This window comes from Hibiscus syriacus, unplaced genomic scaffold, assembly GCF_006381635.1.
Source record: "Hibiscus syriacus cultivar Baekdansim isolate YM2019G1 unplaced genomic scaffold, ASM638163v2 tig00112347_pilon, whole genome shotgun sequence".
Classification (NCBI taxonomy): domain Eukaryota; kingdom Viridiplantae; phylum Streptophyta; class Magnoliopsida; order Malvales; family Malvaceae; genus Hibiscus; species Hibiscus syriacus.
In genome coordinates, this window is record NW_024063308.1 from 458,677 (window position 1) to 530,765 (window position 72,089).

The 72,089-nt window shown below is 34.3% G+C and overlaps 2 protein-coding genes across 2 annotated transcripts; one reads left to right on the forward strand and one right to left on the reverse strand.

Annotated features, from left to right (window-relative positions):
• Nucleotides 1-17,321: 17,321 nt before the first annotated feature.
• LOC120178348 (myosin-6-like) lies at nt 17,322-38,969 on the forward strand. Its single transcript, XM_039184213.1, has 38 exons — nt 17,322-17,462; nt 18,557-18,700; nt 18,983-19,128; nt 19,201-19,360; nt 19,523-19,581; nt 19,699-19,858; nt 20,310-20,459; nt 20,549-20,685; nt 20,758-20,904; nt 21,007-21,108; nt 21,473-21,530; nt 21,626-21,727; nt 22,148-22,185; nt 22,321-22,447; nt 22,836-23,006; nt 23,098-23,229; nt 23,321-23,430; nt 23,544-23,604; nt 23,830-24,007; nt 24,120-24,325; nt 29,805-29,924; nt 30,325-30,573; nt 31,018-31,116; nt 31,153-31,215; nt 31,293-31,427; nt 31,537-31,655; nt 31,765-31,873; nt 31,981-32,001; nt 32,122-32,190; nt 32,292-32,462; nt 33,316-33,453; nt 33,662-33,856; nt 36,745-36,861; nt 36,949-37,019; nt 37,098-37,197; nt 37,343-37,399; nt 38,347-38,403; nt 38,865-38,969. Exons 1-38 carry the CDS (start codon nt 17,322-17,324, stop codon nt 38,967-38,969), a joined length of 4,524 nt encoding a protein of 1,507 aa, XP_039040144.1.
• Nucleotides 38,970-39,737: 768 nt separating this feature from the next.
• On the reverse strand, nt 39,738-43,880 carry LOC120178349 (membrane protein PM19L-like). Its single transcript, XM_039184214.1, has 5 exons — nt 43,817-43,880; nt 40,822-40,950; nt 40,573-40,709; nt 40,412-40,498; nt 39,738-39,860 (listed from the first exon to the last, which is right to left on the reverse strand). Exons 1-5 carry the CDS (start codon nt 43,878-43,880, stop codon nt 39,738-39,740), a joined length of 540 nt encoding a protein of 179 aa, XP_039040145.1.
• Nucleotides 43,881-72,089: the final 28,209 nt, after the last annotated feature.

Below are 72,089 nucleotides of genomic sequence, written 5' to 3' on the forward strand. Positions count from 1 at the left end.
GAGTGGTAACCTTTGGTGACAACTCAAAAGGTTACATTGAAGGTATATGTACTATAGGTAATACCTCTTCTATATAAGTAGAAAAAGTATTATATGTGAATGGGTTAAAGCATAATCTATTGAGTATTAGTCAATTATGCGATAAAGGATACAATGTCTTGTTTGAATCAAATAGTTGTAATGTCATTGACATTGCATCTAATCGAATTATGCTTATTGGTCATAGAATAGGAAACATATACATGGTGCATTTAGATTCAATAAATATGACTAATTTGTGCCTAGTTGTTAAGGATGAACATGATAATTGGTTATGGCATAGGAGACTAGGACATACTAGCATGAGTGTTTTACAAAGACTAATTCAAGGAGATTTAGTAAGAGGATTGCCAAAGCTAAATTTTGATAATGATAAAATCTGTGATGCATGTGCTAAAGGAAAACATAAAAGAGCCTCCTTTAAATCCATTAATGATGTATCAACTAGTAGAGTATTACAATTGATCCATATAGATATTTTTGGTCCAATTAGGACTACTAGCTTGGGTGGAAAAACAATATGCATTTGTCTTGGTAGATGACTATTCTAGATATACTTGGGTTCTATTCTTAAGTACTAAAGATGAAGCATTAGAACATTTTATCACTTTTTCAAAAGTAATCCAAAACGAAAAAGGTTACTCCATTTCTAGTGTTAGGAGTGATCATGGTACCGAATTTAAAAATCTTGGATTTATTGATTTTTGTAATTCAAATGGGATTAGCTATAATTTTTAGCACCCAGAACCCCTCAAAAAAATGGAGTTGTTGAGTGAAAAAATCAAACTTTAGAAGAAATGGCTAGAACCATGCTTTGTGAAAATAATTTGCTAAAATATTTTTGAGCGGAGGCTACAAATACCGCTTCTTATGTTATTAATCGAGTAATGATTAGGCCTATTTTGAAGAAAACTCCATATGAAATTTTAAAAAATAAAAAGCCTAACATTAGCTATTTTCATCCATTTAGATGTAAATGTTTTGTTTTAAACAACGGTAAAGACAATCTTGGCAAATTTGATGCTAAAAGTGATGAAGGAATTTTTCTGGGTTATTCCTCAAATTCTAAAGCTTATCGAGTATTTAATAAAATAAATTTAGTGGTAGAAGAGTCTATTCATGTTGTTTTTTTATGATAATCCCCTTCCGAGGAAAGATTCTTGTGTTGATGATGACGTAGGTATTGAAAACACACATGACGTTAGACATGACGTTGGAGAACCATCATCAAAGGAAGAAGTGAAAGATTAGGAAACTCACGATATTCTCGAGAATCCAACCATTGAATAAAGGGAAGTCACTTACCTAAGAGAATACAACTATGTTAAGGATGGTGAGATTATAGGTGATCAATCCAAAGGGGTAACTATTTGATCTTCTCTTAGAAATATATGTAATTATGTTGCATTTATCTCATGCATAGAGTCTAAGAATATCCAAGAAGTATTAGATGATGAAAACTGGATTATGACTATGCAAGAAGAGTTAAATCAATTTTAGAGAAGTAAAGTATGAACATTAGTTGAAAGGCCTAGTAATAATTCTACTGTAGGTACTAAATGGGTATTTAGGAATAAGCTTGATGAAAGTGGTAATATAGTGAGGAACAAGGCTAGACTTGTTGGTCAAGGCTATACTCAAGAAGAAGGAATAAACTTTGATGAAACATATGCTCTCGTAGCTAGGATGGATGCAATTAGAATGTTATTAGCATTTTCATATTTCAATGAATTTAAATTATATCAAATGGATGTTAAAAGTGATGGTTTTATAAAATAAGAAGTGTATGTGGAACAACCTCCTGGTTTTGAAGATTCATGATTTCCAAATCATGTTTTTAAATTTACAAAAGCTTTATATGGTTTAAAACAAGCTCCAAGAGGATGGTATGAAAGATTGTCAAACTTTTTAATAGAAAAAAGTTTTTCAAAAGGGAAGGTTGACACTACATTATTTTTAAAGCGAAAAGGTAAAGATTTATTAGTAGTTCAAATTTATGTTAATGATATAATATTTGGTTCTACTAATGATGCTCTTTGCCAAGAATTTTCTAAGCTAATGCAAGGTGAATTTGAGATGAGCATGATGGGGGAGATTTTATTTTTCTTGGGGCTCCAAATCAAGCAAAGAAAAGATGACATCTTCATCAATCAAGCAAAATACGTCAAGGATATGCTCAAAAAGTTTGGATTGGAAAATGTTAAACCCCAAGCCACTCTAATGAGCTCATCTATAAAGCTTGACAAAGATGAAGGAGGTAAATGTGTAGATGTTAAATTGTACAGGTCAATGATTGGCTCTTTACTTTATCTAATTGCAAGTAGACCGGACATTATGTTTAGTGTTTGCTTATGTGCTAGATTTCAATCAGGCCCTAATGAATCACATCTACAAGCCATTAAGAGAATCTTTAGATACCTTAAGGACACTCCTTGTTTAGGACTTTGGTATCCTAGAGACTCTAGTTTTAGCTTGCATGCCTTCTCTGAAGCGGATTATGGAGGATGCAAAAAAGATAGGAAAACATCTCCGAGACCTATCAATTCCTAGGAAATATACTGATTTCATGGTTTTCAAAGAAATAAAAGAGTGTTGCAATATCTACCACTGAAGCGGAATACATTTCAGCCGGTAGTTATTGCGCACAAGTTTTATGGATGAAACAACAACTTTTAGACTATGGAATTGAAGTTAGTGCCATAACTATCAAGTGTGAAAATACTAGTACTATTTACCTCACTAAAAATCCCATCCAACACTCTAGAACTAAACATATTGAAATAAAACATCATTTCATTAGAGATCATGTCACTAAAGGAAATGTAATTCTAGAATTTGTAGATACTTTGCATCAAATAGCTGACATTTTTACAAAACCTTTAGATAAAGAAAGATTTTGGACACTTAGGAGAGAATTAGGTTTAACAAACCTACCTTGACTTAGTGTTTAAAATAATTTTAGCACTTTTAATTAGCAAATGAAAAATGCTTATAAAAATAACATTTTTGAATGCACTCTATGCTAATAGTTAGGGGGAGTTTTATGATCTTTAGTGAAAATTAATAAAATGTTCAAATAAAATTTTAAGGATAGATTTTATTGATTGAACATTGTTAATTTTTGAAATATGAGTTGCCAATACCACTAGAACTAATTATTTAGCATTATAAGTGTTTAAAAGCAGATTTTGACATTTTTGTGCAAAGTGTATCGATACCCAGGTATCAATACACCCTTGCTATGTATCGATACATCTTGAATGTGTACCGATACGTTCCTTGAATGTGTATTGATACACCTCACAGGTGTACCGATACACCCCATCAGGTTTTGGTTTTAAATCCCTAAAAATCACATTTTGCCAAAATATAAACACCCAAAACACTCCAGCCGTTTGTCTTCTCTCAACCCCTACTCTCCATTTGCTCAAAGTAAATAAAATCTAGTCGGAATTAACTCGGTTTTCAACTTCCTAACCTGTTATAATCATAAAAATCATGCAATCAACATCACATTCCACTCAAATCCGAATTTTCAAGGTAATTTTTCTAAAACCACTATTTTATTTATTTTTGAACTTATGATTAGTTTTAGTTAGTTCTAGTTCGAAATAGATATTTGGCATTGCTTATATTTTGATTATACACTAGAATCTACAACAAATTTCATCAAAAACACAAATTTTAATTTTTTTTAAATTTCTGAAAAAAATGTGTGTTTTGTTTTAATTTGTTGTTTTTGATTTAATTATGTTGGTTTCATGAAAACTATACAAATTATGATTTTTCAAACATTGTTTTCAATATAGTTTTCAAAATTGCCCATTAGGTTATTTTTAGAAACCTTGAATAATGAGGACTCATATTGAGTTTTGGAATTGATATTGTTGCATACATGTGTTTTCAAATTGCAGGTATCCTTATCCCATTCTGATTTAAATCATGTCTCATTCCAAAAGACCTAGGACTTTGTCTAGTTGGACAAACCAACCTCCAAATCCAAACCCAAATGTTCTCGAAATGACTATCTTAAATTCTTGATTTAACGAACCTGGCCGTTGGGAAAATCTCTACACTAGGTTTCTTGACCTATTTGAGTCTTATAATATTCGGGAAGAACATATCCCTTCTATTCAAGATATGATTGATATGAAATTTAGATATCTTCCTACTCTTCAAATTGGAAATTTGATAAACGTTTTCAGCTTCAACCTGTCGTTTATCACCAACTCGTTTGTATTTTCTATTCCAATGCGGTTTGTGTCCAAAACAAGTCTTAAACTGCCACTGTAAGTATTCAGTCTTATCTCCTAGGCCAATACATTCATATTGACTCCGACTTAATCACTAGGACATTTGGTTTAGATAATGAGGGTTTAGATAACGAGAAAGAAAGTGTGGCTACCCGTTATAGAGCCAAGGCTAGTGCGAGTACGTTATCATATCACCACGATCGCTTTTTTCACTTGATCATCTCTTGGTGGTTTAGACCATCCGGAGATAGATATTCAACTCTTAGAGTACTTGACCTTTGGTGGATACATTGTATCCAAAATAATAAGAAAATAAACTTGCCACAAATAATATTTGCTGAACTAGTTGAAACCGTGAACAACGTCTCGTCTAAACATATAGAAACCTTAGTTTACAGTTGTCTTCTTAGTAATTTGTTTATAAAATCCAAGCTTAGGGTCCAGTTTGATGTAGTCATCCCTCTTAAAAGCCAAATAAATCTTAAAACCTTGCGTAAATCGGGATGGAGAAGGGATAAAGATCAATGGGTTCGTTCAACCCTGAAAACATCGGGTGCTGGCTCTTCACGAGCTGCTCCGGCACCAGTACCGGTTGCTGATGATCCAGAACTTGAAGAAATACTACTGGATATCGACGATCCCGTTAACGTAGCCGAGGATGAGCCATGTTAGCAAGATAGTCAGATGCCTCCATATTTTCAATCGTTCATGGAGACATTTGACATGAGGTTTGTATTCATAGAGTCCCACTTAATCGCTATGGGGGCTCAACAATTGGAGAACCAACGGGAGATGTGAGCTAACCATGAAGAAATAAACGAAAGACTCAATACGCTCACACTAGAAATGGGTGCTCTACGAGCACATTTTCCTCCTCCCGACCCACTAATGGATGATTGAACCTTTTTTCTTGCTTGTTTTCATAGGTTGAATTTAAACTTATTGTTAAAACATTTTGAATGTTTTGGATTTGTGTGTTTTGGATTTTGGATACGTTTGTTTGAATGGTTTGAATGTTTAATTTGAACTTCATGCTTATATTGATTTCATTAATTTTTGCATCATTTACATCTTAGTTGAAATATGACCAATTACCATTGCACATTTATGAATATTGTTTATGGACTAATGGCTAACAATTCTCTTGATTGTGATCTTAGCAGCTAAATCACTATATCTATATAAATCAATTGGCTATTTTCTTTAAAACCTTGTTTAAACGTTTTTATAGAGTCTTTTTGATTTAACAAAAAAGGGGAGAATAAGGGGAGTAATTTTCAAAATTGATTTTAAAAATATTTTCAAAAAGAAAATATTAAAATTACTAAAATGTTTTGTTATATCAAAAAGTGGGAGATTGTTGAAAGCATTTTGATGTTTCAATATAACAAATAAAGTGTAAATGAATTTTAAGATTTTATATTCGATTAAATTATTTGAATATCAAAAATATTACTCCAAGTTTTCAAATGTCAATTTTAAATCCTTACTTAAGTGTAAAATTGTGTTTTAATATTAAAATATTTTTGAAACAATTTTTATAAAGTATTCCAAACCTTAATCGAGCCAAAAATAAGTTTTATAAAGGGAGGTACCGATACACTCCACGTATGTACCGATACATCCAAATTTCGAATGAAATAAGGGTACCGATACATAGCCGATGTACCGATACACTCCAGGCTCCGAGAAACATTGAATGCAATTAGTGTATCAATACCCTTGAGAGGTACCGATACACTTGGTCAAATAACAGTCGAAATATTTGAATTTTACACTGAGTGTATCGATACCCTTTTATAGTGTACCGATACACCTATACTCACAACGGATTTTTTAAATGGAAAACATACAACAACGACTCTATTGACTTCACCAATGATCCCCAACGTTCAGAAATGATCTAAGGTGCATTTAAACAAGCTTAGGAGCCATTGATGAAAAAGAAAAAACAAGAATTGAGAGAGAATCAAAGAGAAAGCCTTAAACTTATTGTTTGAGCATTTCAAGTCTATTTTTCATTCAATATTCATTTTGCTTTCAAGAACACCATTTGTGCTCAATTGTATTTATTCTTGAGTGTTCTTTCTTTGTTCTAGAATTGTGCAAACAATCTACCTTGTGAGGTTTTTCTGTAAAGTTTGCGAATTTGTAATTTTCTCTTTGGGAGAGAGTGTTCTCAAGAATTTGGGGTATAATTCTTGAGTGAGTTGTAAGGTTACTCTTTGTCCTCAAAAGAAAGACAAATTAGTGAATTTGTGGAAAATCCTTAGTGTGGATATCTAAGGTAGTGGACGTAGAGTTTGTTTAAGAAAGTCGAACCACTCTAAATCGCTGTGCAAATATTTTTATTTTTCTGTTAAAGCTTCCACCAAAGTTTTATTGCCAATTCACCCCCTATTGGCTATTTCGTCGATCGATTAACTCAATAATATATTTTTAGGGTTATTTGTGTTTTAATCCCTGTAGGTTTAGAGTGTTTTTACTGTTTAGTCATATGTAGTGATGATTTAATTTTTTAAATACTTCTGGACTGATTTAGTAATTTACCCTTTTTTATTCGAATGTATGTTTTAGGCTAAAAAAAAGGGAATAATTAGGAAATAACCCCTGTAGTTTTTGAATGTTTATATTTCGAACCAGAATCTGGTTTTTATTTATTTTAATATGGCCATGTAATTTTAGTTTATTTTAATTTAGTCCCCATGTTTTACTTATTTTTTATTCTTTGTAATTTTAGCATTCAATATTAAACATGCGCATTTTAGTCACTTTTGTACTTTATTTTATTTTAATTTTGACATGATGATTTGATTGTTTAGATTTTAATCCTATTTTCATTTCATTTTATTTTATTTTAATTTTTTCATGTTACTTGCATGTTAGTTCATTTTAGTCCTTAATTTTGCATGATACCCTCATAAGCATGTCTTGACTTGAACCAAAATAAATTAACTAAGGGTAATATTCGTTCATTTTAATATTGTCGTAAAGTGAATGTCTTAATGTATAAGAAAGTTATTTTCGATAATTTTAAAACGAAAGTATATCACATTTAGTGACGCATATTAAATCGAATCCATTTTAAAATTCGGGGATTGGAAAAAAGATCATGTTCTTTTAATTAAATTCACCGAGAAAATACTGTTGGATTGAATCTAAGGTCTCGTCTCGAGATATTTAAATAATTGAATATTTGTATTCTCATTAAATATTGGTAAAATAAATAATTAATTATACTTGCTTGATATATGCTCTTAATTTGCTTTATTTTTGCATGTGTTTTTCCAATGGGTTTCTAAAATAATAACACTTGAATCAATTTTGAGAATAGTATTATCTTTTCGTTTCAGTTGGAGTAATAAATGACTGCTTTAAGGCACGAGATGTCATTTATTCTCAATTGGAAATAATTAGATATTATTGTTTTCTTTCGAAGTAATATTGATTTTTAAGTCGGAATAGTGATATCTCTTCATTTCGAATGAAATAATAAATGACTGCTTTAAAGCATGAGATGTCATTTATTCTCGATTGGAAATCATTAGATATTATCATTTTTACTTGAATCAATGTTGAATTTTAAGACGAAATAATGATGTCTCTTCGTTTCGGTTGGAGTAATAAATGACTGCTTTAAGGCATGAGAGGTCATTTATTCTCGATTGAAAATAATTAGATACTATCGTTTTCTCTCCTAGAATTATTTTGGTGTTGTTATTTTGAATTAATAATGAACTTCAGAATGAAATCGTAATATTTCCTTAGTTTGATTGGAGTCGACTCATTGCTTTAAGGCATGAGAGGTCGATCATTCTCGATAGGAAATAATTAAATATTATTGCATTTTGTCCTAAAATTCACAGAATATTACTTCTCTCATACATTAAAGCAATCGATTCTTACTCCAATAGAAATAAAGAAATATTAAAAATTCCATTCTAAAGTTCATTATTAATCCAAAATAACAACACAAAATAATCCTAAGAGAGAAAATGGTAATATCTAATGATCTTCTATCGATAATAAAGGACCTCTCATACCTTAAAGCAGTCATTTATTGCTCCAATCGAAATGAAGAAATATCACTATTCCGCCTTAAAAATCAATATTGATTCGAGAGAAAACGATAATTTCTAATGATTTCCAACCGAGAATAAATGACCTCTCATACCTTAAAGCAGTCATTTATTACTCCAATCAAAATAAAAAAAATACTATTATTCTAAATATCTATTTGAGCGTTATTATTTTAGAAACCCATTGGAAAACACATGCAAAAATAAAGTAAATTAAGAGCATATATCAAGCAAGTATAAATAAAAAAACGCACTATACAATCCAACAATATGAAAAGCGTAATAAAATATATGATATAATATAAAAAAACATCACCTTAATTTCGATTAATATTAAATCCCAAATTTGATACGAACAATTCTCTATCCTTGCAAATAAAATAAAATTGGATAAATTACACGGGTGATTCCTTATGTTTTTCATCTATTTTATTTTGATCACTAATTTTTTAAAAATAATTTTAACCTCTTACTTTATAGGTTTATTCTATTTTAGTCCCTCGAATGTTACCTCCAATTAACCCATAACGAAAGTCTGACTGAACAATTAAAAAATAAAACAAAAGTTACCTAAGTGAGTCAACTGTAATACAAGTGATATTTAACAAACTGTTTAAATTATATATATATATATATATATATATATATATAATATAATATAAAAAAACATCACCTTAATTTCGATTAATATTAAATCCCAAATTTGATACGAACAATTCTCCATCCTTGAAAATAAAATAAAATTGGATAAATTACACGGGTGATTCCTTATGTTTTTCATCTATTTTATTTTGATCACTAATTTTTTAAAAATAATTTTAATCTCTTACTTTATAGGTTTATTTGATTTTAGTCCCTCGAATGTTACCTCCAATTAACCCAGAACGAAAGTCTGACTGAACAATTAAAAAATAAAACAAAAGTTACCTAAGTGAGTCAACTGTAATACAAGTGATATTTAACAAACTGTTTAAATTATATATATATATATATATATTAAAAATCCTAACACACATTTTTCTTAAAAACATGAAGAAGAATAAAAAAAAATGAAAACAAATGTCACTAAATGACCTAACTGTAATACACATGACTTAAAAGTTATTTAATTTTTATATTAGATATTTGTTTTATTAAAAACCCTAACCCCTCTTTCTCCTAAAACAAAAACATTTTTTTATGTAGAAGATCTTAAAATACGTGGGGTTTTTTTTATTTTTTAAATGTCAAGTCACACTTTCGTTATTGGGATAATAGGAATTAACGATCGAGGAATTAAAATATATTAAATTGATAACGTAAGGGACCATTCGTGTAGTCTAACCGATAAAATTTAAATTAACATAATTATTTATGTGGCATTTTTTATTTTTTAATGATGATGTGACATTACCTTATAGTTACACTTCAACATCACCGTTAAGATTTTACCAACTAATAACAAATATGTGGTTTACCTGCTAAGTGTTGGTCCCAAGTTCAATTCTCTCCAACAACATATTTCAATTAAATATTAAATTAAAATTAGGACTAAATTAATAGAATATATAAGTACTGAAGACTAACTGTATAATCATATCAATTTTACTAACTGTCACATCATCATTTTCGTTAAATATTATCGACTAATGGTCTGATTGAAAATAGTTGGATGGTCTGAGTGACGAAATCGAAATACCGATGGTCAAATTGAAAGGGAGCAATGGTTGAGTAATCACCCGTGTAGTTTACCCTTTTTTACTCAAAGTCAATCTGCACTTTCATTATTGGGGTAATGGGAGTTAACGGCCGACCAAAATATGTAAAATTGATAATGTAAGATACCAAAATTGATATTTTTTTGAACCAATAACCAAAATTGAACGGATAAAAAATATAAGAGACAATCCGTGTAATTTAACCAATATGTATTTTAGATCTACTACATACGTCAGGACTACAGTTGGCGACACCGAGGCATTCCCGGTGGAAATCGGACTCCACCAGGGGTCGGCTCTTAGCCCTTATATCTTCTCCTTGATTATGGACGACATCTTTTGTGCGACACCAGACGGTGTACCATGGTGTATGCTTTTCGCTGACGACATTGTCCTAGTGGCTGAAACAAAATCTGAGTTGAATAGTAGACTGGCTAACTGGAAGACTGCTTTAGAAGAAAAAGGTCTAAGGATCAATATTGATAAGACAGAGTATTTATGTTCAAACTTCAGTAGGGACCAAAACGAAGACGATGTAGAAGTATGCATAGAAGGACACGTTCTCCCCTCAAAGGATTGTTTCAAGTACCTAGGGTCTATGATACATAAAGATGGGGGTGTAGATGATGACATTACACACCGTATAAAGGCGGGATGGCTAAAATGGAGGGCCGCTACTGGAGTTTTGTGTGACAAGAAGGTGCCTCTAAAACTTAAGGGAAAATTTTATAGAATGGCAATAAGACCAGCACTATTGTATGGATCTGAATGTTGGGCAACCAAGAAGGATCATGTAAGGAGGATAGAGGCCTCAGAAATGAGAATGCTTCGGTGGACATGCGGTAGGACTCTGTGGGATATGACAACAAACTCTGCTATTAGGATGTCCTTGGGGGTGGTGCCTGTTTCCGAGAAATTGAGGGAAGGAAGACTACGGTGGTTTGGGCATGTCCTTAGGCGACTACCATCTGATGTGGTCAGGAGGGTAGAGTCAATTACAGTCGACGGTGCCAGAAGGAGAGGACGACCAAGGCGGAAGTGGGAAGACTGCTTGAGATCTGATATGATGGATTTAGCCCTTACCGAGGACATGACCTCTGATAGGAAAGTATGGAGACTTAAGCCTAGGATAGTCGAGTAGTGTGGGTCACATCTCTAGGGTGTATCATCTCTGTCTTCTTTTAATGCCTTTGTAGTAATTTACATAACTTCTACTTTTTATCCGTTTCTGTTATTGGTATTTATGAAGGCTTAGAACTGGCCTTGCTATCGTTTGACTTCTGTGTATCTTTTTCTCCACTTTTAAATTTAGTCGGTTCTTATGTTTCTGTCTATATACAAAGATTACTGCCCATTACAGACGCGCATATGATATTAATGATATTAATGATATTAACGACTGCATATGAATACTGTACAACTATGTATTTATGTATTTATTTATACATGCATTGCATTTTATCTATATTTTTAATTTTCTGACTGTCGGAGGTCTTCCACGGAAGCTACTCTCAACCTGGCGTTGGGGGCAGCCTACTACCCTACCTCCCCCTTACCCCATTGCATATGGGAATTGGGTTTTGTTGTTGTTGTTGTCACACGAGTGGCTATGTCATTTCCTTTTTTAGAATTTTAAAAGGAAAAGGAAAATAACCTTGAAAGTTAAAATATAGTTGGGCTAAAAAGGGGCAAAATAGCCCAAATAATGCATATGGGGTATATTATTTCCCAAACAAATGCACTTTGCTTATTATTTCTCCAAATGGGGTGATATCTACAGTGAACCCATGAATGCCTTGGATCTCTAAGCATCTCCAATGTAATTTTTCCTATGCAAAATGGTTTTGGAAATCTTGGTGTCTTCAATGTAATTTTTCCTATGCAAAAATGATTTTGAAAATCTTGGCGTCTTTAGGTTTAACTAATACCAATGCTTAGTAATAATTGTTTAAGGCAATGCAATGATTCAACACAAATTACATGCATTTAATAAAAAAAATTACCCGGTGAATGTGCACCGTACATGCATTCAACAATGTTTTTATTTTAATATTTAAATAAAATCTTTAATTTAATATTTTTAATAATATTTAATAATGATTTGATAATAATGATTTGATATTATTTAATGATATGATAATAATGATTTAATAATGATAATAATGATTTGAAAACATTTTTGATTTAATAATACTCAATTATTCGAATATATATATTTATTACTAAAAGTTTAAAACGTCAATTTTTACTCCTTACTAAAATGAAAAATTGAGATCTATAATGGCAATTTTTTTGAAATAATTTTTACTAAAGGTTTCGAACTTTAATCGAGTCAAAAACTCATTTGACAGTATCGATATCGTTGTTTTCCAACGGTTGAATTTTTTAATTTAAAAAAATTTAATGATTTCAAACTAATGATTTAATAATGATTACTAATAATGATTTAATAATTATTATTAATTTAAAAATAAGAAATGATTTGATACTAATGATTTAGTAATGATTACTAATAATGATTTCATTGTGGTCGTTGCACTTGTTCAGGAGTTTGTTCATCATAACCAACCTGCTCATTCACCGAGGGCAATATTGGCATACGATGAAGGAGAAATATTTTCGTTTTTGGGTAACTTCTTTATTACCCGTCAATATAGTTAGGGATCGACAATATTGGTGTTCTTGTATCGTGAGATGTGCAAGACGTCATTACTTGTAAATGAAGCGCATACGACTGAAATCAGTGGATGTATGATGTTATTACAATCGTGTGTATATCACAAAATTCCATGGTTAACATCGATTAGCCGAACTACAATTGGCTTTCCTCTTGTCAGAAGATAATTTTTTTATTTACTTTTTTTTATCTTAAATTAATTAAAGAATATTTTGTAAAGGATAAATAATTAGAGAATTTTATTTTGAATGGTATACAGATGGAGGCATAAAATAGAAGGAACGGGGTTGGCACACAATAATGTGAAAGAGTTTAGGTTTAAGATTGACATCAAATGCAAAGTTGAGGTATATATAAAATTAATTAGGTAATTTATTTTTTATTATGTTTATAATATAATATTGTTGTTTATTTATTTAGTTGAATTTTATATATATCTAAACCCTAAACTCTAAACCCTAAATAATAACTATATAATTTTATTTTACAGTTTATTTGGAGGTCATACGGTGATGGAGAAATTATGTCGTGCTTACCGCAACATATTTGGGCTCTGTTTTGAAAACCGGACCGGCCGATTCAATCGGTTCAACCGGGAACCTTTGCCTAGTCGGTTCAATCTAAACCGGTTGAACCGCTACTAGTGAACCGACCATAACCGCTGAACCGTTCGAACCAGACCGGCTGAAAACCGGAAAAAACCGGAAATTTTGTGTTTTTTTTAAAAATTAAACCAAACGTCGTTTATTAAACGAGCCAAGTCGAACTCGAGTATTGCTGAGGTCGACTCGAACTTGAAAACTTTAAAAGTAAGCTCAACTCCACTCAAACTCACAAGTTAAAAATTATCAAGTTCAACTCGAACTCGAAATATAATATTGAAACTTGAACTCAAAAAAGGCTTGAACTAAAAAAAAATTAGAAGCTCAATTGAAGCCTAAAATTCGAGCTTGATTGAAGTGAAAGAATAGTTCACTCAATGCTCACCAAAAGGCTCCATGATTTTGAATACCAAATTACCTCTATTATTTATAGAAGTTAGTTGTGATGCTCTTCTATATTTCTTAGCAATGTGGGATTGTTTTGTTCTCATATTTTTACTCTTTAGACTTTTGGGATGCTCTTCTATGTTTCTTATCCATGTGGGATTGTTTTTTTAAAAAAAATTAAACCAAACAATATCATTTTGTTATGATTTTTTTAGCCCCAAATTTATTTTTTAATTATAGTTATATAATTATATTTATTATTTAATATGTTTTACCTTAAATATTATGTTGTAGTTAATTTGAATCATTTTGTTTCACTTGATTTTATGGTTTTTAATTTATATATGTTATGACTTGCTTTGAATATGACTTGTGATATAAAAAAATTATTTTTTATTAAATATTTTTGGTATTTTTATTTAATTTTTTAAATAATTATTACGTCGTCCGGTTCTTCCGACCGGTCGGACCGGTTCGACCGGTTGAAAAAGTGAACTGGTAGCATGGCCGGTTCGCTAACCGATCCGGTTCTGAAAACCATGTGTTTGGGAGGGTTGTCAATATTGGTGTGTTGTTACACCATTGATCCCTTTCGCATTTGTGGAGTTCCAATTTTCCGATAGAGTGTTGAGACAGTTCGGCTTCCACCAACCTATTACAGGAATTCCAGAGAATCATTACGTTCTCCACAGATTAGATGGGCGGGGCAAGGTCACTGAGGATTGGTCTGTGAGGCATGCCAACCATATCAATCATTGGAATAACAGGGGTTTCAACTTTCCAACGCTCACTTCCATACAAGCGGATGACTTTGACTTTCAGAGTTCGGATTACCTATTATTATTGGGAACATGGAAAACCGTTTTTGACAACGAACAGAGAAAGAAGACAATTTATAGAGTATAAGAAAAAAAATTTGGTAAACCCGAGAAAACAAGAAGAATTGTGAGTGGGAGTTATTCTCACCATGGAGCATAACAAGCGGTAATGGATAATATCCCACCAGAATCTTTTGATCACACATGATCATTTTATCAAGTGTTTGGTAATTATGGTGTTACGCCCTACACTCCTCATCTTGTTCCTCATCAATCACCCATGTTCTCTCCCATGTTTGGGGCAACATATGATTTTGATCAGATGTCATCTATGATGACAAATACAAGTATTTATTCTCAGATGAGAGAGCATAGTGGTGGTGGACATATATTTACAACACCGGATCATATGCCTTCAGTAAATGAGCAGGTTGGTTATGATGAACAAACTCCTGAACAAGTGCAACGACCACAATGAAATCATTATTAGTAATCATTAGTATCAAATCATTTCTTATTTTTAAATTAATAATAATTATTAAATCATTATTAGTAATCATTATTAAATTATTAGTTTGAAATCATTAAATATTTTTAAATTAAAAAATTCAACTGTTGGAAAACAACGGTATCGATACTGTCAAATGAGTTTTTGACTCGATTAAAGTTCGAAACCTTTAGTAAAAATTATTTCAAAAACATTTCCATTATAGATCTCAATTTTTCATTTTAGTAAGAAGTAAAAATTGACGTTTTAAACTTTTAGTAATAAATATATATATTCGAATAATTGAGTATTATTAAATAAAAAATGTTATCAAATCATTATTATCATTATTAAATCATTATTATCAAATCATTAAATATTATCAAATCATTATTATCAAATCATTACTAAATATTATTAAAACATTAAATTAAAGATTTTATTTAAATATTAAAATAAAAACATTGTTGAATGCATGTACTGTGCACATTCACCGGGTAATTTTTTTTATTAAATGCATATAATTTGTGTTGAATCATTGCATTGTCTTAAACAATTATTACTAAGCATTGGTATTAATTAAACTTAAAGACGCCAAGATTTCCAAAACTATTTTGCATAGGAAAAATTACATTGAAGACGCTTAGAGATCCAAGGCATTCATGGGTTCATTGTATATATCACCCCATTTGGATAAATAATAAGCAAAGTGCATTTGTTTGGAAAATAATATACCCCATATGCATTATTTGGGCTATTTTGCCGCTAAAGGCTAAAAAGGGGTAGTTAGTTGTTGGTAATAAAAATAAGCTTACGGTTTCCAAACAATCCGCAATTATTAACATCAGATCAGAACTGTAAATCACGGCCGTCGAAACCGAAACTACATCGTCTTAGTAATGGCAAATATCCTCCAAACTTAAATGACAAATTAGGAAATCCATAGCATCTTTTTTCGGGTTCAAGCCTCCACGACGTTGAGCTTAGAGGAAAACAAAAATCAAAAGAAATTTGCAGAGGCGAAGCATTGTTTGCTATTCGGATTCGCTCCGTCTGCTAAAAGAAGAGGCTAACGATCTTTTTTCTTTTTGTATAGCATTTATTTTTTCTGCAATGGCACATTCCTTCAATTTGACATGACATCTTCCTCGGCTCTTCGATTCCAAAAAGACAAAAAACGGAATAAATTAAATGGAGAAAAGGAGAATCCGATAACGAATTGTTTGCAGTTATAGAGAGATTTGGAAGGCTTAGATAAAAGAGTGCGAGGAATAATCATGTTTTTTTTGTTTGATCAGAGGCTGAGATTTGGAGGTGAACGTTTTTCTTTTGTTTGGATGGCAATTCGCTTCGCATTTGGTGGAGGAAGGATCTAGTGTTTATTACCTCTGAGTTGAATCCGAATCGAATCATAAACAATGGTCCGAATCTCTTTTCCATGCAAGTTTATTTGATTTTCATGTTTGTTCGTCTTTTCCTGAATATCATTGCATGTTCTTTCGATTGTGGATTCTCTTTGTCGTGAATGAAGAAGCATCTTCAATTCAATGAGCTAATTAAAATCAAAATCAAAATCAATAAATATTATTTCTTATCATCTTTTTTTTCCCTGAATGTCGTTTGTTGATTTATTTTGGCATGCAAATTATTTATATTTGAATTATATTTGATGCTGTTTATTATTGTAAAACGTTCATTACGGGCACGTCCTTTGAAGAGATTACTGATTGTGTTCAAGTAAATCTTCCAGTTTCTAGCAGTAGAGCTGCATTTCTTTTTTCCTTGGTCGACAAGATTCTTAATAGATAGTAACATTGACGTTGTTATTTGACATTAATTATTGACAAGTAGCTTTGCTATAATTTGCTTAATGTTCCCATGCGGAGCGCAACCAAAGGAACCCATAAGTTTCCCGGGTTCTGTATTAGCATTCCTTTACTAGCCTTTGGGACGTAGCTAGGTTACTAAAACTAATGGCAGCTCAGAAAGGGTGAGCTATTCACATATTTAGCCCTGTTCTTTTGTCGAGAATGTTTTTTTTGCATTGAATTTCTGATTTCCAAGTCTCAAATTCAAATGGATAGTTGTGAGAAAATTGTTTGAGAGAATTTTAAGGTGAGATGCATAAAATCAAAGTTCTCTTAGTCACTCCAATGTGACATCAAGGTAGTTACGGAACCCACTGTTTAACCTATTTGCTGTACTTTGCATAAATACAACTTATTTTTATGTTTCATACTCTTTTATATTCTTTTTCCAAATCAGTATGCTGATGGCTTGGCATGGCCTTGCAGGCTGCTACGTCCGCTTTTATGGTTGGTTCAGAAGTTTGGGTGGAGGATCCAGATGATGCTTGGGTAGATGGGGAAGTCTTAGAAATTAACGGGGACGAGATTAAAGTAAAGCGTACATCAAATAAGACGGTGAGTTCTTGTTCTCAGGAATTTTTTATGTGTGCTATGTAGATCTTTCAGCACTACAACATATAGGCTTAGTTTGTTTTTACTGTGTAACATCTTCAAACCTCTTATGTATGTGCCGCGCAGACCACGCACAGACATTAGACTTCGCAGACCGTTTGTTTTTTAGAAGACAGAAGCTTTTCAAACGTCTGTGCGAGCTCTTCTTGGTACATAAATGGTTTTAGGTCTTCAAAGGTCTGCGAGAAAATTAAAATCATTTAAATCTATTTTAAAATTTATTTTAAAATATAGATTGATTTATTTTAAAATATAGATTGATTTATTTTAAAATATGGAAAAATTTATTTTAAAATATGGATTGATTTATTTTAAAATATGAAAAAATTTATTTTAAAATATGAATTGATTTATTTTAAAATATGGAAAAATTTATTTTAAAATATGGATTGATTTATTTTAAAATATGGATTGATTAATTTTAAAATATGGATTGATTTATTTTAAAATATAAAAAATTTTATTTTAAAATATGGATTGATTTATTATAAAATATGGAAAATTTTTATTTTAAAATATGGATTAATTTATTTTAAAATATGGATTGATTTATTTTAAAATATGGATTGATTTATTTTAAAATATGAATTGATTTATTTTAAAAAATTTATTATTGTAGTTGTATGGATTATTTAAATTTCAGTATTATAAAACTAAAATTATTTAAATTTCAGTATTGCAAAACTCTTTTAAGTTTAAAAAATCAGTTTATTTTAGCAGTCTACAGACGTTAAAAAACAAACAGTCTTCTTCTTGCAAACTGCAGACTTTTGGTCCACATCTTCTGCTGCAGATGTTTGCAGATGTGGCGCAGACTGTAGATTTTTTACCTCTTCAAAAACAACACCACCATAATGTTTAGATTATGAACCTGTATCATATCTTCATTTAACAATGCCTGTCATCTTTTCAACTCTAATTTTCCTTCACTGTATATGCTAGTTCACAAGAATAATTCCCTTTATTTTGTCTTTTTTTTAGTTATGAAATTAGTGTTTGAAAGATTTGTGGCTTTTGTTTCCTTTACTGTTATGTAGATTGTGGCCAAGACATCTAGCGCCCATCCGAAGGACCCTGAATTTTCTCCAACTGGTGTTGATGATATGACAAAGCTAGCATATTTGCATGAACCTGGGGTTTTGCAGAATTTAAAATGTCGATACGATGTTAATGAAATATATGTAAGTATTACCAGCTGGTTTGCATCCATTTTCATTTTTTGATTTGGTTCGAAGCAGACAGGGTTACTCACATTACCTGTTCCAGCATATTTCTCATATTGCTTGAATTATTATGTCTTTATGGTATTGTACTAGTCCAATACCATGTTTCATTATTGCAACCCTTTAGTATGGTTTATGATGGCTGTGTCAGTGTGTTGCTTTAATATGTTCTAGGGTTGTTTTATGTTTTCTAGAGGAATGTATTGTTGTGAGCAGCTAATGTTCTGGTGTTTATTCCAGACCTACACAGGAAGCATATTGATTGCTGTAAATCCTTTTCAAAGACTGCCACATTTATACAACCTTCAGGTGATGCAAAAGTACAAAGGGGTAGCCTTGGGTGAGCTCAGCCCACATCCATTTGCTATTGCAGATTCTGCCTATAGGTAGTCTTATCAATCATAAAATTCTTCTGCATTCTTGATGCACATCATTGATTTAAAAACTGTTGTGAACAGACAAATGATCAATGAATCCATTAGCCAAGCAATTTTGGTAAGTGGTGAAAGTGGAGCTGGTAAAACAGAGAGTACAAAGATGCTTATGCGCTATCTAGCCTATATGGGAGGGAAAGTTGACAATACAGAGGAGCGGTCTGTGGAGCAGAAGGTCTTGGAGGTAGCTCAAACTCCTTAACTTTCAGTTTTTATGTGAAATTGACAAATTTGATATTGCATTTTTGGATGTAAGCCTTCCCTTTCCTGGAAAACAATGTTGATTGAATAAAAGAAAGAATAATAATCTTTTTCCTAATTTGTTTTTTGCTTGTTACATTTGTAGTCTAATCCTGTTCTAGAAGCATTCGGCAATGCAAAGACTGTCAGAAACAATAATTCAAGGTTGGAAATCTATATTAAGAAATTTGGTTTATTCCTCATACATTGAGGAATTTTACTTTGAGGGTCTTGTTTTAAATGATGAAAGACTGCCCCTGATTGAACATGATGAAATTGCAGCCGCTTTGGCAAGTTTGTGGAACTTCAGTTTGATCATAGGGGAAGAATTTCTGGAGCTGCAATAAGAACTTATTTGCTCGAACGATCTCGTGTTTGCCAAGTGTCTGATCCAGAGAGAAATTATCATTGCTTTTATATGCTTTGTGCTGCACCAAAAGAGGTAATGGTGTCTCCTCTGGGTTTTCTGCATTTGTCCTGTTCTCGCCTATGCTTTTTCAGTTCATTTAGATATGGTTTTCCTCAGAAAAAATGATTCCTCAATAATTGGATTTGATTATTCTTTTCAACAGAAATGTAGCGTAGAAGTGTAGGGATGGTCTTGAAGTTGCTTAAATTAGGTCTTTAGTAACTTAGCTTTCAGCACTTCAAGCTCTGTGGGCTGGGTTATCAAATTGTGGTCATTTTATCTGAAGATTTCTTTCAATATCGAAATATGTTATAGATTCACAAATATGGCTAATGCAGTATGAGAATAAAACTATTTGGGCCCTTGTGATAAAAGTTTTGTATCGACAACATCAAGACATCATTTTTGCCTATGTTTATCGGTTTTTTGTTACCCAAGAGGCATCTAAGCCTTTTCTGGTTTTATTCCTTATACATGTTACCAGGATGTTGATAAGTACAAATTGGGAAATCCAAAATCTTTTCGTTACTTAAACCAGTCAAATTGCATTGCGCTGGATGCTATAAATGATGCTGAAGAGTATGTTGCAACTAGGAGAGCTATGGGTGTGGTTGGGATGAATCAGGAAGAGCAGGTAAGTGTCTCGATAATTAGTTTAGTTGGAGTTATCTAACTTCATTCTTATTTTCATTTTAAATATCTTCCCGAGTGGTATTATCTCAGGATGCAATATTTCGAGTTGTGGCTGGAATTCTACATTTAGGAAATGTTGAGTTTGCTAAGGGAAAAGAAATAGATTCTTCTCAGCCTAAGGATGATAAATCTCGGTCCCATCTGAAAAATGCTGCAGAACTTTTCATGTAATTTTTCATTACTACTGTCCTTATGTGTAGATGTTAATGGAAAAACTCTAACATGCCTTTGTTGTTTAGGTGTGATGAGAAGGCTCTTGAAGAGTCCTTATGTAAACGTGTTTTTGTCACTCGTGATGAGACAATTACAAAAGCGCTGGATCCAGATGCTGCAGCTCTCAGTAGGGATGCTTTGGCCAAAATTGTTTATTCAAAATTATTTGACTGGTAACTTTCAGTCTACCAAAGAGATTCATTCCGGAGAGAGACAGACTCAACACATCATATCTGTAGTTTTTCTCTTAGTACTTTGCACTCTGGTTTCCTCAGGCTTGTGGAGAAGATAAATGTTGCTATCGGTCAGGATTCAGACTCAAAATTCTTGATCGGTGTTCTTGATATTTATGGATTTGAGAGTTTCAAGACAAACAGGTGCTTAACCGGTATGCTTTGTTTTTGTCATTTAGGTAAATCAGCTTTTTGTGACATCCCTGTATCTTTTCCACAGTGGGATGTCTATTTAGGGGAATTCAAGATTTTAAGGCCATGATCCGTTGAAATTCCTAACGAATTATGGTGGTCTCTATTTCTAATTAACTCTGTAGGTCTTGGCTAGTGTGACAACTACCTTTTCTTTTTCTTTTTGGATGATTGCAGCGTTTCATGAATTTTGAAGTTCATTATGCCTGCATGGTCTGTCTATTTTCAAGCTATACAATGTGCACAACCGTTTACCATATTTCATAGTTTGACACTGTTAACATTTACATGATTTTTAAATTTTCACCGCATGCAGTTTCGAGCAATTCTGTATCAATTTGACAAATGAAAAGCTACAACAGCATTTTAATCAGGTTTATGCATTATATTGGTGCTAGTGTCTTTAGGAATTTTCATCTTTTAAGCTTTTACAACTATTCTTAACATGACTGATATTGTCATTTGCCAGCATGTTTTTAAGATGGAGCAGGAGGAATATGAAAGAGAAAAAATTGACTGGAGTTATATAGAATTTGTTGATAATCAAGATATTCTTGATCTTATTGAAAAGGTATGTCACCACTTCTTCCATATTAGTTTAGTTTTTCACCAGAAATCCTTCTTCTTCTATAATATTTTGTGTTTGTTTTTGTGTGGAATAGGTCTGTGTTTTGAATAATTAAAAAATTGCTGAATAAATTTGTGCATTTAGTTATTGATCTTTGTTTATTTCATAATATTTTTTAAAAAAAATTATTTCATAATATAGTGTATTTAAGTAGTTGATTTTGATCCTCAAACACATGATTTTTGGATGTAAAGTGTATTTTTTCAAGTCATGTGGGTGTTCTTTTCTGAAATTTTGACAATGATTGATTGGCTACAATTAGTATTTTTTTATGTAATCATTGGGATGCATTGATAATTGTAGAAAATAGAGAATTTTCAATGGAGAACTTTTATCTACTAATGTTTATTTTTCTCCTTACAGAAACCCGGTGGCATCATAGCTCTTCTTGATGAGGCTTGGTAGGTATTAGAATGCATATTAATGATGATCACCATTTTTCTTATTTTAAGAAATAAACTTGGAGTTTCTAGTTTAATTTCTTTGGCTTCAATCACCCTGTGAAATTGTGACAATAACTTCTTTTATTTCCATAGCATGTTTCCCAGATCAACGCATGAGACGTTTGCTCAAAAGCTTTATCAGACTTTTAAAGACAATAAACGCTTCAGTAAACCTAAGTTGTCACGCACTGACTTCACCATTTGTCATTATGCTGGTGATGTAAGTATCTTTGTTATTCCAGGACATCCTTTCAGAGGCTCTTAAATAGCAAGATAAAAAGATAAGTCAATGTGTTAAACTTGACAGCTAACACATGTCTAAATTGGTTAACATTTAAACCCTATTAGCTAATTCTACTCAAATTATGTGTAAGAATCCATGTTTTAATAAATGTGGAATCGCCTAAGGACCTTGGCTCAGGAAACTGAACAAAAGCTAAACTGGAACTGTTTTCTTTTCCTGCTCTGTTAGAACTTAAATTGGTTAAATTGGACTTGAGTAAATCTAAATTGGTCTCATTCTTCACTAGAAATAGTCCAACTGTGATTCTCATATGTACTTCCATTAAATCAACTTAATATTCAGTGTGAATGAATTTCTGCTACAGGTGACTTACCAGACCGACCTCTTCCTGGACAAGAACAAAGATTATGTTGTTCCAGAGCATCAAGCCTTACTGGCTGCTTCAAAATGCTCTTTTGTTTCAAGCTTGTTTCCTCCTTTACCTGAGGAATCTTCCAAATCATCGAAGTTTTCTTCAATAGGTTCTGCCTTCAAGGTCTGTTTCAGCTTTTGTGTGTATGTTAGAGGCAGATTATATTCTTCATCTATTTTTGTTCATTTTGACACATACCATGTGCTTTACACAGCAACAACTCCAATCTTTGCTGGAAACTTTGAATTCCACTGAACCACACTATGTTCGTTGTGTAAAGCCTAATAATGTTCTTAAGCCAGCAATATTTGAAAACAATAATGTACTACAACAACTTCGATGTGGGGTAAGTTTTGGTGTTTTGATCAGTACTTTTGATGGTAAGCAGCCTGTTTGTAAGTCCATTTATGATGGTTTTGATACATGTTTGATTCTAGGGAGTGATGGAGGCAATTAGAATTAGTTGTGCTGGATTTCCCTCCCGAAAGCAGTTTCATGAATTTATAGACCGGTTTGCCATATTGGCTCCAGAGGTTCGAAGCAAGAGGTAGCTTTTCCATGATTGTCTCTTGCAGTGAAAAAATTATTACATTTTATTCTTTAGAATTATGTAACTAGAATTCATGAGTTACGTGTGAGGTGTTACTTATTCTGTGGTAGCAGTGATAAGATCGCTGCTTGCAAAAAGATTCTGGAGAAAAGCAACCTAGGTGGTTATCAGGTACATCATGTATTTATAAATTTTCTTAAAACTAAACTTTGAGACGGCTTTTGTCAATCTATTTATTTCTTAAGCAGTTCATATATATAATGCGTGTCCAAATTCCACATCTCTTGCTTGCTGTCTGATTGCATCAGTTTTTACATTTAGTGTATTTTGATTTGTTGCTGCCACAAGGCTCATGTATCATTTAATTTTGTTCTTACTAACTTTATGCGGTTGCAGATTGGTAAAACAAAAGTTTTTCTCAGAGCTGGTCAGATGGCCGAACTAGATGGTCAACGAGCTGAGATTTTGGGAAGATCATCAACGAAAATACAAAGAAAATGCTGTACATATATGTGCCGCAAAAAGTTTGTCTCATTGCGATCATCTGCCATACAAATTCAAGCTTTCTGTAGGGGTAACAAGAGTTTCATAGAAGTGCAGTTGTGATTGTTTCATTAGAAGGAATTGTTTCTGTGTATCAATTGTCTTGTTTACTTTCCTTGTTGTTTTCTCTAACCTGCATGCAGGACAACTGGGGCGCCATCTATATGAGGGAATGAGAAGAGAAGCTGCTAGTCTGAATATTCAAAAATATACTCGCAGGTTTATAAAAAGGAAATCATACAAGAATTTGTGGTTCTCAGCTGTTTCCATTCAGGCAAGTTTGCGTGCGCTGAGTGCCCGTAATGAGCTTCGGTTCAGGAAGCAGACTCTGGCTGCAATTGTAATTCAGGTAAAGATATAAATCTATTTTAATCAATGAAACATCAATAGATGATAGTTTTCTTTTTATTTCCTTTTTACTCTTTATCTTTCTAAGAATTCAACCGCGTGTAATAGTTTACTAGGCTTTAGAAATAGTATGTTTTATAGAATACGTTATTGGGAAATAAACGAGTAAACAAGTAATTTCCCTATAACCAGATTAGTAAGAATGCGAAATAAAAGCGGAAAAATAATACCCGAAAATTGATAACGGAGTTAAGCCAATTGTGCTTACGTCTCCGGACTGCTGCAAATCTTTTACTAAGAGAGAAAATTTACAAGTGTTTACAAAACACTCACTACTCACAAGAAACTCTCTAGTATTGTGAGAAAGAAATGATTTGGGATTTGGGATGATTTTGAAGCTAAATGAGCTAGAGTATTTATAGTTGAAACTTAAGGACTAATATTTGAAAATACCCTAAAGTGCATTGACTAAAGTGAATTTACCCATTCCTATTTTCAACAAACATCTACCAAACTTTGAAAAACATTTTTCAAAGAAACATTTATCAAACTTTGAAAAACATTTTTCAAAGTTGGTTGCCAAACTTTGAAACTAACTTTTAACGATCTCCCACTTGAAGACTGATTTTAATCTGTCTTCACACCTCGATCAATGCAGCAGTATTTCTGGTCTTGTTATTCTAGAATGCCAACTGAAGCTGAACACAACTTCAGTTTGTCCGTAGTCACCGTCTTTGTTAACATGTCTGCCGGATTTTGAGCTTCACTAATCTTTTCAAGTTTCAAAATCCCATCTTCCAGAAGAGATCGGATAAAATGATATCTCAATTGTATGTGCTTCGTCCTGGAATGAAAAGACGAATTCTTTGCTAGATGGATAACACTTTGATTGTCGCAATACAAGACATTGTTTTCTTGTTTCTTGCCTAACTCTTCCAAGAAACTTTGGAGTCAAACCATCTCCTTGCTGGCTTCCGTAACAGCGACATATTCTGCTTCAGTTGTGGAGAGAGCAACTATCTTCTGTAGTTGAGAAACTCAATTCACTGCAGTTCCTCCTAGAGTATAGACATACCTTGTAGTGCTCCTTCTGATGTCAATATTTCCGGCTAAGTCAGCATCTACATAACCTGTCATTATCGTATCTCCACCTTTGAAACAAAGTGCTTTGTTTGTAGTACCCCGCAGATATCTGAGGATCCATTTGACTGCTTCCCAGTGTACCTTGCCCAGATTATTCATGTACCTGCTAACAACTCCCACTGCTTGAGCAATATCTGGTCTGGTACAAATCATGACATACATTAGACTTCCAATTGCTGAGGCATACGACACATTCACCATATGTGCACGTTCTTCCTCCATCTTGGTGACTGTTCTTTGGAGAGTCTAAAATGAACACCTAAAGGTGTACTTACTGGTTTAGCATCTTGCATGTTGAACCTGGAGAGTACTTTGTTGATGTACTCAGCCTGTGATAACATCAAAGTACCCGACTTTGTGTCTCTCTTGATCCTCATCCCAAAAATCTACTTTGCAGCGCCCAGATCCTTCATAGCAAACTGCTTCGACAATTTTTTCTTCAAGTGTATAATCTCTTGCATGTTTAAGCCTGCAACGAGCATGTCATCAACGTACAACAATAAAATAATGAAGCTATTGTCGAACCTCTTGATGTAGCAACAATGATATGTTTGGCATCTGGTAAAACCACTGCTACCCATGAAGCTATCAAACTTCTTGTACCACTGTCTAAGAGCTTGTTTTAAACCATACAAGCTCTTCTTCAACCTGCATACCAGGTTTTTCTTGCCTACCTCTATGAAGCCTTCTGACTGCCTCATATAGATTTCTTCCTTCAAATCATCATGAAGGAAAGCTCTCTTTACATCTAACTGCTCAAGATGTAAATTATCTGCAGTTACAATTTGCAATACCAGTCTGATTGTAGACAGCTTCACGACTGGAGAAAAAATTTCATTATAGTCAATACCTTCTTTTTGTTGAAAACCTTTGACAACCAATCTCGCTTTGTAGCGTTTGCTCCCATCGTGCTCTTCCTTGATCCTGTAAATCCACTTGTTGTGGAGCGCTTTCTTGCCTGGTGGTAATTCAGCTAATTCCTACGTCTGATTTGACATAAGCGAGTCCATCTCATCTTTCATGGAAGACTCCCACTTGACTGAATCCTCCACTTGCATTGCTTCATCATAGCACTCTGGTTCACCATTGTCAGTCAGCAATAAGTAGTGCAAAGAAGGAGAATACCGTTGGGTTGGTTTAGGAATTCTGGAGGAGCGTCTCAGTTCTGGTGTGCCTGGTTCTTCTTGAACTGCTTTAGGATTGATCTGAACATCATATTTAGAAATCTCCTCGAACTCAGCAAATTCCTTTGTTTCAGCTTCGGTGTTTGAGCTACTTGATTCTATGGTTGATTTGTCTTTGTACATCACATTCTCATTGAAAATAACATCTTTGCTTCTGATGATCTTCCGATTTTCATAGTCCCAAAACCGATAACTGAACTTATCACCGCCATAACCAACAAAGACACATTTGTTGGACTTAGCATCAAGTTTACTTCTTTCAACAGAGTCTATGTGTACATAAGAAATACAACCAAACACTCTTAAGTGTGAAAGGTTTATTTCTTTCTTGCTCCAAACTTCCTCTGATATTCTGCCATCCAAAGGAACTGAGGGCCCACGGTTGATCAGGTAAGCTGCAGTGTTGATAGCTTCAGCCCATAGAAATTTGGGTAATTCGGCATGTATCCTCATGCTTCTGGCACGTTCATTCAGAGTTTTATTCATGCGCTCTGCTACGCAATTCTACTGCGGTGTCATGGGAACTGTTATCTCCATCCTGATCCCATTGTTTGCGCAGAAATCTATGAATCTACGATTTCTGTACTCTCCTCCATTGTCAGACCTCAACCGCTTAACTTTCAGACCAGTCTCATTTTCCACCACGACCTTCCATTTTCTGAAGGTATCAAAGACTTCTGATTTCTTCTTCAGAAAATAAACCCACATCTTCCTTGTAGAATCATCGATGAAGGTGACATAATATAATGAGCCTCCAAGAGATGGAACTGGAGATGATCCCCATACATCAGTATGAACCAACTCTAACTTTTCAGCCTTGGGTGTCTTACCAATCTTTGCAAAGCTGACTTTCTTTTGTTTGCCAAAGATGCAATCCTTGCATAGTCCGACATCTACATTCTTTAGATCCGACAGCTTCTCTTTTGACAAAAGTGTCTTCATCCCTTTCTCGCTCATATGACCAAACCTTTGGTGCCATAGGTTTGATTTTCCATCAACGCCTGCTGCAGCAATGATATTCTATAAGTTTGAGGTTACATAGAGAGTACCACTCTTCTTACCACGAGCAATGACGAGTGCTCATTTGGTAATCTTCCATTCACAGCCTGAAAAGGTTGTACTATAACCTTCTCCATCAAATTGTCCTACAGAAATCAGATTTCTTTTGAGGCCAGGAATATGTCTCACTTCTTTCAGCGTCCAGGTGGTCTGGTTTGGCAACTTTAGTAGGATGTCTCATTTTCCGACTATCTTCAAGATTTCATTATCAGCTAGATGAACCTTCCCAAAATCACCACTGACATAGTTCTTCATGATTTCTCGGCATGTGGTGGAGTGGAAAGATGCCCCTGAATCCAAGATCCATGATTCAATCGGACTGTTGGCGCTTAGAATCATGACATCACATGTCTCCTCTGTCACGTTGACAGACTCCTGTGCGCCGGTATCTTTCTTCAGTGCTCGGCAGTCTCTTTTAAAGTGACCATTCTTGCCACAATTATAATAGGTAAAATCTTTCTTTCCTGTTCTTGATTTTTCCCTTTTGGATTTGGATCTGCCACGATTTGAATTTCTTTCTGAAATTCTCCTTCAGGACTCCGTGTGCAAGGCTAAGGAGGTTGATGCTTCACACGATTCTCTCCGTCGAATTTCTTCACTCAATACCAGATCCCGTAAAATGTCGAATTTTAATTTGTTGTTTCCTGACGAGCTGCTGACTGCTGTAACAGTAGCATTCCAACTGTCTGATAGAGATGATAAGAGAATTAAAGCTGGAACTTCATCATCGAATTCAATTTCTACTGAACTCAACTGGGTTGTGATTGTGTTGAGTTCATTTAGGTGTTGAGCCACTGATGCCCCTTCTGCCATCCGCAAATTGAATAATCACTTCATCAAATGAACTTTGTTTGAGGCTGATGGCTTCTCATACATACTGGAGAGAGCCGCCATAAGACCCGCCGTGGTCTTTTCCTTTGCTATGTTGAAAGCAACATTGCGGGACAACGTCAGTCGGATAACTCCGAGGGCTTGTCTGTCGAGAAGAGCACAGTCTTCATTCTTCATGTGCTTTGGTTGTTTTCCTGAGAGAGGTCGATATAGATTTTTCTGGTACAGAAAATCTTCAATATGCATCTTCCAAAAGCCAAAGTCCGCACCATCGAACTTTTCAATTTTCACCTTCCCTTCGTCTGCAGCCATCGCTCCCACTCGAATCTTGCTTCGTTTGGATCGTTTCTGACAATTCTTGCGAACCACCGTGTATTAGAACACCTCCGTCGACAAATTCGTATCGCTGACAAAATTTTTACTATTCACGAAATTCACTATTTACGTGAATAGTAATGAATAGTAACCTCGCAAAAATTGACAAAATTTACAACCAAAAGCTCTGATTACCAGTTGTTGGAAAATAAACGAGTAAACAAGTAATTTCCCTATAACCAGATTAGTAAGAATGCAAAATAAAAGCGGAAAAATAATACCCGAAAATTGATAACAGAGTTCAGCCAATTGTGCTTACGTCTCCGGACTGCTGCAGATCTTTTACTAAGAGAGAAAATTTACAGGTGTTTACAAAACACTCACTACTCACAAGAAATTCTCTAGTATTGGGAGAAAGAAATGATATGAGATTTGGGATTTGAGATTTGAAGCTAAATGAGCTAGGGTATTTATAGTTGAAACCTAGGGACTAATATTTAAAAATACCTTAAAGTACAATGACTAAAGTAAATTTATCCACTCATATTTTCAACAAACATCTATCAAACTTTGAAAAACATTTTTCAAAGAAATATTTACCAAACTTTAAAAAATATTTTTCAAAGTTAATTTCCTTCATTTTAGATCAAACTGTGCTGAGTTCATTCTCCTTTAGGGCCTATATTTTTCCTGTAAAATAAAATTAAAAGGGAAAAGAAGTCTAGTGTGTCCTCTGATTGGTAATAAAGATCCGAAGCAGTCTCTGGTGTGCCCTAGGTTGTAAAGAGTTATATTGCACACAAGAAGGTTCTAGGTTCAATTATTTCCGATGAAAGAAAATGGCTTAGTTGTGTTGCAATAAATATTGTTTCTGATTGGTAGTTTCCAGTTGTTATTTTTGTTATAATTTCCGCATTCTGAAGCCAAGTGAGTTCTTGTCTGCCTCAGAGTCAATGTCGACGAAAATTGGCCAATAGTCGTTACCGTGGGGTAAAGGAAGCAGCACTTATCATACAATGTGGCGTGAGAGCAAGCATTGCATGTGGAGAATTGCATCAGCTAAGAATGGTGATTTTGTGATTTCTCTATTTCTTTTATTCATTGAATTAGTTGAAGGCCGTGATCTTCTCTTTCACTGGTATGTGCTAAAAAAACATTTTTTTCAACACAATTTCTGCATAGATGATGATATCTCTAAATCAGACTATTTCCATGAGAATATTAATTATAGAAGAACAAAGGAGTATCTGGAGCCAACCCCTACTAACAGCCGTCTATTGAGAAATGGGATAATAATGCTATCATTTGATCTTATGTTGCTTGCATCAGTTGTATTATATATATCATCAGTTGTAATCTCAGTTTCTTTCCATTCCTGCCAAAGGAAAACTTTGTATCTGTTCGATGTGATCTTTTGATAGTCTCATCTATAAGGTGATAGTACATTGATTACCCTGTCTGTCTGCAGGCTGCCAAGGAAACTGGTGCACTCCAAGAAGCCAAGGAAAAGCTGGAACAGGAAGTTAAACAACTTAAGATGCAGGCTGCCAAGGACACTGGTGCATTCCAAGAAGCCAAGGAAAAGCTGGAACAGCAAGTTAAAGAACTTAAGATGCAGGCTGCCAAGGAAACTGGGGAATTCCAAGAAGCTAAGGAAAAGCTGGAACAGCAAGTTAAAGAACTTACAAGCAGCTTGCAGACAGAGAAACAACTGAGGGTAGGTCTTTTCATGATAATAGTAATGGCATTATAAGAAGCATACGGGTTTATAGTTTTTCCATATAGATGCAAGAATATCTCTCAATTCAATTATATCTTCAGTATATTTTTGGTAAAAAACTTGTGATAAACTATCATGTTAATTTCTTTATGGAGAATGGCTGATTGTTTCCATCCTATTAATTGTCTGGATGATTTTTTTTTCTTTCTTTTTGGGACTAAATTACAGTATCCTTTGGTTTGCTTATAGGGCCATGATAGCCGATGCATTTTCTTGGTATTATTAGAAGGCTACCATTAACGCCTACGTACAAGTTGCCTTTGGTTTATTTTGTCCATTTCTTAATTTTTTAAGTAAAACATGCAAGAAAGGATAACAACCGGAAGTAGAATTACTGCATTTTGTTTTTTCTTTTTTCTAACTGATTAATTATTACGGCAGGCTGACCTCAAGGAATCCAAAAATCAAGAAATTGCAAGGTTACAATCTGCTTTGGAGAAGACACAAGTTGAGTTGCAGCAAACAAAGGAATTGCAAACTGTAAGAAACATTGCTGATCAAGTTCCTGTGACTCAGGAGGTCTCTGTTACTAATGACGAATCGATGAATAAATCTGCTTCTGAAAATGAAGGGCTGAAAGTATTGTTAGACATTTGTTGCTTCTGAATAAGCCTTAGGTTTGACTAAAGGTTTCCTTTATGAAACTTGATTTTCAGGAAACAAAAGAATTGCCAATCAAGGAAGGTGAATCTGCAAGCAGCACTGCCGAACAAGTTACTGGGACTCAGGAGGTCCCTGTTATTAATGATGAATTGATGAAGAAACTTACAGCAGAAAATGATCAGTTGAAGGTATTGTTAGACATATTGTTTGAATAAAAGTTTCCTTGATATCATTTTTAAAATTGGTAATTTTGCATTTATGTTTCTTGAAATTTTGTTTGCCACAATGTCATTACAGAATCTGGTAAGTTCATTAGAACAGAAAATTGGTGAAACTGAGAAGAAATATGAAGAATCAAGCAAGCAGGCTATGGAGGCAGAGTCAAAGATAATTGAGCTAAAAACAGCAATGAAGAGGTTTATATGTTTGATGTTTATATCAGTATGAATGTTTGTCGATAGGGTTGTTCATTCTTTGACTGCAGCTGCTTTTCTTTTATCTGAATTATTCTGTATCTTTTAACAGGCTTGAAGAGAAGATTTTGGACATAGAAACTGACGATCAGGTTCTGCGAAAGCAAGCATTGATGAGTGCATCTAGTTCTAAAATGTCAGAGCCAGCTGCAGCATCTTCAGTAAGCTATGTTTAAACACACTGTTTTCCTTGAATTTTTTTTTCTGGTTCTGATTTTTTTTCATGTTTCTTTTTTTTTTCTTGATGTACTTTATCTTCACTTTGCAGCCTCAAGAAAATGATCAACAGGTAAGTGAAGAATGAGAGACTGTATAACTTTCTATTACCACCGTTTGTCTGATATATGAGCATATATACTTGATTCTTTGATGATTCCTTCATCTTGAGATGGAAAATTCTTTATTATAGGCACAAATGAGTCCCGGATCGTCAAAAATAAATTTTGGCAGAGAAGATAGTAAAACAGGAAAGCAAAAGGTATGAACGCGGATAATATGGTTTTCTCTTTTCTATTCTTTTTGTTCAAGTATTTGTATCACATGAAGTTTCTAGGGACTAAATTTATCACTTTTTCGCAGGAAAATGTAGATACTCTACTCGGATGTGTGTCACAAAATCTTGGATTCAGTCAAGAAAAGCCTGTAGCCGCATTTACATTATACAAATGCCTTCTCCATTGGAAATCATTTGAAGCAGAAAAGACAAGTATATTTGACCGTCTTATTGAGATGATTGGCTCTGCACTAGAGGTAACTTGTTTATTTCAAAAAGCTGATATTTAGTTTAATCTCAAATCCTTGTCATCAACATGGAGCTCAGACTTAGTATAATAAAAGCTATTGTGGAAAATGGCTATTTGTAGTTTGTTCAAATTACTTTTGCAAATTGCTTTGTATGTAGGAAGCTTAAGAAAGCTTGTTATATGTATTTGCTTTTTTCTTTCTTTCCTTATGAAAACGGATCAAAGATATTTCAAGTACCCTAGAGCTGTATTCAGAAAAAATGGGGTTACAAATTTTCTTCCCTAAAGAGAAAACACGTGTAGGAAAGGCAATATCATATTTGGTTTAATATAAGAGAAAATAACTAAAAGGTTAACACCCATTGAAATTTAAAAATTCTTGTTAGATGTTTCTGTTATCTAAGAACTCTTAAACTAGTTTTCATTTCATTATATTATTGCATTTTCCATTACTATATATATATATATATTTATTGTTTGCATGCAAACGCACACTTGCTGTTGGCTTTCTAGAACAAGAAATAAATAGAAAAATGTAATTAGCTTATAAGCCTTCATTATTTTTCTATTTTTTTATTTAGAAGATACAAAATATGCTTTTTTTACCTTGTTAGAAAGCAGTTATCTTGTTATAAAGAGTAGGAGGGATTATGATACTTTTCTCTTTTGTACGGACTTATGTCAGAACACTTTTAACTGAGTAATATGGAATTGTTCTCTTTGCTAGGGACTTGCATCAGAGATTACTTAACTGGTTCTTAAGTTACGTTTCACTGAACGGGAAGGTTTATTAAGCAACAGAAAAGATGAGAGTGAATAAATCAAATATAACATTCATTATTTCATGTGCTATTTTTCAGGAACAGGACACCAATGATCACATGGCTTATTGGCTATCGAACACCTGTTCATTGTTGTTTTTGCTTCAGCGTAGTTTGAAATCCTCTGGTGCAGACAAATCTGCTGCTGCAACATCAATATTTTCAAGGATGACCCAAGTATTAAGATAATTCATTTTCAATATGCCTGATTTGTTTGCATGTAGTACTTGTCATTTAAATATCTCTGGACTCTTCTTTAATTATCACAAGAAAAAAGAACGAAGGAAAGAACAAAAGAATTATGTTTCTTCTTTTAAAATATTGAGTTATGATCATTATCAACGTTTTGTTGAATGTCTAGAGCTTATGACACAAAATCATGTGACATGATGTTGTTCTTTCTCAGAGTTTTCGATCATCTTCTACCAATCTTCCAGTTGGTGTAATTCAACTGGTTGAGGCCAAGTATCCAGCTCTTCTTTTTAAGCAGCAGCTCACAGCATATGTAGAAAAGATCTTTGGAATCATTAGGGACAACCTGAAAAAGGACTTGTCACGACATATTTCTAATTGTATTCAGGTATAACCAGCAATGCTTTTCAGTAACTGAATCTTCCCAGAGATTTATTGTTTTAACTTTCAAAATTATGTCAGTCGATATATACAGTAGAAAGATTGTGGTATTTCTGAGGCTGATTTTCTGAACCATCTCCTTGCCTTGTATAGTGCCTTGCGCATTATAAGTTAGATGTGCTGAATTCCTTGAACTTGTTAGTCTGTGTGCTTTCTTGTAATAAACTGAAACTGAATGTCACAGTATTAATTAACTTCAACTTGCTATCACATATATTTTCAAAATTGCAGCTTATTTTCTGGTTCTGCACGTTTAAATTATGCTTGTGAACATCACAGCTTTTAGCCTTTTATTATTGGTTGCTCTATACATGTTAAATTATGACAATATCCTCTCTGCTGACTGCCCAGAATTTACTTCTTAAATGCTTGGTTTAGAATTCTCAGAGTGAATGAATTATTATTTGAGCGAAAAAAAAACCAACTTATTAGTTGTGTCTTAGCAAGTTTTGTATTGGTTGTTTGAATTGATCTCTAATTGTATGTGTGAAATTCGGTTAAAAGAAATATTTCACTGATTTTTCCATTCGATTAAAAAGAGTAAAAACACAACCTTTAAATAGGTTGTGTGTTCCGTAAACGAGAATTCTTAAACTACTTAGGTTTCTTGTTTCTTAAGACTTATCTATAAGGAAAAACGTAACCTTTAAATAGGTTGCGTGTTAAATAAACTAGAGTCCTTAAACTATTAGGTTTCTTGTTTCCTAAGACTCTTATCTACAAGGACTCTTATCACCTAAGAAAGTTAAAAATTGATTCTAAAAAAAGAATAATTAAGAATTAAAAAGACTTTACATGCTTCTAATCAAACAACAGAGTTAAAAAATAGGACCTTTAACACCAGCTTCTGTCTACACTCCTCCTCAAGTTGGGGTGTATATGTTATACAAACTCAGCTTGAACTTGAATTCATGGAAGCTGGTTATTTGGAGAGCTTCGGTGAGGATATCAACAAATTGTAGTTGAGTGGGAATGTAATTTAGTTGAACTACCCCTTTGTTGATCTTTTCTAAAGTGAAATGTCTCTCAATCTTCATATGATTGGTTTTATCATGGTGTATCGGATTTTTAGCAGTACTTATGGAAGATTAACTATCACTTAGCGATGCTTGAGATCAATTGTTTCTGAGATAGAAACCTTCTCGGTGAGATAATTATCCTTGCCTCTAATGGAAATATACATAAGAAATTGTGATCACTAATGATAGTTAAGGTCATTGAGTTTGTGACTGATTATAAGCATGGGTGAGGTGTTGATGATATTGGTTGATGAATGGTGCTCGAATCCATAATTAACTTTCAAGGAGGAGGTGTTGTGTGTCTCCATGCTATACTAGAGTTTAGAACCTAGCTCACCATGTAAATTTCAGTGAAAAGGAACATTTCACTGAATTTTCTATTCAACTAAAAAGTGGAAAAGCAGAGTCTTTAAATAGGTTGAGATAGATCGGCATTTATCAGAGAAAAAATAGAAAGGGATAATTTGCTTGACCTATGTTCCTAGCAACATATGGAAGATTTAAGGGGATGCCTAGACCAAGTTTTGAAGTACTGGTAGGCAAGCTAGGAATGATGATAATCTTCACCAGCTTGAGAGGAAGTATGGATAGTTTATCGACTTATCAATTTCCAGATTTTTATGAGATAATTTAAGGATAATATTAAGGGTATATGAAGCCCTTAAACTTCTAAACAAAAATAAATTAAGTTCATGAACCATTTTTTTGTCTTAATTAAATCTTCAAATAGAGAGGTTGAATCAATTAAGCCCTTTGAATTGATAAATTGATTCAAGTAAATTTTGACTAATTTTAACTAGTAAGTCTAAACGGGTTTTTTCTAAATATTATTGTGACATGTCACATTATAGTTCTGCCATGTACCATTTGTAGAATTTAAAAAAATATATTTTTATAATTTTAAAATATATTTTAAAACCAACAATTAGTTGGTCTAGTGCGATGATGCAATAAATTTCTTAAGTAATGTCAAAAGTTTAAATTTTGACAATTGCGAATGGAACAAATTGGGTTAGGTGGGCCTTCCCCATAATGGACTTCTACAAAACCCGATCTGGATTAGTCATTCAATACATTGGTACCCGTAGTTAATTAAAAAAAATATTTTTAATTTTTTTAGAAATTTTAAAGAAAATTTTAAATAAAATAAAAAATGTAGAGAAATGTCGTGACAATACCATGATGTGACCTGTGAAATCATAAAAAAAACCCTTTAAATGTGACCAACAGCAAAGGATTGATGAAATTCTAAGATATAGAGGCTTAATTGGGTGTAAATATATTTAGTGGCTTAAGTGATATTTTTCAGAAGTTCGAAGGCTTTTTCTGGCACCAATTAGCCGATATTATTTTACTTTTATTACTCAGTATCATTTCTTGATTTCCTGCTTCCTAATTTCTAGTATTTTTCATATTCTAAGCACTAAAATGAGATAGTTTCTTGCATATAAATAACATAAAATTCCTTAATGAAAAATAACAAAAAGATTCTTCATGTTCTCCTTTATAAAGATTCTTTCTTCAGCATGCATTTGTGTATAATGCTAATTCTTTATTAATTTATAGAGACTCTTGAACTTGTTAAGCTTATTTCCCATTTTTTACATGATTCGGCCCCACCAGAAGAAATCATGCGCGGTATAAGTAGTTTGAATTGCTCTCTAAGGTGCATGCACTTGTGATTTGTGCAATGGTTTAGGATTATTTCCCAAAATGCCATTCTTGATTAATTTACTACGCTCTATGGATGAAAATAACTATTTTTTATCTTGGAATTGGAATTTCTTATGTTGATAATACATTACTCTATTGTCAGGTACCTATGGCTTCAAAAACATCTGAAGAATTTAAAGACGACACTTCTCCTGCCAGTCACTGGCAGAACATTATTGAATGCCTGAACCAAATGTCGAGCACATTAAAAGAAAATTTTGTGCGTAGTTTTCAGTTTTGATAATATTATAGTGGATTTTTCCATATCTTTCATGAACCACGAGCTTATGGTACAGTTTCTTTCTAGGTGCCCCCAATACTTGCTCAGAAGATTTTCACTCAAAATTTTGCATATATGAATGTACAGCTCTTTAATAGGTAAATCACTATTTCATATCTATTTTCTGTTATTGGAGATAATAAGTGTTACTTACAAATATTGATGTTATGATACAGCCTTCTTCGGCATCCAGAGTGCTGCACAGTTAGCAATGGGGAATATCTGAAGTCTGGCTTAGATGAATTGGAAAAATGGTGTGCCGAAACAAAAGAAGAGGTAATTTCTTTAGTTCTGACTAATGACTTGAAGTTCAAACAAGCCACCAACTAGAAGTTTTTAGTTGGGACTTGTTACACCTTATTGCATTTAAATTTCAAATTTAAGATTTCATGGTTGTCTTTGGTGATTCCTCAACCTACAGTATGCCGGCTCATCATGGGATGAACTTAAGCACACAAGGCAAGCAGTTGGATTCTTGGTATGTTTCTTCGGTTGTTCATATTACTAGGCTAGAATTTTGTTGCATCAAATTACTTCTACTCGGGGTTTGATCCATTTTTACATGTCAGTCTCATTTGATTCTGTTTTATATACATACATACATACATACATACATACATACATATATTATAAAAGTATCTTCTGTGCCTGGTAATTAATCACCACAGGGTAATTATGAGATTGCTTAATACTGTTCAATCCTTGTTCTGCTTTTTCCTTCCTTCACTAGTCATGCCAATTTAATTCGTTATGTTTAGTTGAAGTTATGGCTTTCGTAGGATATAAACTACCCTAAATCTCTTCTCAACTTTAAAATAAAGGAATTTCCATTTGTACATTGTGGAATCAACAACAGATAGTCTGTTCTTAGATTTCAAGGCTTGGCAAATATGGGATTAAAAAAACTAGTGTGAATGAATATGCTGGGGCTCATAGTGCAGTAATCAAGAATAAGTTCACCACACCTTAGTTTAAATCTACACTCTCCTATATACGCAATTTATCAAACAAGGAAAACTTGTCTGTAACTAACATCCTACAAAATTATAACTCATATATGATATGTGCAGACTATCATCTGATATGTATACACGATATTATCCGATATATAAATGTCCACCACAACTCAAACACACACATGATAACATTATCAAACAATTATATACTATCTATTTTGGGATATAAAACCTTGAAATTTTATATGTTGATTGAGTTTTAAAGAAACTGTTGGTCTCTTGGATCTTTTTGAATCTTGTTGGTTATCTCGAGACCTATAACAATTATTTTGTTGATTTCTATTTGCAAATATTTTGTTAGTTCTGGTACCTACCATTCCTTGCTCTTAGTTCATGCTGATTTTGTTATTACTCAGTTTTCGTTCATTTCTCCAATTTGAACAAGTGCACTTTTATATTGTATTGTCAGATTATGCCTGAGAAGTCGAAAATATCGTATGATGAAATAACAAATAACCTTTGCACCGTAAGTCTGTTTATCTCATTCTTTGGAATTTCAAAAGGCATAACACTAAAATTAGCTCATAACGTTTACTAATATCGTCATTTTGACTCATATTCTTTTTTTTAACATTTTGACCCCCAACATATTATTTTAGGAAAAAAAGGCCCCTAACATTTGAGTGAATATTGACTTTGGCCCTTCCATTTTTGTAGACCATTTTGGCTCCCAAAATTTTTATTTTAGGGTAAAAGGCCCCTATTTTGGAGTGTTAACTATTTGTTAACTAATGGTTTCCATACATAGATGGGTCTTTTTATCCTAAAATGAAACGTTGGGATCCAAAATGCTCAAAAAAGAAAAAGAATAGGGGTCAAAGTGAATATTTAGTCAAACATTGACACTGCCATTTCAAAACTATGCTTTATATATGCATCAATATTGCTCTGGCTTCTCTAACATTATCGTGTGTCCTAATTCACCAGATTCTGAGTGCTCAACAATTTTATAAAGTATGCACCCTTTACAATGAAGGCAACAACAATGAAGGCGTTTCATCAGATGTAAGTCTGCCAGATCAAATTAAGTGAAAAATGCACATTTTACACCCCATTATGCTAATAAAATCACTTCATTCTTGCTCAGGTCATTTCCCAAATGAAACTTCTTATAACAGCTGACCCTGAAAATGATGATGGCAGCTCCTTTTTGTTGGACGAGGATTCTAGGTAAGATACCAAAAACATGAGTTCATTAAAGTTCTTTTACTATTGAAATTTGAGGGCCCTAATTATATCTTATCCTATTTGAATGCAGCATTCCTTTCTTAGTGGAGGACATCACTGATTCCATGAAAATACAAGAATTTGCAGAAGTAAAACCCACCATTGAACTTGCTGACAATACTGAATTCCAATTTTTACTGGAATAAGGCACCGTATATCCAGCGCCGGCACTTGGAATCGGTATCCTTCACAATAATGAGACTCGTTGGTATAAAAAGAAAGACATGAGAAATGTTGCAAATAGTCCGATACATATTTAGACATGAGGCGAAATCCTTTAAATATAAAAAGAATTTCAAGAATTTTGGACTTGTGTTGAACATATGTTTATCCAGATGATAAAGTTTTTGTCATATCTCATTACTATTCTCTCTAATGATAATAGGAGGTGAAAGAAACAAGTAATCTAGTCATATGTTGTAGGAACACATGTTTATAGTGTTTATAAAAGAGAACTATATAAAGAAAAACGAAATTTCAGAAGATTTTAATTAACTTTGTATTTGAAACACTCAAGTTGGAAATTCAGTGGAGTTATCATAATTTGTCAGCAGTTTTGGTTATACAGTTGATTCAAACAGTTCCAGCAGAAGTAGATGGCATTCTGTTTAGAGCAGCATCTTCAGCCCCAGCATGGATAGCACCCGTGCAAAACAGCTGCCTACCGCTCACAATTATCGTCAGCACGTCCAAAGTCTGCCGCATTCAGGGATGGATACGGGATTTTATGTTAGGGAATGAATTTATAAAATTTTAAGAGGATGAAAATAGACCATACAAAGAAAATATCTCCGGTTTGCATTAAAAGTACAATTTTGGCTTACCAAATTGGCATCTGTCCAGCCAATGTGAAAATTGCAGTAAGATAGTGGAATAGCGACCATTATATAGTGCTAGTAACGGTGTCCGAAATCATTATTACTGAAAACAGCAGTGTGAAGTGGAATCACACCAATAATAATAGATCGTGGCCGCAATTTAGTAGGTAACTGCCAATTGCGACAATAGCGGGCCGCTATTCCCACAATTATTCTGTTATTCTATTTTAAAAAATTTCCTCCTTTAAAAAAATCAACTCCTTTAAAAAAATTCACTGCGATATCCGTAATAACATTCGTTATATCTGGAACCGCGATAAATATACCAAGACAAAATATGTCCACAACCACAATTTAAATTGTTGAACCCATGTTTAAGTAAAATGAAAGGAAAAAAAAGGATTAGATTTTGTTGAACTGAACACTTACCCCATGGCTGGCTAGCAACGTGAGTGCCCAAGTGAGGAGGGATGAAGCAGCTGCTGCATTTAAATTAGGAGAATCCCATTGAAGGAGCTGCTGCATTTAAATTAGGAGAATCCCGTTGAAGGAGCTGCTGCATTTAAATTTGGAGAATCCCATTGAAGGACATTGGTGAGACCGGTAACTGAGGTAGAGACACCCACAATGCCGGCGACGAGAGAGAAAACGACGAAGAAACCGGTGGCCATGTTTCCCATCGGAAAGAATATGGGAAATATACGAGACGGGATTGATAAAACAGATGCTGCAAAAGTGCATCGCATTCATTTGTTCATTCATTCCCGTTACGCATGTAACATTTGTTTAACAAATCAAATTTCATGATGTTGAAAAGCAATGAATCAATTTTGAATTACCTATTTCATGAGTTCTTTCGATTGCATGATTCACTGCCCATGCAGCCACTATTGTTACAATGATATAAAGCCCCAGATTGAGGAACAAAAAAGCATTGTTGCAGCTGACTTGGAAGCCATGGCTCAAAACTTTTGATCAACGCAGAACACAATTGTTGTAAAGCAAATGAGACAAAGATGACTAAATATATATAACCAACAACCTTTTTTTTAAGCATGAAAATAATAATGCATTACACTTTTTTTCCTTATAAATTATATGGAAACAAAGCTTCTTCAATTCAAAGAAATGGGTTATATTCCTAAACCTTATTCGAGGGCTGCTTCAAAAAAGGGAAAAAGAATATGTATACGATTAAAATTTTTGTTAATTAAAGCCAAAGGGCAAAACTTTGGATTATGCAACCATATTGGAATAAACTTTTCCTGCCCTACAAATAAAGAAAGAGTATTGAGTCAGGTTGTTGTTGTCTATTTGCAACATCTCTCATGTCTTTCTTTTTTACACCGATGAGTCTCATTATTAAGAGGGAACGATGTTCTCCTTAAATGATAATACTTCTACATAGGTTTTGATTAGGTTTGGTTTCATATAATGTTTCTAACATTTAGTCCATCTATTTTAATTTGACATATTAGGTGAAATATGTGATGAAGTTGAAATTTTAGCATGATGATGATGATGATAATTATTATTATTATTTGATTTCATGATGGTTGATCTAGCTCAAGGATGAAGTTAGATCTCCGCTTGAGAGGTGTAAAGTATAATATTTTTTCAAATTAGGAAGTAATTTATAATTATCTCATAAATATTCAATATATATATACATATATATATGAATTAAACATTTTTTTTTTGCGAGGTTGGGGCTACAGCCCCTCTCATATACCAAATACATCTGTCCCTGATCTAGCCGTTGGGAAAAAAAGATGAGTATGTGTTATTTGAGTTGATGACTTTTTTTATTAAGCAAGGGTGATTAGAAGTGGTAGTATTTGTTCTAAAAACTCTCAATCATTTAATAATGAACGCTCAAATACTGTTGGTAGAATTACTGTTGGTTGAGGATTCCTACTTTTGCCTTTGAGATTAAGGGATTTTATTAGGAGTATTCACAAAGTTCACAAACAAAGACGAGTGAGGATTAAAGTATGAGGGAGATAAGTTGTTTAATTTAAAACAAATAATATCTTAAAAAGTAATTAAACTATAAAATTAAGAAATTAAGGGTTCAATTTCACTAATTTTAAATTTAAAGGTCTTAAAAATGATTAAACTAGAAAATTTAGAGTTAGGCTTAATTTCATTAATTTTAAAACTGAAATGTCCTAAAAACAATTATACCAACAAATTCTGGGGGACAAGGGCTTAATAGTAATGGCTTTAAAACTACAAATAAATTAAAAGGTAATTGGACTATCAAAGTTTGGAGTTCATTGCCCCTCTCACCTATAAAATGAGTTGGTCTATGTCCTAATTATTTATTGTTCCTCTCAACTATGGTCAGTTGACAGATGATACCTTAGTGTATATTAAATCAAATATGATTTGGATAAAATCTTGGGAGATTATTTTATAATTTTGTAAGTGTGAACTTTTAACTTTATAAAACTGCCTATATCGGCTAAAACCTCACAATTAGAAATGACCAAATTTGAACCCTAGAATTTGGTATCAAGTTCATAAATCTCATTGTATTTCCAAGTTGTTTGAAAAGCCATGATTGTTTGAAACTTTGGGCCATCAAGTAAATACTTCACTCTGTATTTGATATCAAAGCTTAGTGCCTAATGTCAGCTATGGCTAGTAAGACATGTTTAAAAGGGGTGACTTGTGTTATGTTTTCTTGCTTCCTTGCCTTGTGAGCATTCTTTTAATTGGTTTCATGTTATTACCTTTATAGTGTCGAATTATTTATTTATTATTATTATTATTAATTTGGGTAAGTACAAAGCAACATTTGTTTAAAAATAACTCTTAACCATTTGATATGAAACATTCAAACCCCTAGCATTCATGGTGTTTAAACCTAAGACTTTAAAGAATAACAATAATTCGTTTACCATTAAGGTCACTTGGTTCATACTATAGTGCCAAGTTGAATTTGGTATTAAGGATGAAACCAAAAGATTTATGGCTTGCAGAGGCTTAAGAATACCATGGGTTCAAGAGATGAAAGACCTTCATGAGAATCTAATAGTATGATATATTAGCTTAACCTTTTATATCTAAATCTAGTAAAATGATGTGAGGAGAGTTGTACCGACCCAAAATTTTGAGTCAATATTTGAATATTGACACGAGCCATAGATGGATCAATTTGTAGATTTGATTGAACTCGTTGGGTGAAGAATGAATTTTGGTCGGATGAAGATTAGGCCAGATTAGCAATAAAAAAGGATTTTTTTAAGTGAAAATAAACGAGGAAAGATAAGGATGTAATTAACTCATTGAAAGAAATTAAAGCTAAAATTCAATTAATTTTTGCTTGTTGAACATGGGATATAGAGACTAAATAATCAACTTGATATCTCTTAAGAAAGATCTCAAGTTCGATTCCTTGTGTATGCAAAAAATCTATGTCGGGAGACTCACCCACCAAAGCCAGGTTGCGAATCGAGTCGATTCGAATTAATCAATACGAAACATTGGAACGGGAGGGTAGTAAAAAAAAATTCTAACTACTTATTTTATCTGTATATTATCCACCGTATAATACAGAGCAAATCGAAGAATTTCTGGTAACACGTATTGCCATAAAACTCCCTAATTGCGCAAAAAAACTGACATCTTTTTCAACAATAGACAATGAAAGCCAATGACAACTAAACCAAATTTCTTAGCACATAAAGATTTCCTTTTTTCCTTACAAAAATACGAATAATATACTTAGTTACAAGAATAATACAATCATCAGGCTATTCATACAAGGTCATCTTAACTTTCATCGACTGTTTCGAAAGAAGTTGACATCCCAGAGATGCTTCAAACCATCCATGACGTTATTAGAGGGGTTCCGTACGACTGTTACAGTAGCTTTTGTGCTACCTGACATGTCCGGTTCAGATGAATTTTGGGTACTAGCTGAGGTATCACTACTTGTGCTCCCTGATTCCTAGGTCGATGGAGGTGTATCGAATGCATGTCCCAAAGATGAAATCGGAGCCGTTGACGACTAAGGTGGATAGATGATGTTCCACTTGGGTGGCAGTGGACTCCAGGGGCACAGAACCGCCCTTTTCTGCAGTCGAACAAGTATCCCTTCCGTTTATTTCAACTTTCCAGAAGACTCCGAAGAATCAGCACAAATCTTGGGCTGCTCTTCTGTCTGAGGTTGTGGCATATCCAAGTCTCTTAAGGACTCAATTATGGCTTACATAAACATCTGAAACCATCAAGGAAAAGTTCGCAAAGGATTAGGGTCGATTAAATAGCCATGAATTGTTCTGCAAGAAGCGAAAGATGAATGTTTCAACTCACCCTCTCTTCTTCCTCCACATTACATGGAAAGCCTGTGAAGTCATCCAGTTCATATTCCACAAACTGATCGTCCATTACATGAGGGCCAAGTGGAGAAGCATTGGATAATTCAAAACTTATCATATCAGACGGCGACGAACAATACTATTTAGTATCAGTAACATGGAACGCCTTTATCTTCGGCATCGTTTGTCAATTTTTAAAAAATCCTAGTGCCACTGTCAATTACAAGTTGTCATTCGTACGGCATCCATTTGTAAAATTCGGAAATATTTTTTTTTTTTTTGGCTATGCATTCCACAAAGTCAAAAGCGGAAGAAAAGACCTGACATCCTGGGTTATTTTCTTCAGATGGTATATCAGAAGGAACCTGAGTATAATCAATGCTGCAAATATTATACACAATTAATTAAAAAAACCCAACAATCATAACAACCTTGCATTTCCTTTTAAATTTATACGACAAACCAAAACAACAATGGAAGGACAGAACTGTTTACAATGATTTCGAATTCATGATATTGCTTATCTTTTCGTTTCGTTTATATTTCCCTATGTTTATATGGTTGTTTCAAAATATAAAGCAGAATAATTAGTGGTTCATCCACAAGTGCTTCCAGATTTTCATTAGTTACATTACCCCCTTTAAATGCAGTCAATTTAAGATGAATGTTTGAAGAAAAATATTTACAAGTCATTCTTGAGGGGAAAAAAAGCAATTAGAACGAACCTCTGTTCGACTCATAGGTCTTTTCGAACGAACATGTTTAATGGCATCCGATGGTCTGCTTGTTTCTGGAAACCAGTGAGACAGTGTAAGATAATACCATTAACAGGAGCAGCAAAACTTGGCATTTGGGGGAATAAATACAAGGTACTGGTAGTACCTTTAGATGCAGCTGAAGAATCTGGAGGAAAAAAAAGCCAACTTCAGGGACGGCCCAACTAGCCTGAATGTAAATCAGTTATGAATTAAGCAAGAATTGTGGGTATGACGGCATCAGGGACTTGTAATAAAACGACTACCACCATAGATATTTTTAGAGCACAGCTTACCTTGCCAAAATCATAAAAAGTTGCCCCTTCCTCATCCTCAGGAGGTTGCAGGACATTGTGAAAAAAGATATTTATGGAATCAAAGTAAAACTGAGGACGAGGAGAGTTGTGATCTCCCTCGAATTTGATAATATCCTTGTCACCCTGCAAAAGTAGTGCGTCATTGTTAGACGGCATTGCCCAAAATGCAAATGAACGTAGATGATAGAAAACCATGTTTAATCACGCACAATGAAATTTGAAAGGTAAACTACCTTATTGGTCACCAAACTATTATCGTTTTTCTATTTTTTGCCATCACGTTTTACCTACTATTGAATTTCATGTTCTATTCACGTAGATCATGCATGCCAAGTTTTGTGTAAATTAAAAATATATAAGTATTTATTTTATTTAAAAACTTTTCAACTGTGAAATACATATTAATAAAGACATTACTTTGGATCGATATGACAAAAAATATCAAATTGATTCGAAAATTTACATGCATAATAAGTACAATGATATTCATAAATTCAACTGTTAAGGATTATAAGATGAGTGAGACAGGCAGAGGTGGAGAGAGAGAGAATTCGAAAAGTCAGTCCTTCACCGGTGAGGTTTGGACAACTTTCGTTGATAATCTGAGCAAGAGAGTTTCAAGACGAGCGTTAAGGGAACTTTTCCTCTTTTAGGGTCCTGTAGTGAGAGTCTTCATCCCAAGCGTAATGAATAAACCAAAATACAAAACCTCCACTTTTGCTTTTGTACAGTTTGCCAATGAGGCAGGTCTTAGGAAGGCTATCGAGAATGTCAATGGATCGTTGATAGATGGGAGGAAAGTATCAGTGGGAGCCGTAAAATATCAGAACGCTCGATCAAGGGTAGTGGGGACAGAAAGAATAATGGCTGATGCTTCAAGGCCTAATATAGAAGAAAGAAGAAAGTTCAAAGAGAAAACTGAGATTCCGATGAGCATAAGGGATGATAGATCTTATAAAGAAGCATTGATGATGGACAGAAGGCAGCGGGGTGATTTGGAATATAGGGTGAACATGAATGGCAATAAGGAAACAGTGATAGGGACGATGAACGTCTAGGAGATGCATATCCCTTATGAGAGTTCAAGCTGGATGAAACGTTCACCAACGGGGATTGTCAAACACTCATTTGAGATGGATTTAGTGCAGAAGGCTCTGGCTAATGAGGGTTATGAAGTTATGATTGCTAGTTGGGGTTATGTTTGGAACTCTTGCATCATTACTTTCAAGCCGACCGAAAAACTTTCGGAGGCATGGATGAATAAGAAAGATAAGTTAATGTTCTGGTTTGATTGGTTGGCACCCTTACCGAATGAAGTCGGAGTTCCAATTGCTTTACGTCTGGTTGAGTTATACAATGTCCCTCTTTTATACTGACAAGAATCATTTCTGGAAAGGCTGGTTGGGAGGTGGGGGATGGTGGTTTGCATGCAGAAATCGATAAGAAATAGGGAGGATTTATCGACGATGAAATTACTGGTTAAGGTGGCGAGTCCCTTTGACGTTCCGAAGGTGATCAATGTAGGGTCGTATGGCAGGTCCTTTAAGGTGAGTATCAAGCTGGGATTGGTGTCTAATATTTCGAGCGTCTTTCTAAGTAAGACTTCAGAGAGAGATTCTGATGATCGTTTGAACGAGGAAGCTTCGTCGGAGGAGGACGTTGATAGCCGAATGACAGTAGAGGAAGAAGGACTTGAACAGTCAATCGAGGATGCACTGCAAAGGGTGGACATGTAGATTGAATAGGGAGGGTTTGGAAGGAAATGGTGGGGGACAATAATCATCAATGAGAAGTAGAGATGGGGACCACATCAATAATAGGGTGTTAGATCTCCTCATTTTTGGGAGAAGTGCTGCTAGGGAGTATCTGAGGCTGGGCATCAGGAATTTGGCACATTCAGATACTAACTCTCAGGCCCAATCAGAGGAAAACAGTGAGCCCGGTTCCCTTGTTTTAAAAATTATACCTTTTGGGCCAGTAGTTGATATAGCCAGTTACTGGTTTGACAGTTAGAGGAATAATGTGGGCAAAGTCAACTGTGGGAAAACATCATGTGAGGGAGGATTAGTTGCTGAAAAAGGGGTTCTTATAGTGGAATTCTTGAATAGAGGGACAACTGAAGAAATTTAGAGAATCGATCAAGAGCTTTCTTAAGGGGGAGGTTGTCGTACCTTTCATCAAGCAGCTTATCTATTAAGAGCTCCCCGAACGGGAGGAGGAGGAACGATTTTTTAACAGAGTATATAGCAAATCTAGGTAGAGGAGGATTTGGCTTCGTATGGAGCAGGGTATAGACTCTGTAAATGAGGGGGATCATGTTGAACAAGGGGAGAAGGCATTGGTTTTATGTTTGGGTCAACACTTTTCTACAGTAGACCCAGAGGTTGGAATTGTTAGAGATGGAAACGATGACAGTAATCCGCAAAGCCAGACAGAGAATCGAACACAAATAAATTCCTATGAAGGATATCCTTCGGTAAGCTGTAGCTCTGACAATGATAATGGGAAAGTTAATAGGAGGAACATAAGAACTCTGATAAGGGATGGGCTAGATGAGGTCATCATTTCTATTATTTCTTCCTCATTTTTCTCAGTGTTTTTGGAGGAAGCTTTGGCTACTTGGGAAATAAGTAAGTTGTTGGGTGTCTCCTTCAAGGATGGGAAGAAGTCCTTTCTGGAAAAAATAATTAGCCTAGAGAAAGGAACGGGAGTGGCTAGGTAAGGTGGATGCCATGTTGTTTGATAATAGGTTCTACACTTATTTTGCTATTATGCCAAAGTTATCTATCATTACCTGGAATGTAAGGGGCTTGGAAAGAAAGGATAAACAATGCACAATACAAAAATTGGTTTCCAAGAAGAATATGTATTTTCTTTTTCTACAAGAAACCAAAGTGAAAATTTTTCCAAAATCATTCTTAAGAAGGAACATGTTGAATAATCTTCAGGGGTTCGTAGAATCGCCAGCTGAAGGCTCGTCAGGAGGTCTTTTGAGTTGTTAGGATGAAAGCATTTTTGCAGTTAAAGAGCATTTTGTCAACAGAGTGAATCAACTTAGTTGTGACCTTATCAATGTACATGGGTCATCCATGGAGGATGAGAAAGCAATCTTTTTTGAGGAGCTATGTTCTTATCTGGACAGTCAAAGGACACCCTTATGTGTTGGAGGGGACTTCAATGTGTATTTAACAGAAGAATATAAGAAAGAAAATGCCCAAAACTGGAATTCAATGGAGATTTTTAGGTATTTTATTCATCAAGCTGGCCTAATAGATCTTCCCTTAACTCGGGGAATTTCAACATGGTGAAATAATAGGGAGTCTCCAACTTTTGTTAGACTGGATAGGTTCTTGGTGGATGTTAATTTCGTGACAGCTTTCCCTGAAATTACTCTGTCTCTCCTACCTAAGTTAGTATTAAATCACAATGCTATTATTCTTGAAAATGGAGGAGTCAACTAGGGTAAAAGACCTTTCAAGCTTTTCATCTACTTAATGGAGGATAAAGGTTTTGAGGAGCTGGTGTTGTCGTCTATTAATGATCATAAAAAAAGCCAAAAAAGAGCTGGAATATTGAGTATCCTGAAAAGTACGAAAGCTACCATAAAAACTGGTATGGAACTAGGAATCAGTTTCTACATGCTTTGATCTCTGATGTAGAAGGAAGAATACACAACCTAGAAAAGGATTTACAATAGAATCCTGATTTGAGTGGAAATGTCATAGCATTTGTTTCTTTCAGGAAGGAATTATGGAGACTGTATAAAATCGAGGAGAAAATTTGGTTACAAAAATTGAGAGTGAAATGGGTGAAAGATGGAGATCGTAACTCAAGATTTTTTCATACATGTGCATCCATTAGGAAGAGGCTGAATTCCATGAATGCTCTAAATGTAAAGGGTGAGACCATTAAAGATTCATCTCTCATCAAGGCAAGTGTCCGAGGCATTTTTTTTTCGAGATTTATAATTCCAGATCAACCTTGGAAGTGTAAGATGTGAAGTTCAATTTTGCCAAAATTTCCATGGAGCAAAGCAATCTTTTCATAAAATGAGTTTTCGAAGGAAGAAATATGTGACATTATTAATTCGAGTGATAGCAATAAAGCCCCCTGGCCTGATGGGTTGAATATGAGGTTTTTAAAAAAGTTTTGGACCTTCCTGAAAGAAGATATTCTAAAATTTTTCCATAAATTTTTCTTGGGAAAAGAATGGGAGTATGGTATCAATCATACTTTCATTACTCTCATCCCGAAGGGTTCTAATATAGGTGGCTTAGATGACTACAAACCTATCAACTTGGTAGGAGGAATGTATAAGATTCTTTCAAAATGTCTTTTGAGGAGACTGAGAAGTTGTATCTATGATATCATCAATTCTTTACAATTTGCTTTCATTCCTGGTCGACAAATCGTGGATTGATCTTTTATCGCTAATGAAGGAATTGACTATTGGAGGAAAAAATGACTGAAAGGTTGTGTGTTCAAGGTTGATTTCAGGAAGGCATATGATACAATGATTTGGCCAATTCTTTTTAAAGTGATAGAGAAGATGGGTTTCGGGGTTAAATAGCGTAGTCGGATGAGCAAATGTGTTACTTCTGCCTCAGTATCAGTTTTGGTAAATGGGGTTCCTTCTGAGGAATTTCCAATGGCAAAGGGTCTTAGACAAGGTTGTTCCCTCTCCCTATTGTTATTTATTTTGATTGGGGAACTTCTTAACTTATTGTTACTTAAGGCGATTTCATCGGGTCTGTTTTGCAGTTTTGATATCGGTATGAGTGAATGTTCCTTTAAATTATCACATATGCAGTTTGCAGATGATCTAATAATTTTCTGCAATGCCTCGAAGATGCAAATCCAAAATGTAAAGAGAGTTTTACATGCCTTTGAAGTTATGTCTAGTCTTCAATTAACTTCACTAAAAGTAGATTATTTGGCATCAATACAAGTGAAGAGGAGGTAAAAGAGTGGATGATTGCTATTGGATGTACAGTCAGAAGTTTCCCGTTCGAATACCTTAGGCTACCACTTAGAGCAAACAGAAATTCAACAACTTTATGGGAACATGTCGTTCAAAAATTTTACAAAAAGCTTGCGGGTTGGAAGATAACAACCCTTTATTTGGCTGGGAGACTGTTCTTGTTAAAAACGGTGTTGTGTTATCTCCCAACTTATTTCTTGTCTATTTTTAAGATTCCTTCTAGTGTGAATAGGAAGTTCATTTCCATTATGGCAAGGTTCTTATGGGGCGGATGAACATAGAAGAATAAGATACATTGGGTAAATTGGTTGATAGTGTGTAAATATAAAAACAATGGTTGTCTGGGAGTGATGGATCTCAACCTAATGAATAGAGCTCTTCTAAGAAAATGTATTGGAAGTTTACCAATGAAAAGGATTCTGTGTAGAGGAAGTTGATTTGTAGAAAATACAATATAGACAAGAGTTTACTATTGTTCAATAATAAGATACCTGTTCAATCTTCCTGGTTGTGGAAATCGGTGATGAACAATCATTTCAAATATGATTCCTTTGGTTCTAAATATTGCAACATGCTTAGAGTCAAAGTGGGTAATGGTGAGAACATTCAGTTTTGGCATGACAATTGGGCGTTAGATTCTGCATTCAAAGTTGTTTTCCCTAGACTTTTTACATTCTCTACAAACTAGAATGGCCTGTTAAGGGAGTTTGGTGAAATTCAAACTTCAGGTTGGTTTTGGCACTTAGAGATGAGAATGAACTTGAGCGATTGGGAACTGGATCAGTGGGTCGATTTTTTGACAACAATCAATAAAACTAGTCTATCGGAAGCTTCGAGAGATGGTTTAATTTGGAGAGGAAATAGGGAGGGTATTTACTCTGTCAGTTCATGTTTGAAGTCGTGTTCCTTTGGTTCATAAGTTGATCATTTTTGGAAGGGTCATCTATGGAGGGGGTTGATACCTCTAATGGTGGATACTTTTATGTGGCAAGTCGTTCATAAAAAATTGGCCGTAAAGCCTAAATTATTAAAGAGAGGTGTTCTGGGGATTGTGGATCCTTTGTTTCCTTTATGAAAACTAGAGTTGGAGTCATCCTCGCACTTATTCTTCACTTGCTCAATTGTGTGGAACAAGTTTATGAATTTGTGGAGAATCTTTACTGTCTTTCATGAAAATGCACAAAACGTTCTCTTAGATTGGGAAGATTTTGTGTCTCATTCAACTATTTGGACCTTTATTCGAGGTGTAGTTCTATAGACAATTTGGAAATATAGGAATGTCATTGTCTTCGATGGGGGATATTAGACCAGGTTCAATTATTTTTCATAGCATGGCTTAGGCTAGCTTCTTGGTTTTTAGCTAAATTTAACAATGTATCCATCTCAAAAGATTCCCTCATCAGTGATCCATCTTTTGGAGATTTTTTGTTCGGCTTCAAAGAACCGGATAATAAATCAGATTCCTTGGTCTCCTTCCCCCAAGGGATGATTTCTAAAGTTGAATGTGGATGCAACTGTTAGTGGTGATTGGAAGACAAGTGGACTAGGTGGGATCTTAAGAGATGAAGTTGGCTCGGTGCTAGGTTTTTTTCAAGAAGTTGCTGGTTCGGGTCCTTCTTCTTTAATATAATTAAAAGTAATCAAGTAGGGTTTAATTTTCTTTGATTCTTCTCAGTGGTGCTATAAGAAACGTTTGATCATTGAGAGTGATAGTAAGTCATCAGTGGAGTGGATTAGGAATTTGGATAAATGTCCAAGTTTGTATGTTACTATTGCTAAGGAAATTATTGATAGGTTAAGAGTATTGGAGGGTTTAATTCGTTGGGTAGCTAGGCCAATAAATGTAGAGGCAGACAATTTAGAAAAGTATGGTATTGGCTAAGATTTGGAGTTTCTGATTGAATTGTTTTTTATTTTGGTTTTCGGGTTTTCTTTTAATAAGGGGCGACCTTGGTTGTATTCACATACTATGTACTAATATTTTATTAATGAAAATTGAGGCACTATTTTCCTCCTTCCGCTAATTATGGATCACCTTAGGGCGTTTTAATAATCATGAAGGAGATTTTTAACGAGTCCTCCACTTTTTATCAAAAAATAAATAAATTAAACTTTTAGATTGTTAAAATATCAATCGTAGAAAACCTATGGAAGTGGGTAAAACTAACTTAGTTTTACATTACTGTAAGTAGATCCCTCCCCATAAATATTGAGTTAGGATCCATTTACACAATATAATTTTTTTTTACTTTTATACTAATTTAGGATCGTTAGATGACTGGAAACAAACGACTGAGATTAACTCATTGTTTCTTTTTCAATGAATATTTCTTATTTCCTACGTTAATCTTAGCTGGCTATTTTTACTCTGATGTAGATGCCTTATTTGAAAGCAATATCAGAGAAGGAAGGCAATATATATATATATATATATATATATATATATATAGTAGGATGCCTCATTAAAAATCTCCCCCATAGTTGACTCTTATAATGAGGCAACTAGTGGAAATAGGAAAAGAGTACCTCATTTTATTGATATATCAGAACTACATAAGAGTAAATGAATACACCATAGACAACAACTCACTATAAAAACACATTAAGCTCCCTAGAAAATACCCTTACAATCACCCAATCCCCTCTTAGCTAATTTATCAGTCTCCCAATTACATCCCCTAGGAATCAATCTCACAATAAACACCCTAGCTAATACGAGGGACACAATTTTCATGACTATGGTACTAAATAAGGAAGGAGCAATAAATTAGAGTTTTATTTGTTTCCTCTATCACATTAGATATTTCCTTTATAACTTTATTCTTTTTAGTCAAGATCATATATGTTTAGTGATCTTTATTTTATTTCCATTAGGATTATTTCCTTTGTCACTAAAGGAATATTAAAGGATTTCAATATTGAATAAAGAACACAAGCAATTACTCTGTCAAAAAAATGTTATTCGTAGTGGGGGTTCTGTCAAGGACGAATTTGCCTCTCTGATTAACCATAGGTTAGAGAATAAATTCTTCCACGTCTAGACTTGTGACTAGATCCTACGCTAAGGCTCATAACATCTTGGTTTCAGAGCCAACTGTCATGGGTGACATTGAGGATTTGACAAAAAAACAACTGAGTGATTTCATGGAACAAATTACTACAAGGCAACAAGCATTAGAGGAGAAGATGGTTGTGTTATCTCATTCGATAGCTACGAAAGGGTACTCAGTCAGAAATACTGAAAGACAAGACATCAACAGAAGCAAAAAAAGGACTTTAGACTCGCAACAAGGTGGGTCTATGGTGTCACGATACTCTAAGATGAAATTTCCCACCTATAATGGTGTTGGAGATCCTTTAGGATGGATGAAAAAATGCGAGAAATTCTTTGGAAATCAGCGGACTAATGCAGATGACAAGGTAGACTTAGCGACATTTCATCTCTTAGGAGAGGCGCAACTATGGTTTGATCAGATGGAAGAATAAGAGGCATGCCTCAATTGGGATCGTTTCAAGGAGTGTTGTCATATGAGGTTTGGGCCATCTATGAGTAATAACCCTTGGGGGAACTAGATAACCTAAATTAGACCAGAACTATAGAGGAATACCAAAGTAAATTTCAATCATTATTGGCTAGGACTTCTGATCTTAAACTGAAACAACAAGTAGATCTCTTTACTGTTAGATTGGTAAAAGAACTCAGAATCAATATTGAGATGCAACAGTTGGGAAACCTTAACATTCCAATGAACATGGCTCTAGCACTAGAACGTAAACAAAAGGTCTGTTAATTTTTTTTTATCTTGAATCAACCTGAATTAGCCAACTTCCCAAAACACTGATAGCAATCCGATCATTCCAACGACTAAGAGCTTTAACGCAAATGGAGAAGGACAACCAACGAAAACAGTGGGGAACATCTATAAAGTAAGTTCGTCCCCCACCCTTTATCAAGAGATTGTCACAAATAGAAATAGTGAAACGAATGGCTAAGGGGCTATGTTATATGTAATAAATCTTATTTCTTAGGACACAAATGTAAAAGGTTATTTTGGATTGAAATACCAGACTATGAAGATGAGCAAGATAATGATGAGGTGGAAAATCAAGAAATTTCTTTACATGCCATCAGGATTGCTTTAATCTCTTCCAATTCCACAACAAATTTGGATTGATATCTCCATGGACTTTATGGAAGGTCTACCCAAGGTTAAAGGGAAATCTGTAATTATGGTGGTTATGAACTGACTATCGAAATAAACTCAGTTTTACCCTTGCTCATCTGTTTACTGCTATATTTGTTGAAATATATAGTTTTAGACAATGGACAGGTTGTTCTCAAGAAGACGCTACTTAGGAACCATTTGAAGTTTTACAAGAAGCATATCTTGAATTTGAGCTTGAAGACAAGCTCAATATCGAGAAGGGGGTATTTATGTAGATGCCTTATTTGAAAACAATATCAGAGAAGGAAGGCAATAAATATATAGAGGCAATAAATTAGAGTTTTATTTGTTTCCTTATTACATTAGATCTTTCCTTTATAATTTTAGTCTTTCTAGTCAAGATCCTATATGTTAGGGATCTTTATTTTATTTCCATTAGGATTATTTCCTTTTTTACTAAAGGAATATTAAAGACTACTAATATTGAATAAAGAACACAAGAAATTACTCTATTAAGAAAAACATTATTCGTAGAGGGTGTTCTATCAAGGACGAGTCTGCCTCTTTGATTAACCATAAGTCAGAGCAGGAATTCTTTCATATCTAGACCCGTGACTAGATCTTACAATAAGTCTCATAACATACTCATCCAACGATCCTAAATTATTTTATATTGTGTAATTTAATCCTCTCTCCCCTCTCTTTCCCTCTCTCCCTCCCCCCCTCTCCCTCTCTCTCTCTCTCTATATATATATATATATATATATATATAATGTATGATTACAATTTTTTCAATTCATACCTCACGAATTCCTTACCAGATTCTATCACTAAAAATAATTCACAAAACATCAAGCCGTAGAGTGAGTTCTATCATTCTCAGTCATTTATATTCAATTTCTAGCCTAACAAGTTCATCATCATCGGGTATCCTCAAAACATTCTATCTAACTGTCCTACTATTTACTGATGTCATGGCATAATACTATGCTAGTGCTATCATGCATATGCTCTACCGAGAACACTACCTCCCCCAAACTTAAGGGAAGCATTGTCCTCAATGCTTAAAGAGAAGTAAACTAAAAAAATAAAAAATATATGTCATGCAATGAAATTCAAAATAAATGCAAATGAATGCAAGTGAGGTACCTCATGATATGCATGGTGGTGTTACCTTGGAGCTACTGGAAGCTCTTCGTCTGGTGCGTTTACGTAGTGGTGTTGGGCTGGACTCTGAAGAACTGGAGTAGTAACGCGCTATATTGATGCGTCCAGCCGAGGTTTTGGTGTGTCCAACCGAGGTTTTGGTTCGTCGGCCACTACGTGGTGCAGGAGAAGGATCAGATGCAGGAACGAGACTGGGTGTTTCTTCAGCATGAATATCTGGTGATTCAGGGTCTTGGAACATTACGGGCCAGGAGCAGGTTCAGCAATTGGAGGATCAGCTTCATCTTGCTCTGGCTCGGGAGATGCCTCGACATTGAATGCTGGTAGAATTTCATCCGGAAAGCCTGCGAAATTCTGTTGGACGTGGGGAAGGATCTCTTTGAATATCGTTTCCACCACAACATCTCTCTACTTCACATAACCAAAGAAATTATGAATATCATCGTGTAAAGCATGTAAGTGATTCTGAGTCTGCATCACAACTTCTTTGAGAGCAAGCAACCTTGCCTCGACATTTGATTGTTCAGTACCTGCAGACTGCTCATGTGTAGGGTTCTTAGATTTTGGATTTTCAATTCCTAATAACAGTGGTAATTTAGCCCTAGTAATGCCCAAAATTCCAGGTAAAATCTTATCAACAACATTCTCATTTACCTTTTTCTTACGACATAAAGCAATGATTAAATTGGGGAACACTAAAGCACTTGTTTTTTACCTAAACACTCATAAACTTGATGAACAGTTATTCGACCCACATTAATGGGACTGGCTAGCATGATCGAGTGTAAAAGCATTAAATGAGAAAGCGATACCATCGTATTGTGTGATGTAGGCATAAGCTTGTGTTTGAGGAAATAATTCCACAACTTGGTGCGCAGTTGTAGACGCTCACGGTTGACCGAATATTGACTGGCTTGGAGACCATTCCATGAGGTGTCTTCGAAGCACAAGTCCTCCAAAATCTCATCATACGTGGTATTATCGACATTATTTTCAAACTTGGCATGTTGTTCCTCAATATCTTGCAAATAGAAATATATATTAATCGCGGATGGTGTAAAACGAATGTGCTTACCTTGGATAAAAATGAAGTGTTGGTTTGGTTTGGAGATGTTGGCGTAAAACTCTTTAACCAGTGAAGCATTCACTGAACCGGGATGTCTTGCAAACTTTTTCCATTTGTGTGGAGTAACAATGTCCATCACGTTCGGTCCAAAGCCACCGTCGACTTCATCGGTAAAAATGAAACCCAACTCAAAGAAGAGTTTTATGTTCTTGAAATTTTGAAACCGTACCTTGGCTTCATCATTTTTGACTGTTGAAAAGTGGGGGCTTCGGTTGCTGTTGATCTGGTACACACCATTTTTTCCAATATTTGTGAAGCAAAAAAATGAAAAAGGAAGAAACTTTGAGAGCTTGAAAAGTTTCGGCTATTAGGAAAATGAAGGAAGAAGATGAAGAAATGAGAGAGAAAAAGAAAAAGTTAAAAATGAGAGAGAAATGGGTGATATGACGGTTAAAAGAAATGAGTGAGTAGGGGTTAATGGGTGTATGGGGAAGGTAAAAAGTAACCTGCAAAAGTAATGATGATGATGGGACAAAACAGTGGAGAGAGAAGTAAAAATCAAAATAAAATAAAAGAAAAAGAAACAAATCAAAAAGAATCTTTTCCCCAATTAATTATTTGTCCTTTGCTCACTTTGGTAACCACTCCTTGCACGGCTGCAGTACTGTGGTCCCTATAAATCAAATCAAAAATTATCTAAAAAACAAAATTTAAATTTAAATTTAAAAATTAAAATAAATGAAAGATTGAATTTTTTATTTATTCACAATTAACAAATTTCAATGTCATGGCATCGAAATTTGGTTCTCAGCTGGGCACTCTTCAGCATCATGCAGATTCAACACTTACTTGTTGTATAGTGGTGGAACTACATTATAGGCTTTTAGACGCTAGCCATTGACTTTGAAGATCGTCCCATCGTCTATATTCTTGATGTCAACAGCTACATGGGGATAGACATAATGCACCTCAAATTACTTTGACCATCGAGATTTGAGCTTCACAGGAAAAAGTTTGAGTCTGGAGTTATAAAGCAATACTTGTTGACCCACATAAAAATGATATGGCATCAGTTTCTAGTCATGCCACTTTTTGGTTTTCTCCTTGTATATCTGAGAATTCTCATATGCTTGTGCTCGAAACTCTTCCATTTTATTAAGTTCCAGTAATCTCTATTCCCCAGCTAGTTGAGCATCAAAATTCAATTGTTGAATGGCCCAATATGCCTTATGTCCAAGTTCAACCGGGAGATGACAAAATTTCCCATACACTAACTTGAATGGTTACATTCCTAAAGGAGTCTTGAATGCTTTTCTGTACACCCACAGTGCTTCATCTAACTTTGGCGACCAATCCTTATGCCTCGGATTCACCACTTTCTCTAAAATCTGCTTGATCTCTTGATTGGATATCTCTGCTTGGCTATTTATCTACGGATGATATGTCATGGTAATCTTTTCGAACTCCATATAGCTTTAATGCCTTGGCAAAAACTTGTTATCAAAGTGGGTTCCTTCATCGCTAATGATAGCACGAGGTACTCCAAAACTGAGTGAAAATATACTTGTGTAAAAACTTGAGTACGGTTTTAGAGTCATTACTTGATGTTGTTATTGCTTCCACCCACTTTGATATATAGTCCACAGCAAACAAGATATATAGATTTCCTCTAGAAGATGGAAATGGTCCCATGAAATCGATGCCCCACACATCAAACAACTCTATTTCCAAAATATTTTTGCAGTGGCATTTCATGACGCATGGATATGTTTCCATTCGCTGGAATCGATCAAAAGATTTGTAAAATGCTTGAGCATCTCTAAATAGAGTTGGCCAGTAAAAGCCTGATTGCAGGACCTTAGCAACAGTCCTTGCTCCACCAAAATGGCCTCCACATGGGGCTGAATGACAATGGTATAGAATGTCGTGTTGTTCCTCTTCAGGTACACATCGTCTAATGAGCTGATCGACACAATGCTTGAACAAATATGGCTCATCCCAAAAATAGTGTCTTGCATCATCCTTGAACTTCTTTTTGCCCTAGCTATTAAATCAAGAGGCAATATTCCACTAACAAGAAAATTAACAAGGTCAGTGTACCACGGGATTGCCGTGACATATAAAATTTTCTCATCATGAAGTTCTTCTTGAATATCTACAATGTCATGGCCTTCAGAATTGTTCTCTAGCCTTGATAAGTGATCAGCAACTTGATTTTTAGTTCCTTTTCTATCTACCGCCTCTAATTCGAATTCTTACAAAAGTAAGATCCACCTAATAAGTCTAGGCTTTACATCCTTTTTGTTCACTAAGTATTTTATAGCAAAATGATCAGTGTGAACAATAACTTTAGTGCCTATTAGGTATGGTCTAAATTTATCAAAAGCAAATACCGCGGCAAGTAATTCTTTCTCAATGGTAGTGTAGTTCAATTGTGCTTCATTCAATGTGTGGCTAGAGTAATAAATAATATGAAAAAAGTTTACCTTGGCATTGCCCCAAAACAGCTCATACGACATAATCTCTTGCATCACACATCAGTTCAAATGGTGATATCCAATCGGGAGGAACTACAATAGGTTCTGAGATCAATCGTCATTTGAGCTCAATGAATGCGCCGAGACATAACTCTTCAAACACAAAGGGTTGGTTTTGTTGAAGCAATGTTCACAAGGGCTAAGAAATCTTGTAGAAGTCTTTGATAAATCTTCTATAGAATCCAGGATGTCCAAGAAAACTTCTTATACCCTTGACCAAAGTTGGTGGTGGCAACTTTTCAATTACTTTAATCTTCGATTTATCTACCTCAATGCCCTTGTGAGATATTTTGTGGCCTAACACAATGCCTTCAGACACCATGAAGTGACATTTTTCCCAATTCAAAACCAAGTCAGCCACTTTGTATCTTTTGAGAACTTTTGCTAAATTACCGAGGCATCGCTCAAAATCGTCTCCATAAACAGAAAAGTCGTCCATGAATATCTCCAGAAAATCCTCAACTATGTCTGAAAATATGGCTTGCATACAGTGTTGAAATGTTGCCGGGGCATTACAGAGTCCAAAAGGCATCCTCATAAAGGAAAAAAGTTCCATATGAACAAGTAAATATAGTCTTTTCCTGGTCCTCTAGTACGATGGCAATTTGATTGTACCCTGAGTACCCATCCAAAAAGTAATAGAATGCTTTGCCGGCCAATTGATTCAACATTTGGTCGAAGAAATGTAGAGGAAAATGGTTATTCTTTGTAGCTTTGTTGAGTTTTCGATAGTCCATGCATATCCTCCATCCGATAACAGCGCGAGTGGGTAATAGTTCATTATCCTCATTATTAACCATCGTCGTGCCTCTTTTCATTACCACTTTCTTCATAACAGGGTTGAGTCTTCTTTATGGTTCTATTGAATTATCGTGGCAATCTTCGAGCAGAATCTTGTGCATGAAGATCGTAGGAATAATTTCTTTCAAATCGATAATAGTCCAACTAATTATTTTCTTATGTTGCATCAAAACACTTAAAAACTTTTCTCTTGGTTAACAGTAAGGTTACCGGAAATAATCACCGGTACAGTTTCATCGCTACCTAAGTAAACATATTTAAATTGCCCTGGCAAAGTCTTAAGCTCTAGAGTATGTGCATACAATAATGAAAGCTTAGGAGGATTAAATTAATCAAAATTCAGAGGTTCAAAATTCATACCTGACCTAGCTTATATTAAGCTAGATTGCTCCTCCAAAATTGGAAAGTTGTCGTACTCCCCTAAGCTTTCATCATCCACCCAATATTTATTCTCTGATAGTTGAATGAAACTGTTATGGAAAAGCTCTTCTTCAATTACTGAGTTCAATTAAGAAATGCCTTGGCATTCTTCAGTGTCATCGACATACTTGAGAGTTCAAAACACATTGACAGTCACACAATGGTCATCCACTCTCATGGTGAGTTCACTTTTTTCACAGTTTATCAAGATATGACCAGTGGCTACTAAAGGTCTTCCAAGAATAATAGGTTCCTTGGCATCAACTTGGTAATCCAGAATTAAGAAGTCGACTGGAAACATAAACTTATCCACCCTTACTATGACATCCTCGACTCTCCCTTCAGGTTTAACATGAGATCTATCGGAAAGTTATAAAATAACCGAGGTGGGTCTTGCATCTCCTATGCCAGGTTTCAAGAATATAGATTTAGGCATTAAGTTGACACTTGAACAAGATCACATAGTGCCTTTCCAACGAAATTAGCTCCAATAGAACAAGGAATAATGAAGTTGCCCGAATCATTACGCTTTGGCGGTAACTTACTCAATGAAGAAAAAAATTATGTTGTCGTGCAACAGTCTCATAAGTCTCTACTTTCCTCTTCTTGGTACAGATTTCCTTTAGAAATTTGGCATATGTCAACATATGTTCAATAGCTTCCAAAAGAGGTACATTGATATGGAGCTGATCAAGAATATCCACGAACTTCTTGAATTAAACTTCATCATTATATTTCTTTAATATTTGTGGGAAGGGTGGTGGGGGTCTAGCTTTCTTAACTGCAGGAGTAAGAATTGCTTTTTCCTTGGCATCAAAATCTGGTGCCTTAATAGAATCATTACTAGAACCATTGTCAATAGTGGGAGTAGAGTCATCATGCTGTGCCCCACTAGCTTTGACTTGTTGATTGACTTATGTTTCACTCCTAAGAGTTAACACATTGCAATACTCCTTACCATGCGCTTTAGTGACTTCAGTATCACTTGGAAAACGTCATTTCTGACGCTCTTGCAATGTCGTAGCAATCTGACCAACTTGACCTTCCAAACCTCTCAGAGACGTGCTATGGCTTTGAAGTAAGCACATTGACTATGAAGTAAAGCTCTTTGATTCTTAATTGAAGTAGAATGGTCTTGCAGCATTGTCTTCGAAGTAGATATGAACTCTTGAATTATAGCTTCCAATGAACTCATGCTCACTGAAGATGAAGCTCATTTGTTGGCATTATGCCATGGCATAGCATTTTGGTAACCTTGCAGCTCATTGTGATTTTGCTGCCGAGTAGGTTGACTAGTATTGTGGGCTTCCTGATTTTCCCATGAGAAATTGGGGTGCTGACATCATCCTGCATTATAAGTGTTAGAGTAAGGATTATTATTGCCTCGATTGAAATTACCTAAAAAGTTGATGGACTCATGTTTGGTTAGGCATTTGCTCTCGTGATGATTGCCTTGGCATAACAGACATTCCAAGCTAGTTGCTTTCACTTCCTTCACCTTAGTGGAACTTTGTAATTTTTCAGCATATGAGTGATAGTTGAGAGTTGAGCGGACACCGAATCCTTGGTATCTAACTCGAATGCTTCAGGTGCTTTCCTCCTACTCCCAAGTCTTGAGAAAGAAAACTGATAATCATTATTAGCAATTCTGTCCAAGATAGCAAACGCCTCAGTAGGTGATTTATCCAGCAATGTCTCATTTGCCGAGGCATCCAGTAACATCTTCGTGGGTGCATTGACTCCATTATAGAACATAACTACTTGAGTCCAATCGTGAAAACCATGATTTGAACACTTTCGAAGCAAACTCTTGAAACGATCCCAACACTCATACATGGATTCGTCGTCGCCCTGGCGAAAGGATGATATGTCATTTCTTAGCTGAGTATTCATATTCGGTGGGTTGTACCTCAATAAGAAACTCTTGCAAAGATCGGCCCCATGATTCTATCGAACCATATGGTACACCACTCAACCAAGCCCTTGCTCGGTCATCCAATGAATACAAAAATAACTTTAATTTCAAAACTTCCTAATGCACTTCTTCTTAACGAAAAGAATCACAAACTTCCAGAAATTTTCGAATATGTTTCTTGGCATCTTTAGTTGGCATACCCCCAAACTGCCCAATGGAATTCAACATGTTGAACATGGCTGGTTTAAACTCAAAATGTCCAGCTTGAATTTCGGGTTCCACAATTCTAGGATTCAAGTCATCTAGCACCGAATTTAAATGATCACGAATAATGCGCGACCTACCAGCAGGTTCAACATTTTCTAATGATGTGACATTCAGAATTCTGTCATCCTGACCAATGCATTGGTTTCCAGTTTGATACATATTTCCTCGAGCACATCGAGCACGTCGAGCACGTCTCTTTTTTCTAAAGAGTCTTTTAATCTCAGGTTCTATCAGTTCCAATGGCTCTTCAGAATATCTTCTAGGCATACACTAAATAAACCTAAAAAACAATAAAACAAAAATATCAAGTAAACTATACACAAATAAAAATGCAAAAAAAAATGATATGGCAAAACTAATTAACTTCAAGCTGCAAATCCCCGGCAACGGCGTCAAAAACTTGTTGCGTGTTGTGAGTATTGTAAAATTATACGCAAATAACGTGCAAGTATACACAATCGCTCAAGTAATAAAGTGATGAGTGAGTATCGTCTCCACAGGGATTGGTTGAAATTACAAAAGTCTAACAAAAGCAAAGCACTACTCTATCTATGTATAGTTAGTGTTGATATATACAATGTCACAACAATGGAAAGTGTATGTTGGTGAATATGGATTGATGGTCTGATGGTGTATCAAATGGGAATGCAGTGGCAAGAGCATATGTTTAATATTGAAAATGATGAAATGTCAAGGCAATGAAAAATTGTAAAAAGAGTAAATAAATAACAAATAAATGATAAGTAGATAATCCTCACACGGCAAGCTTCCATTGGAATGAATGGTAGGGATTGATTTAAGGATGCTAAACTTATCTCTCAAGTAGATTTAATCTATCTAAACTCCACTTGCTCGACAGGGTATACTGAAAGTGCTCCCGCTATCTCTAGTCAAAGGAACCTTAACATAATGGAATGCCATGGCATCTGCTCTCACTCTCAGCTATGACAGACTACACTATTGATAAAAAATACCCTTTTTAGTCGTTAAAATCATGTCTTAGTCTCTCTCGAGTACTCAGGGATTAGGATATAGTTTCCTAGGCCGGTTCAAAGCTTATGAAAATACTATAGCCCATTGCTTATGAGGATCTTGTCTTGTGTTTCTCTCGAATACTACAAGTATTTTTAGCTAGGTTTCTCTCAAACACCTAACCTTCATCTAAGAAATGGAAACTCTCATGCCTCTTACAAGCTTAGATGATGAAGCATACATAAGCAAAGCAAACAAAAAATAAAGATAAACATAAATCCACCATTAAAGTAAAGTTTAAACATCCATCAAAATAACCCCACCAAATAAGGTTAAGTCATGGTAGGGTTCGAATCATCCATATAACAAGCCATAAAAATATTCGTTCCAACAACCCAAATAATAAATGAAAAATAGCAGCAAAGGGAAGTGACAAGAAGCATTCGACGCGCACCACCGGAGGTCTCATCGGCCACCACGAACCGCCTTAGCTCGCTAGTTCCTCTCGGATGCCTCGCTCGTCACTCCTTGGAGCTTATCAATGGAGAAACACGACTTAAGGAAGAAGAAAGAGAAACAGTGAAAAAGAAAATAAAATAATGCTGAAAATCCTCTACCTCCAATCCATATATCCCTTCTCCCCAATGAGGTGTAATATATAATAAAAATATCTAGGGGTAATGATGAGGTTATTGGGTGCAAAATACCCATCATACCCCTAGAATCACACCTTGTGCATGAACCTTATCCTCCAGGTGGCAATGGTCCCCTAATACGCGATTACAACCATCACTTCACGTGCTGAGCCAGCTGTCCTCGTATAGAAATATCTTTTTGTCATTTTCTACGCCAGAAATGCCAAGGCATTTCAATCTGCTTCAGCAATGTGTGATGTCACGGTATTCCTTCCCAAAGAGACCTTTTGTTTGTTATTTCCTGCACACCACAAACAACTGCACCTTTCTCTCATACAACACATTTAAGAGATAAAATAACAATACCAGTGCAAATGCAACTATATGCAACTACATAATCCTAAAATGACTAAAATGAGATTTTAAGCAAACAATAACTTAAGTGAAAAAGGCCTTAAAAGTAGCCTTTTTAGGAAGTTATCACTTCATTTCTGGAAAATCTGTAAAACTTCATGTCTTATTCTTTTGTAACGCTTTTATATCCTCTTCTACATCCTTTTTCCACTCAAGAGATTGAAATGCTTCTATCATATTTCTTGGGATTTTCACACTGTTAATATTGGTAGTGAAGGCCCTGAAATTATACTGTAATTTCCCATATGCTACATACTTATTTATGGGATAAGCAGTGCATTTTCTTACCTCATTCCTAATAGCAATAAGAAATTCATTAAGATCAACAACATTATCCTATTGTGAACATCATTACCATCTATTTTAGTTGCAACATGATCCAAATCTGGTTCTTGGAAAATGCTAGGCTGATTGATTTCTTCAACAAGAGCTTTCCTTCTTCTTAAGTAAACACTGAGTTGCTTTAGTTGGGGAGTTATGGTTTCAGGGTCATTGTTAGGTGCATTTTTGTAGTGGTGAAAGGTGTTTTGCACGGACTAGAGTACTGAGATAAGGAGGAAGGTAATTCATCAGAGTTATTTAGGTTATTCCTATCACTCTCACTAGGAATTGGGACAGTGCTAGTCGGCTGTGGAGAGACAGTAATAGGTAAAGAAAGGATATGTTGTAAAGAAATATTGGTTTGAACAGCCTGAAATTCATTGTAACTCTCCCCCTGAATTTTTTCCTGAAAAATAAGGTTGGTTTTCAAAAAATGTAACATCAAATGAGACATAGGTCTTTTTTGTGGAAGGTGAGTAACACCTGTAACCCTTCTAACTCGAAGAATAGCCCAAGAACACACACTTTATGGACCTAGGATCTAATTTCCCTCTATTTTGGATATGAAAAAAGGTTGTACACCCAAACACCTGAGGAGAAATACTTGAGTTTAAATGTTTAAAATAGGGAAAACTGAAACAGAATCTTAGTAGGAATTTTGAAACCTAAGGTCTTACTTGGCATTCTATTGATGAGGTAAGTGGTTGTAAAAGAGCTTCCCCCCCCCCAAAGATACTTAGGAGCATTAGCAACAAACATAAGAGACCTAGTAACCTCTAGAAGATGTCTATTTTTCCTTTCTGCTACCTCATTATTTTGAGGTGTGTTGACACAAGAGGTAAGTAAACAATGCCTTTTTCCTTAAAGAAATACCCAAGAGTTTTATTTAAATACTCATTCTCATTGTCACTTCTTAGAATTTTGATTTTTGTGTCAAATTGGGTTTCAACTTTTTGATAAAAACTGTTAAAGAGATACTCAACCTCAGACTTTTCTCTAATTAAGAATACTCATGTTGTTCTAGAGTAATCATCTATAAAAGACACAAACCACTTATACCCAGAAATACTTTTGACAGGAGAAGGGCCAAAAATGTCACTATAGATGATGAAAAAAGGTACTGTTGGTTCAAATTTGTCTGCAATATATGGTTTTTTGGTGTGTTTGGCTATTTGAAAAAATTCACAAGAAAACAAATATGGGTCTTTATTTATAAATAAGTTTGGTAACATTTTGGAAAGATAGAAAAAACTAGGATGAACTAATCTAATGTGCCATAACATAATTTTATTGGTATTGAGATCAGAAGATAAAACTGGTTTCCTAAGAGCACTGAATAAGGCATGATTTTAAGATGCTCGACCTCCAAGGGTGTACAATTCTTTGCCCAGCCTAGCACTGTCAATTACCCTCTTTGAGCTCTGTGCCTAAAAAATGCAACCACCAGTACCAAACACAACATTACAACCATAATTTTTAATTAATTTACTGATTGACAACAGATTACATGCAAGTCTATGAACATAGAGGACATTATCAAGTAGTAGATTTTTGTTTAATGTAATAGAACCACTACCTTTGACTGTAGTGAGAGAGTCATCTGCTATTTTGATAGAAGTTGGTAAGTTGTTTTAACTATATTCCTCCAAGAGATCAATATTTCATGTCATATGATCTGATACACCCGAGTCTATTATTCATTGTACCGAGGAAGCATATGGATTATTACCTTCAGTAGCAATATAAGCTGCATTGGTTGGTTTGGCTATCATACTGTTTAAAATCTACTGTAGCTTCTCTATCTGTTTCTTGCTAAAACTTCTTGAGGGATCAACTTGAAAGGTAATATGGGCCTCCTTTTGAAATCTGGACCGTGTGGACTGCCAATCGGTTGGTCTTCCATGCAGCTTCCAACATTGATCTATCATATGACATGGTCTTTTACAATGTTCACACTAGAGGTGATTTTTTCTCTGTTGGTTCCTAGAGTTGGAACTGGTGACAAGCGATGAAGTATATGTTCACTAAAATGGTGGCACCATCAGAGATCTTTAGCTTTGCTCCCTCCGAATTTCTGAAAAATTTCTCAGACCAAAGGAAGGGGTTTGGTGGCAAGAATCCTTCCTCTTGCTCCATCGAACGCTTTATTCAGCCCAAATAAAGACTAAAAAACTCTCACTGATTTGTATGCATGTTGTAGAAGTTGTTGTCTTCTTGACACTTCCATTTATACTTTTCATATAAGTTGATTTGCTGCCAATACTTAGTGAGAATTTCGAAGTATTGTATGACAGTAAGGTCTCCTTGTTTGAGATCTTTAATTTGGTTCTCAACCCCAAAGAGCTTCGATGTATTATCAGCACTAGAATAAGTATCTCACACTACATTCCAAATTTAGACAATAATTTGGTACAACATGAAATTCTCCCCTACTTAAGAATCATGGAATTTATTAACCATGACATTATCATGGTATTTTCACTCAGCCATGTGTTGTACTTTGGGTCTGTTTATTCTGGAATTGACATTGAGTTAGAATGATATGTGATTTTCCTTCTTCCTGTGATATATAGCCGTACGGACTGGACCATGGTATGTAGTTGTTTCCATTTAGTTTGTAGGAGGTTATCGGTGAAAGAGAAGAATCTGAAATCTGAAATCTGAAATTTAGATTGAGAGGGGCTGGTCTGGGAAGTGATTTTAGATGTTGAGGGATCTGGATTAGCCATGGAAAAAATAAAGTTAAAAAGGAATTGATTTAAAGAGAATCGAAAATTAGATTGATCGCTCTGCTCTGATATCATGTAGAAAATAGAGTAAGTCTCTATTATTTCATTTTTATCTATTTTAGTATGACATATTACATCTTTATATACAAATTATATCTCTAAACTAGAAAACTCTAAGTTAGGAAAGATACTAATCCTAGGAGATGTAATCCCTTGAAATAAGGGATTGAAAAATAGAAAGAATAATTATAGAATCTCTTAACTTAAAGGATAGAACAACTAATTTTTATAATTCTTACAACCTTACACTTAAATAACCTACATTAATGATGTCCCAAACATATTCACCAAAAAGGTTATTGACTATCATCATCTCGTTTCTCTTTCTTGATTAATATTTCATGAAATGATCTCAAGGTCCTTTCCATTAATCTACTGATTATAAACTATCTTACTTCAGTGTAGAACAACATTACAACAACATACTTCAAGCTACATGATTTATGGCTCCCGATCATCTACCTATAACTTTACATTGAAGAAGATTCAATCTTACTAATAATTATCCTAATTCCACAGCTAATTTGATCAAACTATAACTTTCAGTTTTTTCTTCCCAAGACACCTATCAAAACTAAACAAATCAGTAACTGCTAAAGCTTTTAGAGCTTTATGAAATATAATAAAATATAAAACCTTAGTCATGCCAAACCCATGAAAAGTTTGAGATTCAAATAGACACAACTCCCAAAACAACAATATATATACACATATATGTATGTATGCAGAAGAAAACAAATTACATAAAGCCAAGAGAATAAACCAAATCAAGAACAAAACATGAGAGATAAAGAAAACCATCACAATTAATCAGAGATGTTCTAAAATTATGAAAGGATCATAGAGAACCAAGAAGTTACGTAAATTATCAAATTCCAGCAGTATAAAGGAAAGGATTTTCTTTTCCTGTTTGCTAAAAACCAATAACACAAATTTTCAAGTGCCAATTTGCCACATATCCCAAACAAAACAGGTCATAAACCGAACCCATATTTTAAATTCAATAAAAAAAGAGGGAAATCAATTTTTTTCCAGAAAAAGTAAAATTTAAAATGGAGAGATTGCTACCTGGGAGGCCGTATTATAAAGTTAACAAGATGCTCCATAGATCTTCAGAAATGATAAGAAAAGTGATTTGGGCTGAGTTTTTCTTCGTGAGTTAATAAATTTTCCAAAAGCCAATAACAAAAACCTAAATCTTATGAGAGAAATAATATATTATGATAAATAAAAGACAACAAAGCTTTGAAGAAAAAAGGTCCTTGCGATGAGTAAAGAAAAAAGGCATTGTTTTTTGAAGTTAAAGAAGAAAACTGTCAAATGTGGTTGTTTTCTCAAGTTTCCTTCTTTCCTTCCATCTTAAAACGAAAAGGTAAATTATGTGTGTAATGCTTAAATTATCAGTTTTGATTTATTTTAGTTTATAAATTTTTAAATTTTTAAATTTTTAAAATCATACATAATATTTAATTTTTGTTTTATTTTTAAATTAACATGATTTTCTTTTCCTGTTTACTAAAAACCAATAACACAAATTTTCAAGTGCCAATTTGCCACATATCCCAAACAGAACATGTCATAAACCGAACCCATATTTTAAATTCAATAAAAAGGGGGAAATCAATTTTTTTCCAGAAAAGTAAAATTTAAAATGGAGAGATTACTACCTGGGAGGCCGTATTATAAAGTTAACAAGCTACTCCATAGATCTCCAGAAATGATAAGAAAGTGATTTGGGCTGAGTTTTTCTTCTTGAGTTGATAAATTTTCCAAAAGCCAATAACAAAAACCTAAAGCTTATGAGAGAAATAATATATTATGATAAATAAAAGACAACAAAGCTTTGAAGAAAAAGGGTCCTTGCGATGAGTAAAGAAAAAGGGCATTGATTTTTGAAGTTAAAGAAGTAAAATTGTCAAATGTGGTTTCAAGTTTCCTTCTTTCCTTCCATCTTAAAACGAAAAGGTAAATTACGCGTGTAATGCTTAAATTATCAGTTTTGATTTATTTTAGTTTATAAATTTTTAAATTTTTAAAATCATACATAATATTTAATTTTTGTTTTATTTTAGTACCTCGTTAGTTAAAACTTAACAGGTTGTTTCCACGTGACATAATTGTTATGGGTAAATTTTATCATTTATCACTAAAATATCTTCTCACTCCTATTTTTGTCACTAAATTTTAATTTTTTTTAATTTAATTACTTACTTTTCAAATTACTCCTAATTTAATCACTCTAACTTTCAAATTTAGTTTTTTATTTTTAACTATATATTAATAAATTAATAGCAAAAAATTCATATCACAAAAATTATTAATAAAATAAATTAGAGTGATTAAAATAGGAGCAATTTGAAAGTTGAGTAGTTAAAATGAAAACTTTTAAATTTTAGTACCAAAAAGATAGTTGAGTGATGAATGATGTAATTTATCTTTAAAAATAGTGTCATTAAGTTCTTAACGACAATGTACTAAAACGAAATATATATATATATATATATATAGGTAAACTATGTAGATAGTCTGTGGACTAAAGTATACATGTTATTTGGGTAATCCGACTATAAGATGTTATAAATTGGTTACTCAATTGATGAAAGTTACAAAAGGTTATTTCCATTAAAATTTTAGGAAAAGATACCTAGAAATATCCTCGTTTCGGGTTCAAGTTTATCGAATGACAATTCAGGTAATCTTAGATCGGAAACTTTCAATGAATGTAAGTGAAGCTTCCTAGGTCTATAATATTACTATAGAAGATTTGTTAAGGAATCTTTTATGATAATTATTCTTCTAACTAATTTTGAAACATCCCAATCATCGGCTCAATGACCAAAATATAAGAATTTAAAACTCAGTGGTTTAATTAGACTAGTATGAAAAATTTAAGGATTTATTATGGAATTTTAGTTAGGACTTGATATTAATAATTTGTTTATAGGAGTGGTAGTATGGTCCTTTCTCCATGAAAGATTTTTTATCTCTTGGTTTTAAGGGATAAGCACGTGGATTATGGGAGAAAAATATGGAAACCATTTCTTGTCTTCTTCCTCGTGCACGTGAGCTACACTTCAAAGGTAAGTTATGTAAGTTGTTGGTTTCTGCAATTTGTGGATTGGTGTTGAAAGCTTAAGGGTTATATAACCTTAAGGAAAGCTTTTAAAGGATTAAAACAACAAAAAGAGTGAATTAGAAATAAATTTGTAAAATGGGTTTTGAAATGAATTATTGATATAGTGTAGTTTTTGGAGTCTTATTGATAAATTTGACTTGTCAAGGATCTAACTAAAGAGTTAGGAGGATTAGAAAAGATTAAAAACTTGTTTGAAATTATGGTATGATTTTGATATGTAAGAGTTTTAGTGAGATTTTGTATGTTTAGGAGTAGTAAATGGAGACAAGTTAGTTTTATTGAATGAAGTTGAGTTTTAAAGGTATAAAAGAAGGTAAAAGTAGGGGATTAGTTCAGTTTTGGTTAAAATTCGAAATGGAATGGTGAATTCTGGGCAAGGGTATCGGTACTGTAAGAACAGTACCGATACTTCAAGGCTAAATCAATTAGAATTCAAGGATCAGTATCGGTACTGCTTGAGGGAGGTATTGATACTGAAAGGGGAGTATCGATACCAAGAGTAAGGTATCGATACCAATTTCAAGTTGAAATTCCAGTATGTCGAAATGATATCGATACGTATAAAAGAAGGTAAAAGTAGGAGATTAGTTAAGTTTTGGTTAAAATTCGAAATGGAATGGTAAATTCTGGGCAAGGGTATCGGTACTGTAAGAACAGTACCGATACTTCAAGGCTAAATCAATTAGAATTCAAGGATCAGTATCGGTACTGCTTGAGGGAGGTATTGATACTGAAAGAGGAGTATCGATACCAAGAGTAAGGTATCGATACCAATTTCAAGTTGAAATTCCAGTATGTCAAAATGATATCGATACGTATAAAAGAAGGTAAAAGTAGGAGATTAGTTAAGTTTTGGTTAAAATTCGAAATGGAATGGTAAATTTTGGGCAAGGGTATCGGTACTGTAAGAACAGTACCGATACTTCAAGGCTAAATCAATTAGAATTCAAGGATCAGTATTTGTACTGCTTGAGGGAGGTATCAATACTGAAAGGGGAGTATCGATACCAAGAGTAAGGTATTGATACCAATTTCAAGTTGAAATTCCAGTATGTCGAAATGATATCGATACCGAAAGGGGGTATCGATACCATAGAAGGGAAATATTTGTACTGTAGTG

Coding starts and splice junctions, on each gene's coding strand:
- LOC120178349 (XM_039184214.1), bottom strand. CDS start 43,880: ATGTCAGGTAGCACAAAAGCTACTGTAACAGTCGTACGGAACCCCTCT. Junction 40,951..43,816: donor CTCTAATAACGTCATGGATG/GTTTGAAGCATC, acceptor GTTGATCAAAAG/TTTTGAGCCATGGCTTCCAA. Junction 40,499..40,572: donor CAGTTACCGGTCTCACCAAT/GTCCTTCAATGG, acceptor TAAATGCAGCAG/CTCCTTCAATGGGATTCTCC.
- LOC120178348 (XM_039184213.1), top strand. CDS start 17,322: ATGGCCTTGCAGGCTGCTACGTCCGCTTTTATGGTTGGTTCAGAAGTT. Junction 21,109..21,472: donor GAGAGTTTCAAGACAAACAG/GTGCTTAACCGG, acceptor CACCGCATGCAG/TTTCGAGCAATTCTGTATCA. Junction 31,874..31,980: donor AGCCAGCTGCAGCATCTTCA/GTAAGCTATGTT, acceptor TTCACTTTGCAG/CCTCAAGAAAATGATCAACA.